The sequence below is a fragment of the Bubalus bubalis genome, chromosome 13 (genome assembly GCF_019923935.1).
Source record: "Bubalus bubalis isolate 160015118507 breed Murrah chromosome 13, NDDB_SH_1, whole genome shotgun sequence".
In the NCBI taxonomy this organism is placed as follows: Eukaryota; Metazoa; Chordata; class Mammalia; order Artiodactyla; family Bovidae; genus Bubalus; species Bubalus bubalis.
Window position 1 is genome coordinate 64453222 of NC_059169.1, and position 72089 is coordinate 64525310.

At 39.2% G+C, this 72089-nt stretch overlaps 1 protein-coding gene across 2 annotated transcripts; it reads right to left on the bottom strand.

Annotated features, from left to right (window-relative positions):
- Positions 1–3456: 3456 nt before the first annotated feature.
- Positions 3457–35277, bottom strand: SPART (spartin). 2 transcript variants are annotated; one of them, XM_006057532.4, is made up of 9 exons: positions 35139–35277; positions 25154–25965; positions 21596–21793; positions 19117–19272; positions 16257–16380; positions 15531–15725; positions 14461–14619; positions 14293–14383; positions 3457–5116 (listed from the first exon to the last, which is right to left on the bottom strand). In XM_006057532.4, exons 2-9 carry the CDS (start codon positions 25961–25963, stop codon positions 4843–4845), a joined length of 2007 nt encoding a protein of 668 aa, XP_006057594.2. In that variant the 5' UTR covers positions 25964–25965; positions 35139–35277; the 3' UTR covers positions 3457–4842. The 2 variants fall into 2 exon arrangements, with proteins under 2 accessions (XP_006057594.2, XP_006057593.2); XM_006057531.4 differs by lacking the exon at positions 35139–35277 and adding an exon at positions 34791–34979.
- Positions 35278–72089: the final 36812 nt, after the last annotated feature.

The window sequence follows — 72089 nt, forward strand, 5'->3', positions numbered from 1 at the left end:
AAGGTTCTTCTAATTGAAGAATGAACATTTTGAACTCATAAGTTGATAAATAATTATAAAATAACAGGTTTGACATTTCAAAAATCAATTTTTAAAGCCTCTATATTAAATTATTATTAATGCTGCCAAAAAGCAAGACTAAAATTTGGGCACTATTATTCCAAATATGTAATGTACTATAGATATCATAGTACAATGAACAGTAACTATCTAGGAATCACACATAAAAATATTTACTTATATACTTTCATCATCAGTATTGAGTTTGGTTTCCAGTTCTGTAATCTTGTGTCTTATTTTAAGCACTGAGAGTTGCACTATATCGCTATTACTGAACACATTTAGTTGATTATGATTCAATTAAAAATAACATGAAAAGAATAACACATGGTAACTCACTACTTCAGAAACACCATACTATGAAATATCACTCACTGATGGTCTGGTTGAGAACAAGGAATCAAGAAAAAAACACAGGCTTCTGATAACCTGGGTCCAGAAGGACACTCAAATGCAATAAAGCTCAAAGCTCTCCATGTAACCACTTAACACTCTTTATTCTTAAAGTTGACCCCAAAAAGTCTGACAGTTTTTGGTTATCTGGTTTCTCAAAGCCCAACAAATGAGCTGCAAATTACTACAGAAAGGAATAGCTAGGACAACAGGTAACAACTGGCAACCTGATATAAACAGAAAAAAAGAAGCACTAAAAAAAAAAATACATACGTAACACTACAGAGATAATCTATTTAGGACATCAATAAGCATAGTAGTTCTCAAAATATAATAAAATCATTTATTCAATACATATTTTTGAATGCCTATTATGTTAGAGGCATTGTGATAAGTGCTGAAGATATACCCAGTAAGAAGAGCTATATGCAGCAGCCAACTTCCACTGAATGTTTATCACAAGCCAATGCTGAGTGTTAAAAACATTTCATTTAGTCCTGGTAACAACCACATGATGTGTGAGATAAACATTTCTACTACAGTCTTAGATTTGAGAATACTGCAGCTTAGAGGTTCATTAACTTGCCCAAGATCATGTAGTTGCTGAGTGAATAGTGCTGGGATTTGAATTTGTGCAGGATTCCTCTAAAGTACTGGTACCTATACTCTACTGTTTCAGGGACTACAGAACCTGTCCTCAGAGGGCTTACAGCTTATTGTCAGACCAAGAATTGACTGAGCATCTAAAAGAGTGTGTTTGGAGCTGTTAACAGTGGAAACCAAAGGAAGCTATAAAGACCACTGCTTCCACACAGACGGGTCTACCCTCCTGTGGCCTACTGGTGGGGACAGGGGAACCTTAAAAAACAAAACAAAACAAAAGCTGCTTAAAATGTTCCAAAGTTTTAGTAAGAATGCTTATATGGAGTATTTTAAGAAGTATATATATAGGAGGGGCTTCATTTTTACAAAATGTCACCAATTCTTAAGTGCTTCTAAAGGGATGAACGGAGAAGGCAATGGCACCCCACTCCAGTGCTCTTGCCTGGAAAATCCCAAGGACGGAGGAGCCAGGTGGGCTGCAGTCCATGGGGTCGCTAAGAGTCGGATAGGACTGAGCGACTTCACTTTCACTTTTCACTTTCATACGTTGGAGAAGGAAATGGCAACTCACTCCAGTATTCTTGCCTGGAGAATTCCAGGGATGAGGGAGCCTGGTGGGCTGCCATCTATGGGGTCGCACAGAGTCGGACACGACTGAAGCGACTTAGCAGCAGCAAAGGGATGAAACAGCAGTATAATAACTGAACAAAATGTCTGGCAATTGAAACAGAAAACCTGAACCTACTGGAACACCAAAAGTGCACACACACATTTTAGCATTAGAGCATATGCACATAGTACACTCCATTTGACTTGATCCTGAAGGCAGTTCAAAACCTGCCTCTTTGTAACACCAAATGTACCAGGTCAATGAATCTGTACTGCTTTCAGATGTCACCAGCTCTGCCAGGGTATCAGTGACCCTGCAGCTGTCACATCGGCCTCAGGGGCTTCGACCTTGAGCCCTGGACCACCACCCCCTAGACTCCGGACTTCGCGTTGGTGGCGTGGCTGTGACCCCCACACCCGGCGGGAGCGCGCGCTGGTCTCCAACTCACTTCCGGTAACTCCAATTTAAGAGGGTCGGTGCTCACACTGTCAAAGTTGTCGCCTCTTCCTTCCAACATAGCGTCAGCTCAGAGGCCACCCACGCCCTGCCCTCACACAGCTGACACTAGACCTGAGGGGACACTCAGAAGCCGGGTGAGGGGCTCTCACAGCCGTTGTCGGCGGAACGGCCTCGCGTCGCGGCCAGGCTCCTCCTTGTGACGTCACAGGGCGGCGCCGCCGGGCTGGGTCTCAGTGCGGTTCACAGGTGTTAGAGGGCCAGTGCTGGAAGTTTCGAATTGAATTGTTTAAACAGAACGTGATGTAGTGGCATGTTAGACGGATAGGGTGTTTAGTGTCCGAAAGAACCATCCTGGGTTGTGGGCCAAAGATAATTGGCAGCATTTTGAGGCATCAATTCAATTAAATGCAATTGAAGGCTTATTTTGTACAAAGTGATGTGTAAGATACAAGTACGTGCACTGGCTTCCAAGAATCTAGTTTAACTGAAAAGTACAAAAGAACTCTCCTCACAGCATGTCAATAGTCATATGGTATGGCAAATTTAGTACTCCTAACTTCTGTGCCCAACCTGAGGCAGGGTGTGGGGAGCGAGGTGCTGGTCACCTCTCAGACACGCACCAGTGTCTGTTCTGTCTTGGTGGCTTCCCTTCTGGTCCTTAGCCACTGTTCTTAGTTCTTTTATAGATTGGGGAGGTGGGGGTGAGAGTGAGCTGGATGGTCGAGAGATAGTCACATATTTTCCCAAATCTGATTCACACATAAATTCATAGCTTTTGAAATGTCAAAAGCTAAGAACTGATGGGTTTATTCTCTCGTTTGTCTATAGAACTCCTGCTCCTTTGTGGGTCAGGAGAGTCAGAAATCCTCTCTGCCTCTAATGCTGCTTCCAGCATCACTACACGCTTCCATCTTCATGTAAAAACCCACTCCTCTGATACGCCATCTTGGGTGTGACACCATCCACTTTTCCCCTTGCTTCACCCAGACTTACTAGTCACAACATGTCTCCTTACTGACTAAAAAGGTAATCTTTCCACTGTCAGTCTTTCTTCACCCTTCAGTTTGCAACTCCCAGCACTTTAATTTCCACCCCACTTCCACAGTTACAGACTGAATCCTGTCATCAGTGTGGTTTTAGTTCAAAAGCCTTAATTTAAAAACTGCTGTTGATCTGAAACAGCAACCCACAAACAAGTGAACAGAGTAGAATGAAGTGAAAGGGACAAGTAGGTTTCTGTTGCTGACCTGTGCTCTAAGATAATTTTTTAAACTCCAGGCTCCATTAATTGTCATTCCATTTCTTAAATAAGGCAGAGACTGACTGAAAGCTATTTACTAATTCGACTTTATTTCCATTTCAACTAGAACATTATCCTTGGCCCTAGGAAAAGGCTCTGATTCTGTGTTCCTGAAATACAAGCCCATGAATACATTTGAGGCCAAGTAAAGCAGAGGCAGTTTATTCACAAAGTGCACTCTTTAGCTTCAAATAAAGTCTAAAAGTAAATAGCAATTGGAGATTCAGAAATATCAGAAAGGACTATAGTATGAAAACCAATGCCAATCTTTTAAAATCAAGAAACAAAAATAAAATGCCATTAGCTATTTTAATAACATGTTTGTAGCTTACAGGTCTGTGAATATGTCTTCTGCCAAAGTGGACACCATTATGCCATTCACGATGGATAAATGCCTAAAGTCTTCACATTCTTTACCTGAATTATGAATAAAATCTTTCTAATAATTTAATTCATTGGCTTTTTAGTATATACAATTTTAATGACTGAATCCCAAAATAAAAATTATTTACCACACATTAACTCAACTGTTTATATTTTAGTTTTCACTAAATTTTAGCCTTTTGGAAAAACTTACAGTAGAAGTGATTACATTTTTGTCCAACTGAGCTGATAATAATCACTTTGTATTGTTACAATACCAACCACAGTCTGAAATTTTCTAGGCTCCTAATAGATCAGTAACAGTATAAATCTAGAAGACTTAATTCTAGAAGACTTAAAAATCTGTTTGTAATCATTTAAAATCAAAAAGACTGTCCCATTTTCTAACAAAGAGATAAGCTACCAATAATTTTTATAGAAACTCATTTTAATTTTCATGATTAGTCTATTCCTTGTTTTGAAAAAGTCTTTTAAATGTTATGCAAGAATTCTTTTCATTTAGGATCACAGTTTTTGTTTAGCTTACATACTGACAATTCTGACAAGCACCCTAAAAAAAAGTCCACAATTAGTGCAAAAAGAGGAAACATTTTAAGTCATTCCTTCCCAGTACACATAGAACTAAGGTTACTAAGTGCCAATTTTATGTATATGTGAATATATATAATATAATGATTTCCTACTTCACTTTCTGAAAGACAGCAAATACAAAAATAGTTTAACATTAGGTTTAATGAGGTTTATAGCACATCTATTATTAGTCTTATTTTAACTGCAAAAATATTTTAGCCACATTTAGAAAAAAATAAATTCACAGAGAATGTTAACTATATTTCTAAAGATCAGATGCAAGAATACTGATTCTTTTCCACAGAAGTAGAATACATGACATAAAGCTTATGAAATAGTCACTTTGTAGGAATGAATACATTTTAAAAATCCTGGTTAACCTGTGAGGATTATCACATTAGCCTATTTAACAAAACTGCATCCGTCTGTAAGGCTTTGGTATAGGCAATGCATAGCACTTCCATCACTTATCTTTCTTCTTTGCCCCGTTCTTCTCTGGCCCCTCTTTCTGCTCATCTTTCTCCCCTTTCAGGTTTGCACTTGCTCCTCCTCCTGGATTTTCCCCCTTAGAATTATCAATGATTTTATAGTCCTCAAGCAGTGTGTGTCCTGTTTGTTTTGCAGTTTTCTTCACCATTGCTTTGATGCCGATGTTGTCAATATTATAGGCAGTTACACCAACATTGATGGCAGAATCTACTGCGTTGTGCGTAGCTTCTCCTGCAGTGTGCCCATATCTTTGAAAGAAAGATTAGAGAAAGCACAACAAAATTACAAATACAAATCAAAGTTTTCTGAATTAGTGTTAAATAGCTCACATGATTAGTATGTTATCCTTAGAAGCAAAATCAAAGATTATGTTTCAATTTAATGAATAACATAAAACACAGTAAAGAATAAAATCACACTGTGCACACACTCTATTTTCTCCTTCAGTAAAAATACTATGAAAATAAACTGAGGCTGAGATTAATGCAATGAAGACTGTTTATGCTGAAGAACAGAATGTAAATTTTAATAAAGGTTGTTAATCAGTCATTTCCTGTTTTGTCTCTTTCTGGAAATATAAGAGAATTTTAACTGAAACAACTATCAGTTCAGTCGCTCAGTCGTGTCCGACTCTTTGCGACCCCATGAATCACAGCTCGCCAGGCCTCCCTGTCCATCACCAACTCCCGGAGTTTACCCAAACTCATGTCCATCGAGTCAGTGATGCCATCCAGCCATTTCATCCTCTGTTGTCCCCTTCTCCTACTGCCCCCAATCCCTCCCAGCATCAGACTCTTTCCCAATGAGTCAACTCTTCGCATGAGGTAGCCAAAGTATTGGAGTTTCATTCAGCTTTAGCATCAGTCTTTTCAATGAATACCCAGGACTGATTTCCTTTAGGATGGACTGGTTGGACCTCCTTGCAGTCCAAGGGACTCTCAAGAGTCTTCTCCAACACCACAGTTCAAAAGCATCAATTCTTCAGTGCTCAGCTTTCTTCACAGTCCAACTCTCACATCCATACATGACCACAGGAAAAACCATAGCCTTGACTAGATGGGACTTCATTGGCAAAGTAATGTCTCTGCTTTTCAATAAGCTATCTAGGTTGGTCATAACTTTTCTTCCAAGGAGTCTTTTAATTTCATGGCTACAATCACCATCTGCAGTGATTTTGGAGCCCCCAAAAATAAAGTCTGACACTGTTTCCCCATCTATCTGCCATGAAGTAATGGGACCAGATGCCATGATCTTCGTTTTCTGAGTGTTGAGCTTTAAGCCAACTTTTTCACTCTCCTCTTTCACTTTCATCAAGAGGCTTTTTAGTTCCTCTTCACTTTCTGCCATACGGGTGGTGTCATCTCCATATCTGAGGTTACTGATATTTCTCCCAGCAATCTTGATTCCAGATTGTGCTTCTTCCAGCCCAGCATTTCTCATGATGTACTCTGCACAGAAGTTAAATAAGCAGGGTGACAATATACAGCCTTGATGTACTCCTTTTCCTATTTGGAACCAGTCTGTTCTTCCATGTCCAGTTCTAACTGTTGCTTCCTGACCTACATATAGGTTTCTCAAGAGGCAGGTCAGGTGGTCTGGCATTCCCATCTCTTTCAGAATTTTCCACAGTTTATTGTGATCCACACAGTCAAAGGCTTTGGCATAGTCAATAAAGCAGAAATAGATGCTTTTCTGGAACTCTCTTGCTTTTTCTATGATCCAGAGGACGTTGGCAATTTGATCTCTGGTTCCTCTGCCTTTTCTAAAACCAGCTTGAACATCTGGAAGTTCACGGTTCACGTATTGCTGAAGCCTGGCTTGGAGAATTTTGAGCATTACTTTACTATCATGTGGGATGAGTGCAATTGTGCGGTAGTTTGAGCACTCTTTGGCATTGCCTTTCTTTGGGATTGGAATGAAAACTGACCTTTTCCAGTCCTGTGGCCACTGCTGAGTTTTCCAAATTTGCTGGCATATTGAGTGCAACACTTTCACAGCATCATCTTTCCGGATTAGAAATAGCTCAGCTGGAATTCCATCACCTCCACTAGCTTTGTTCGTAGTGATGCTTTCTAAGGCCCACTTGACTTCACATTCCAGGATGTGTGGCTCTAGGTCAGTGATCACACCATCGTGATTATCTGGGTCGTGAAGATCTTTTTTGTACCGTTCTTCTGTGTATTCTGGCCATCTCTTCTTAATATCTTCTGCTTCTATTAGGTCCATACCATTTCTGTCCTTTATCGAGCCCATCTTTGCATGAAATATTCCCTTGGTATCTCTAGTTTTCTTGAAGAGATCTCTAGTCTTTCCCATTCTGTTGTTTTCCTGTATTTCCTTGCATTGATAGCTGAAGAAAGCTTTCTTATCTCTCCTTGCTATTCTTTGGAACTCTGCATTCAGATGGGTGTATCTTTCCTTTTCTCCTTTGCTTTTGGCTTCTCTTCTTTTCACAGCTATTTTTAAGGCCTCCTCAGACAGCCATTTTGCTTTTTTGCATTTCTTTTCCATGAGAATGGTCTTGATCCCTGTCTCCTGTACAATGTCACGAACCTCCGTCCATAGTTCTTCAGGCACTCTATTAGATCTAGTCCCTTAAATCTGTTTCTCACTTCCACTGTATAATCATAAGGGATTGATTTAGGTCATACCTGAATGGTCTAGTGGTTTTCCCTACCTTCTTCAATTTAAGTCTGAATTTGGCAATAAGGAGTTCATGATCTGAGCCACAGTCAGCTCCCGGTCTTACAACTATAGGTCACTATAAGTGGTTTTGAGTTCTAACTTTACTAGACTCTAGTTAAGCCTTTCAAACTACTGGAATCTGAGTTTGTCTCTAAACAGAGATTCTACAACTTTCTCTCTCACTCCACTCCACACTACTGCAGACTCAATGGCCTTCCTGCTGTTCTTTGAACCCACCAAGCACACATGTAGTGGCCCGATGACCTTCGTACTGGCTGGTAACCACTTAAGACTACTCTCACCCCAGGTATCCACATGGCTAACGGCCTCACCTTCTTCAAGTCAGGTATAATCCTCTTAGCATTTAACCTATTTTAATTGCCTCATGCCACAGCCAATCAATCCTCCCTTAACAGCTCTTTCTTCTCTAACTTAATGCCTGTTTCTTCTACAGAACTGACTCACTGGAAAAGACCCTGATGCTGCGAAAGATTGCAGGTAGAAGAAGGGGATGACAGAGAATGAAATGGCTGGATGGCATCACCGACTCGATGAACAGGAGTTTGAGCAAGCTCTGGAAGCTGGTGATGGAAAGGGAAAACTGGCGTGCTACAGTCACAAAGAGTCGGACATGACTGAGTGACTGAACTGACAACTACAGAACAACTTTCTAAACACCAAAGCAAAAACGCCCACTGTTTTTGTTTTGCTTGTCTCACTAGAATATAAACCCCATTATAAAAGGATCTCTTTGCTTTGTTCATTAATGTATCTTAAGTACTTAGAACAGTGCCTAATACCTAATATTTGTTGAATGAATAAAATAAGTAAGCCCTGCCCTAGCCATCTAAGAGTTTCCTGGGTTCTCAAGTAGAGCAAAGGACTTGGGAAATTGTAAAACATCACACAAGCAGTTACTTCTGACCATAATCAATACAATTGATGGTGTTTAATACCATTTCCATAAGAAAATACAACTTTGGGCGTACACAAGGACACTAAACCTTATTCTACTTTGTTTTACTCTACCTTTTTCTAAGTACCAGGCTTTAAAATCTTTTCCTGTCCATAGGTTTCCCCAAAGAGAGGACTGCTTAAACAACAAACAAGAACAAAAAGGCAAAATTCTACAGTCTTTTTTCCAGAACATAATGAAGTTTCCTAGATGCTTTGTGACCAGTATCTGGACATTTTTTCTTACACTGGATCAGATCTCCAAATTAACAAGTCCTCTATTAGGATCAGTCTGGCCTTCTGTGGTTTGCGAAGCTACTGGTTTATTCATGTTTTTTGTTTTTTTTCAACTTCAGTGCTAGAAATATGCAATAATCTTATAATGCTTCTGAATATTCCATTCACAATGTTAGTCAGAACCAGAGCACAGCAGAGCCTACAATCTGTCAAACCTTATGTCTATACCACTCTTGACTGGGGTTTTCACAACAGTTACCCAATGGAAAAGCTCCTGACTGCTTTTTGCCAGTTCCTGCTGCTTTGCAACCCCTCGGAATTCAACAGAATTGCTGATGTTGCAAAAGACATGGGGCCTTCTCACAGTCAATTAAGCCCCAGTCACAAATACAGTCATCACGTGGCAATGGCTCAGGGTCAATGAGAGGAAAGGGGCGGAGGCAGTTTCAGCACTGGAAGGGTGCCCCAAACTCCTGGTTGAGCAGGTCCCTCTCAGGGCTTCTCTCTCCAGGCCTGGGTTAACTGCAGTCAAGTGACATGATGACTGAAGAATGTGGCCATGTTAGTGTTTGGAGAAAACTACTAAACTGGGAGTCAGAAAATTAAGATTCTAATACCAAATGGGCCAACAATTAGCCATGTGACCCAGGTGAAGTCCCCACCTCTTTGTACCTCATAAAATTTCCTCTCCTTTATGAGACGTGTATGTGAAAGCACTTTGAAAATTCCATAGGACTAAATATATTTTTAAAGACCCTACAGAACAGTTTTTCAGAAGTTGTGTTTATTTTTTAAATATCTTCTCACTCATCACCTTTGCTTCCCAACATGCCCAGGAGCCAGGATTCCTGGCAGACATCCCTTTCTCCTCTCTTGCCTTAATAACTGTTCAGTTCTTCTCTTTATTCAGACTCAAACTACACTGTTAAAGACTCCTAGAAAGCCTATCTCTGGCCAAAAAAAAAAAAGCTTATTTTTTATTCTTCCTTTTAAAAAAGTTAACTATAATTAGCTAATTGAATTACATCTTACATACTGAATACTACCAATTTAAGAACAATAAAAAATGAATATAAAGAATGTTCTAAATAAGTCAATGGGATTCAGATGTCAATTTGAATGACACTTTTCAGGAATTTCTCCAGTGCATTCAGTAACATATAGCAAAATAGCACCCTGGCAGTGATTCCAGATTTCACTCATTATAGCAAAATTTCATCACAACTTTCTAATAAATCTGCCTAAAATTCAATTTACATGCAACCTTCAAAGTTATTCTTAGAAATATTAACCTTAAATATTTAAAACAGAAATAGCTTCTTAATAGTTCTCAAACACAGATGGGTTACAAGCAACCTTATAGGTGAAGCTAAGGAGTTTAAACTTTATCTTGAAATCAGTAGGAACGGTATGACCAAATTTGTATTTCAGAAGGATCTATCACAGGTTGCATTGTGAACTGTAAGGGTTTAACACTGAGGACCAGTTAGGAAACAAGTTTTGAGCTGGATGAAAAATGATGAAAATATATTCTAAGGTAATGCTAATGAGGCTGGAGCTAAAGGGATCAATTAAAAAAAAAAAAGACCTGTGGACTGAATGGGTGCAGTGGTATGCAGTTGGGATGTATGAGCCTGTAGATTAAAAGTTAAAAGGAAATACAGATCTAAGAGCTGCTGAGATATAGGTGATAATTGTGGCCACAGATGTGTGTGTGTGTGTGTGTGTGTATATATATATATGATATCCACAAAGAGCAGAAAAGGGAGTACAGAGTAAAACCATACACAAAACCAATATTTAAGAAATGGGTGTGGAAGACAACCACCCTAAGAAGTATCTGTAAGACAAAACTGAAAGGTGGGAAAAGACAATACTGTTAGGAGATGTGTAAACAGCTGACCCACCAGTCTCAATAAGTATTAAATCTTGGATAAAGATCAATTAGGAAGAAAGGCTACAGTAAGCATGTGATTTGACTTTATCCACACACACACACACACAAAAAAAAACCTGTGGAAAAAATCTTAAGACGTAAGAAAGACACGTCTTTCAACCTACAGGTAACTCAAAATGTAAGGCTAACATGGCACACATCAAAATCTGAAGCCAAAATGATAGAATTAATGATGGGTCAAAATCAAAATCAACAAAGTACAATTAAGCCAGAATAAACATAAAGTTTTATTTAGGTACAAATATCAACCGTCTAAAAATAAGACAAAGGTTCAGATTGTAAAGCAATTATAATTCAGTTAAGAAAAACAAGTTTGATATGGGTCAATAAAGTAACAGTTACTATAAAGACATACCCTTTGTCTTCTATTCCATATTTATCACATGCTAAATATGATCAAAACAAGGGAGACAACCCCACTGTATTCAATCTGGTTACAATACCTCTAGAATATTAGATTCAAGTCTGGGTTCCATATTTTGAGAACATTCATGAAGGAAAGATCTGGAAACCATACTATATATGAATTGTTAAACTGGGAGTATTTAGTAGAAAAGAAAAAATAAGCAAAAGACATAATGATCATATTTAAATATTTGTACAGTTACCATATTGAAAAGACCAAGACTGATCCTATACAACTCCTGAGTAGATGTGATATAGAGTTTTATGGATAATATGACATCTGCTAAAGGGGATACCCTCAAATGGATTTGAATTTCTCCCTTCACCCAGTGAAAATTTAAGGGAAACTTTAATTAAAATTTACTAAATAAACCAGTTAAATATTAGACCTTAAAAGAGTTAATTTGCTACAGGAAAATATTTTTACTAAGCTTATTCTTCACAAATATATGTTCTAAGATAAAATATTACTGAGGGGGAAACAAAAATGTACCTAACTTACTAAAGTTATATTATTTCCCTCTAAACAATTTAAAGTGGAAAAAAGGAACTTAAAGGTGAAAGTTAGAAGCTATGTAGAAGAGTGATGAATTATTTAGTAGACACTATACTGCAATCAGGTATAGTAGGTTTAAAGTTACTCAATTGCTTTTTCCTTATTCCTGTAGGTCTTCTTGCTCCTAAATCTATATAACAAAAGTAGTAATATAACTGACAAAAATAAAGTCTTAACAAATCTTTCTTATACATTTACCTCAAAAACTTAGAAGGAGTGTATTTAATTATATAGGTCATTAGGTAAGTCATTCATAATGAACGAACACAGTCCTGAATTAGAATCAAAACCATAAAAGGCATGGAGAATATACTTATCTAATACAACCTGCCTTTAAATATACCTAAATTAAAAAAATAATAATTCTTTGTATTTGCTTATACTACAAGAAACTCGATATGGAAATTTATGTAACATATTTTTCTCTTAGGCATAGTGCAAATAATCAAGGCAGATTTGAAACAACTACTTGGGAGAGTAATTTCTCATAGGCAATAGAATACACATGTTCAAAAAATAGTAGTTTTCTTCATTATACCATCATCAGTTGGATTAGAGTAGAAAAATACAAATGTTACATCTGTATCAAATAGCTTTCATAGTCTAAATAGGTATAAATTCATAAATATAAACAAATATAAATTTATGTCAATTATGGAGAACTAAAATTCTTCAGTGACAAATATCACTGAATTATTACTGGTTTAATACCTTCAGTTTCTTCTCCTAAAAAGCAATTTCTACTTCTGGGCAAGATTATTCATAAGTGAGAAAATAGTATTACTTGGACAAAACCTGTTATTTCCACTGTCCTTCCTGTCTTTCCAAGTTTCTAATTAAGTTACTGCTAACACTAAGGTATCCTGATAATTGGAATCACAAATCTAATTTACTAAATCCTCACCTGCTTCTTTTCTGAAAAAAAGAACTGAATCTTTGGAGGAAAGGATAAAACTAGCAATATACACCATAACAGAAATAAATTAGCTCCAAATCACAGTAAAAATACTCTAATATCACATTAAGTTCTCCTCCCTAAGGACAAAAAATACAAAATCTACACTAAAACCTTGTACTTCCTAGTTGGGTAAATTTCAAACTTTTTAAAAGACTCAACTTAATTCAAGTACTTAGGTACATTTTTTTTTTTAAGGAGTAGGAAATGGACAAATCCAATAAAGCACTTCCTACTTACTCATGTGACCACCTATTTACCCAAGCTAGCACATAATAATCTAAAAATAATCCACTTTTGGTCTAAAAGACACTTCTGACTTTTTCCTGTGCTTGCAACAAAAAAAGAAACCATTTTTCTAATGACGACTAATCCATCAAAGTAACCTAAAAGGCATAACAAAAAGAGTATTAGATTAGAGGTCAATGCCAAGAGTAGCAAGAAGTCAGCTGGGAGACTTGGGTTTTACATTTCCATCAAAATTTCAGATCTACTCTGCATCTGCTTTTCCAAATCCTCTGGTAAAACTGACACTCTTGATGATAGGCCATGTTACTTTTACTCAAAGGTATGTTTGCCCCAGACTGAGCAGACCAAACCAACTTAGGCTGGAAATTAAGTTAGTAATTTACTAGTTAGCTAATTTACTATGATGGGAGGGAGTCTAAACGTACTGATGTAGTGCTGGAAAAGAATTCCAGATACTAAACTCACACAGATATCCCGTCAAGGAGAGCGGTGGCCCGGCACTGTTCCCTGACACTGCACGACAAAGACCTGGCTTACATCTCAGCTCTACCCCTTACTAGGGTCCAATTTTTAATCAGGTATTTAATGCTCTATGCTCTTGGTTTCTTCATCTATAAAATGGAGATAACAGCATTAAAAATTAAACACTACATATGGAAAGCAGTGAACACAATGTCTGATGCAGAAGTATGAACTCAAACGCTGTCAGTGAGTAAATAATTAACACATATAACCAAGAGCTGAGAACACGATTTTTTCTTCTAAATAAACATTAACTATTAAGCTCTAAACAAACTCAAAGTTAAAAAAAGCAACTCAAGTCCTTATACTAAATTTGAGTTTAGCCTTCTAGTACTTATAAAGACAGAATAAAAAGCTAAAATCCTGTTTTTAAGTCTCATCTTTAACACCACTTATCAGATGAGCTTGGATAAATAATTCAGTTCTATGTTTGTTCATTTCTTAATGGCATGTCTTATACCATCTGTCTGTTCCAATACATATGCACAGTGGTACATTCAAATAAGATGTGAAAATTTAATATTCTTCATATACAGAAGGGACTAGTACTAACAAAGTGTAATACTTTAAATATAATTCAAGTTTTCCCCACCAAAATCACAGATAAATAAACATCACTCACAAGAACATGAAGGCATATAGAAACTCCAGGCATTAAAAATAATACGAATCTATTCTTTCCATTAATGATGAACAAATGTAACAATTAATAATACAAGGCAAAGTCACAGTAATACTATTGATTTCTAGAATCTTTACTCTTCTCCCTATTTAGAAATAGCAAGTGAAAAAAACTGTTTTACCAGATATTTAATAAAAAATAGATATACAATCATTTTAATTGTCCCCAGAGTTAAACAAATGCTATGAGATCTCATTATTAAAATGATAAAATTCAACTTACTTGTATCTGACAGTTTGTACAGTTTCTGCTGAAACATTGTTAACAATGCATTTAGCTGCACATTCCAATCCTTGCCAGACAGTTGAGAATCCTGAAAATACAATCAAAAGTAAATAAAATCAACCCTTGGCAAACAGACCTTCCTAAGTTTTCAGAGTTTTATGTTACCTTGAACACTACTTGCTGCTACAACCATAGCGCCATCCAGGGTAGACTTTCCATTTCGGTCTTTTTTAAGAGATTCTGGAACAAGTTTGCTTCCGTGCTTCTTGACGTGTGGAGCTAATTCCTTTCCAACACAATTTGCCACAGTACAAACTCCATCAACTAATATAACCATTTAAAAGAAAAAAAAAAACTTAGAAAAACATGTATTTTTCCCTTGATTTTACCATTCTCACTAAGCAAAATTCTTTCATGAGTAACTAAAGTTGTTTCATTGTACAATGTTACCATTCCTATTTAAAAAGGATGAAAACAAGGCTGGTTATTTTTTTAAACAAAGGCTATTGTTTGGTTTAAGGATGTGTTTGCAAAGCTTCAGTTCAGTTCAGTCTCTCAGTCGTGTCTGACTCTTTGCGACCCCATGTATCGCAGCACTCCAGGCCTCCCTGTCCATCACCAACTGTGCGTCTTAAATATAATGTTTCATCATTTTGCTTAGAAGAGAATCATTCACCTTTTCTATTTAAATGCAAGACTGGTAGATCCAACTATCATGTTTTCCAGCTAAGCGAATTTGTACTTTTTCTCCCTATCAGCAAATACTCAACTGAAATAGTAATAAAGTATTTAAGTGTATATGAAAGTAACACACCAAAAATCTGATTCAAATGCAGTGACTTGTCCTTGAAAGCATGTGTCATACTCCAGGATGGTAAATACACTTGGCAAATACATTCCCTTTCAAAGGCACAGATGCTCCCCTCTCCAACCCATCAAAATAACCTTTAACCAGTGCTTCTCAAGCTTTAATAAGCAAGTAAGAATCACTGAGACATCCTGTGAATGGGAAATACCCATTCAGTAGGTGTGTCAGTGCCTGACATACTTCTGACATATTTCTTTCAGGTCGGTGCTGCTGGTCTACAGATCCCACCACAAGTAGCAACGTAAAGCTGCTTTGTCCGAATTCTTTACCCTCAAAGTTAAACCATCTAAATGAGATTAGATTAATGGACTAAAAGAAGATTTTTAATTTAAGTAAAAAGTAGTAAAGGAATCTAAAGTCACTTTACCCAGAAACTGACTGACTTTGGCTGCTCCTCCAGTCGCCTGCTTTGCCATATAAAGTCCCTTGGTCACAGCTGGACTAACTTCCACAGGCTTTTCTTCTGGTTGAATTCGTTCTCGAAGTTTAGACGCTCCTTTCTGGATGGCTTTGCCAGTAAACTCAGCACCTTTGACCAAACCCCAACTCACCCAGGAAGCACCTTTTAAAAGGAAAAATAACTGGATAAAATTAGGACTGATTATCTGAGTTAGATCCCTGGGTTGGGAAGATCCCCTGGAGAAGGAAAAGGCTACCCATTCCAGTTTTCTGGCCTGGAGAATTCCATGGACTGTACAGTCCATGGGGTCACAGAGAGTTGGACACAACTGAGTAACTTTCACTTTCATACTTTCATTGTATACATTTAATACCTATACCAAGATTAAGAGGGGATTTCCAAGGGGAAAGGAAAATAACTTATTTTACGTTCAGAGTTATTCTGAAAGCTTGGGGTTTCTTGAAGCTTTTCACTACCAATTCTCCCAAGAGTAAAAAAAGAAAAATAAACCAAGAAGAACTTACACCAATATGACAATATGTAACATTCAAAGAGATCAGTTCTATTTTTAAGTATTTATAAACTGATCATTTAAAACCAGAACATAAAATAGTATCTTTCCAAGTATTCTCTAATGGGACCCACCCAAAAGCTTCACATAATAAGGGAAAAAAGTTATCATTACTGTAATACCTGACAAAATGTTGTGAGCCACTTTCTCACTCCATTCAGGTAACTCCTTTGCTTTTTCTTCTGAAACTGGCTCACAGGGTACAATGTGACTCAGATTAACTTCTTCACTTGAAGTTCCTTTGGTCTAAATGGTAAAAATGTTTCAAGAAGTGAAAATAATAAAAACTAAGATGAAGGAAAACCATAAGCATTTTGTAATAAAATACTAAGCCAATAAATACTAATGAATGAAAGTATTTCTAGCCAACCTAATTATTAGTACATTTTAGTACATAAAACACAATACCCATAACCACCATGAAGCTGAAAACTGTTCTGGTCTTATGTTAGGTCCCACTGATAAGTAAGATTTAAATACCAACAGACTTCCAATACAGCATTTATTAGATTATATTTAAATTGACTTTTTTCTTTCCTTGACTAGACCGAGTTCCTTCAGAGGGCTATCATTCCCCTAAATACCCATACGCATACAGTCTTTGGTAAGGTTAAAAGATGTGTTAAATAACTCAATCAGTAATGAAGAATGCATCCAAATGAACTGGTTTTAACAGACTTCAAGTAAAAGCAAATAAAAATACATAAACACAGAATCTGCCATTCCATTTGAATGGAAACAGGAAACACAGAAATACTTGCTAATTCAATGGCTAGGGCCAACACTCAAAATTTCAAAGCTAAATTTATTTTTTCATTCTAAACACTTAGCAGCAGGCTAACTCAGACCTCATAATATTATAGAACAACTTGAAACTCAAATTTAACCCAACAGAAATACAACCTGATTTAAAATATAAAACATTAAAAACAAAGACTCCTACATGTGGGGAAAAGCCACTCATAAATAAAACCTAAAGACAAAATGAACAAAATACTTGCAAGTTCTATCTTTAACAATGGGCCAATGTCCATAATATATAAAGAGTTCTTTGAAATTGAGAAGGACTGGCAACCCAGTACTAAAAATGGACATGACTAGACATCACAGAGAAAGGATATGACTAGACACCACACAGAAAACAAAATTCGAGTTACCCTTATACATCTGCTCAATTTTACTCACAAAAAGAGCAATGCAAATTAATATATTCCAGTATATTTCTCTCATCATTGCACTGCCAAAATACAGAAAGAGCAACCATCCACTCTGCTAGCAGGCTGTGGGGAGACAGGTGTTCATGTACCCCTGGTACCATCTGAACTGTGTAATCCTTAGGAAGGGTAATGTAGCAAGATCTATCAAAATCACAAATGCGTTTATCTGTTGACACAGTAACCCCACCTCTAAGAAATTGATGAATTACCTACAGATGTATGAATCAATAGCTCTACAAAGTTATTCACTGATACATTGTTTGTAATGGCAAACAACCACACCAAATACCCCTCAATAAGAGGCTGATTAAATAAACTGTGATCTATTCATACAATGAAATACAACGTAAAAAAGACCAAGTAAGTTCTGGGACACTCTATATGATGCCACCTTTTAAAGAGAGAGAAATAATAACAGATTTTGTTTGCTTTTATCTACCTCAAAAAACCCAGAAAAGAAACAGAAGACACTAATAAAATTACCTACAATGGCAGAAGGAAAGGTGTGGATAGGGATGAAGGTGGAAGTAAAGCTTTTCGAAGGTATCTACCATCTTACGTAATTTGGTATTTTTTAATCAAAGAATTAAATTTTAAAAAATGAACTTCTAACTTCCATTTTGAATGCCCATGTCCTCATAAGGCTGTCTAAGATGCTCAACATAACCCACAGCGACAGCTGGTGTGTAAAAGTACAATATTCATGTGACATTCATTAATTCCAAAGACAATTACCAAGCACTTAACAGTTACAACAATAAACAATGCCAAATTGTTTACTATTCAATACTCACACAACGGTACTTTCCTTCTTCACAGGTTTGCTTACTTCACCTCAGGACTTATCTCAGCCATAATGCCCCCCAGGAGGAGCCTCCTCAATTGCTTCCCACACCACACATCTTCTTGGAAGGCACAACCGAGCCTTCTATACAACTTGTGTACTTTCATCTAACCATCATGTTGGGTAGAAATTCTCTCTTTGCTAATCTATCCTCTACACTAGATGGTAAATATTTGAGATGAGGAATTTCAACTTTTTTCTATTATGCTCAGTTTTCTCAGTTCAGTTCAGTCGCTCAGTCGTGTCTGACTCTTTGCCACCCCATGAATCGCAGCACACCAGGCCTCCCTGTCCATCACCAACTCCCGGAGTTCACCCAAACTCATGTGCATCGAGTCAGTGATGCCATCCAGCCATCTCATCCTCTGTCGTCCCCTTCTCCTCCTGCTCCCACCCCTCCCAGCAGCTTTCTAGCACTCAATAAATACTTACTGACCTCTAATCCAAATTCAACATTTGGTACATAACACAGAATCTAAGAAATGAAAGAAAAAATGCTAAATATATATTTTTAAAAGGCCATTTTCTCTGTTCTGCTGACTACATGAAGAAATAAGGAACTGAATAAAAATGGCAGTATAAGGAAAAGTATACCTAGACCCAAGATCTTGGTGTATATAGGAAGGTAGAAGATAATACAAAACAAAAAAGCATATGCATCATTAATGTGAATATAAAAATCTTTCCAATAGTTGGAAAAGATGTATCCTCCAAACACAGACTCTTGTTTAAGACAGTTTAAATAAATACTTGGAAAGGGAAACATTAACACTGGTTCTAATTACTTTACCAGTGATCACTCTGTGGTCTGCAAGTTGCTCTGCTTTAGTAAATGGGGATCTTATAAATAAACTGGTGAAAGGTACCTTTAGGCTAGAACACACCCTCATACCTTGTTGATTTTTCACTCACTTTACTTACCTTTTTCCCTCGTTTTCCCTTCTGACGCACATCTTTACTGCCTGGGTCCAGCTGTCTCACGTCAGTGCCACTGGCTTCCTTCAACTGGTCAGAGGCAGATCCTGATATTCCAGGGATCTGGAATTCATTTTCTCCTTCTGCCCGGTCCCAGTTGGTCTAGGAATAAAGGACTCAGTTTAGTTCAAATTCACATTTCTTCTAAGCTATGGTGCATCATGCTGCAGTAATATACTTATTCAAATGACAGTGTTTTACAACTACTTTTGCTAGTCTTTCTCTATATTTTTGTCTCATTACCAAATCTCAAACCTTTTTGAGTTCTCTGGTTCACGGGATAGGGCCTAAAGTAAATTTCAAAAAACAAAAAGGTATGCGAGATAAACTTACAGCAGTTGCTGGTGTAAGTGATCACAAAATCAGATGCAAATACATTTGAATTTAATTAAATAATAAATGTTTCAGGAAACACATATAGGACTAAATGAGTTTAAAGGAACTCATATCCAGTTTAATTACTCTGCATTGTTGGAAGGCTGCTTTTGTTTTTTCACTTCTGCACTCAACACTGAAGGTAATCTGCTTACCTACACTTTGCTGAATGAATGCTTAAGAGTAAAGACAAGTCAAAAGTATAGCGAGTAACTAAGCTTTTCTTTACTGTTGGAGTTCTAGGACAATACAGAAAACTAAAAATAACATGCAACCGAAAAATAAAACTGAACAGAGGACATAAACAACTAAACTAAAGGTCAGTTTAATTTCTTGCCTAGAGCTTGGAAATACAGGTCAAATGAATGTAGGGGTAAAGAGAATAACAGCTCCATAAAAAGTCTGGATTACTTAAAAATGTCACTGTCTTCAGCTAGGAAACAGCAAAGCTTAGATTTGAACCCACACCCATTTGACCACAGTGCTGTCTTTGTAAACTCTCCTGAGCATACTGAGGCTACACACACTTCCGTACGGGGGTCATAGGTTTTGTTGGCATAGCTTAAATACGTGGCATTTTAGTTCATACAGATTATCAGGTCATTCTCATATACTGTTCTTACAATCTAATGCTGAGATGACTCTCTGACCTATCTCTTACCTGGTGATCTGCTCCCATCACCTTTGCCCTTAAATGTTTGATATAGGTATGGACTGATTCTACTTTCTGAGATAAAAGGAACAAATCTTTCATAACTGAACTCAAAACTATTTTGTGAAATCCTCCCTGACCTCCTTTTACTTTTTTCCATCATCGATTACACTATACTATTGTTATTTAACAGACTATTAACATGCTCAAGAATAGAAGCTATTATATATGTATTTTTATAGCCCCCTCTGTTCTTTCTTACCATCCCATCATTTAACACAGAACCAGGTTAAATAATGAATTCTAAATATCTGTTGATTGAAGGAGAAAATAAAAGGTTTTCTATATATACTATATATGTATATATTACCCAGGCTATCAATCTTCTTTAACCTCTAATAACTGTCAATATGCACAATCAAAAATGGTTTCCTCCCTTGTCTTACATTAGGATGGGCAAGAACAGCTAAAGAAAACATCCCCATTATACTCTATTTCAACTTCCTAAAACAGATCAGTATTGGGCAGAGAAAATGGGTTAAATGAGGCAAGTTCACAGGATGACCAACCACTTTTTAAATCACATTTTGCCTTCGTTCATCATAAGAACAAAGACAATTTCCTGAGACAAAACCTGTTCCTCAAGACATACCCCTAAAACATCTAACACTATCCATCTGCTAATGCTGAAATTAACTTCCCTGGTGGCTCAGACAGTAAAGCGTATGCCTGCAACGCAGGAGACCCTAGTTCAATCCCTGGGTCAGGAAGATCCCCTGGAAAAGGAAATGGTAACCCACTCTAGTACTCTTACCTGGAAAATTCCATGGAACGAGGAGCCTGGTAGGCTACAGTCCATGGCGTCGTAAAGAGTCGGACACAACTGAGCAACTTCACTATCAATGCTGAAATTACCTCCACTTCACCACTGAGTCCCATTTTTGGGCTCTTTGAGCCCAGTTTTCCAACTGAGAAGACAGTGGTCATAACAAGAGCTAATACCCACATTACTTGCTAGCACTGATGTAAGTGTCTTAAGGCATTAACTTTTAATCTTCATCATAGCCCAATAAAGTAGATGTTATTATCTTTATTTTATGATAAAGAAACTAAAGTATAGGGAAGATCAACATTCAGGTAACTTTCAGTTATAGATCAACTTGAAGTAGACAGCTATTAACTGCAAGAGTTCAAATTCAAATCGAGACAATTTGATTTCAGAGACCACAATAATCATTATTTACAGCCAATTCCCAACGTGTATTAAATATTTGTGAACACACAAGCAAATTATATACTATTTCCTACTGATCAAACTGGAGCTTATTACAATTTCTTTGAAAGCAGGAGTGATTACATTAAAGTAGGTTTTCATCCTGAAGGTGGCACACAAGTTACCTGGAGCCGAAGGTCAGACATTTGTCTTAATAGATCCTCGAAGAGTTCTCTGTCATCTTCTGGTAATTCAGATGACAAGACGACCCCCACAAAGCATCCCGATGCTTGTAACATCGTATCAGGAAACATGTAGGCACCTACAGTACATTTAAGAACTGGAGACCTATCAGGAACTAGAGGATACAACCAGTCACAAACCTGAAAGGATTAATTAAAAACAAATCAATTAACAAAGTTTTCACTGAGGTTTTAAATATTGTTTGATTAGCAAATACACACTTTAAGGTTTGAAATGCATTTTATAAGGTTTTGTAGAACCATCAGCATCAACAAACCCCCAATAAAAATCAATCATTTGCTAGCCTGATTCCCCTGCAAAACACAGGAACTGTGCTAAAAATCTTACTGCTCCTCTAATTTAACAGTCTTAAAACCAGTGCCCTGAAATAGCCCACTGTTAACCGATAATGAGTCTAGCTTTAAAGAAATAATAGTCAAAGTAAATTAAGCTTTTCTTTATTATTAAACATCTCTGTGGAAATTAAATAAAATCAAACTGTTTCTAAGTACTCCACATGTATTTACTGATTTAATCCTCAAAACAATTCCATGAAGTTGGTTAGTGTCACTTTAACCACAAAAAAAATGAGGCACTGAGAGGTTAATTAAGTTGCTCAGAGTCAACAACCAAAAAGTGAAGCTAGGGTTTAAACACATGCTATCTGCCACTGGAGAAGCTAAACAATTATTTTAATTAGAACCACAGTTGTTTGTTTGTTTGTTTTTACTAAGTCCAACCTGATCTGATAGAGCAAGAATATTAAGTTACATTTATGGATTTACTATCTTATTTTGAAGTTAAACCAAAAGCTGCCCGGCAACATCATACGGGGAGGTCAGATTATCAACTAAGACTTAAACTCACCTCCTGGAGATCTAAATTCAGAAGAAATTAAGTTTAAATCAGAATATCCAAATGTATTAATTTCCATTATTCTTTCAGTGACCAGAATATAATTTTTCCCCTCACCAAGACATTTTCTAATATTAAGAAACTTGGAAGAACAATTGATTATCATCAAATATTGTGTGATGTATATGAGTCAAAGAGATGAAAGGTTTCATATAAACAATGGAAAATTCTGGTGTACTATCACATCTCTGACCAACAGAATACAAATATGTAGAGATCAAGCATGCAAGTCTGACTCTTTCCTAGAAAAGTGCTTAACAAACATTTTCAAATTCTTATTTTAGTGGATTATCTTTGTTTTAGTCATTTTAAAAGCCACTCTCCAGCTTTCATCAAAATCAAACTTCAGACAAGTTGCAATAACACTGATGGCTGTGTTTTCCCAAGTATGATATATAACCATCTGTAGTATGTGAAATGACTTCAAGTAATATACAGACTATTTAAATTTGAGTAGCAACATATTTCAGTATTGAAATATGTAGGGAAAAATACAACTTCTTTTCCTCAATTTCACAGTTGTTATTGCTTAGGATAAAGTTAAAAAAATAGACATTTAAAAAAATATGAATAACAGGTGGTGGATTTAACAACAACAAAAAATTGTAATGGTTACACTTAAATGATGAAAGTTAGGGAAAGGTTTCTTTTACTGTGTCATTATTTCTCTAAGATAAACTACATTCTGGTCACCTTAACTGAAATGGAGTATCCTCAAATCTTCTCAAATAAAATTTATAGACCTTTTTCAGGGCAGAGTATTATAGATTGGTGAGCTCACCCACCACTGCTGACTTCTCCCAGTTTCACTTTCACAGAGCAACTTCATATCCAAGTTCCATATGAATTGACTACAAATCTGACAGGTTTAAAAAGTATATTAAAACTAAATTCAATAAAAAAATAGTTTTTAGAAGCCACATAATTCTAGTCTGCCAACTTTAAATTAATTTCTAATTTCCTAAATAAAGCAATAGTGATTTTTAAGAACAAAAAATTCAGTAAACACATGGCAACTCTCTTTTAGGACACTGTTATAAATAATTGAACACATGTAAATGCGAGTCCCTTAAAAAGACTCAAATTTTGGGTACAATTTTACTTTTTTATTTAAGACTCAAAATAGGAGCTACTAGAAAAACAGAATTAAAAGCACAGAACAAATTTTTACTAAAGGACAAGTCATTTTAATGGTTGAGCTCATGTAATCAATAGAATGTTTCAAATTTTCATTCCCTGAACCTCCAGTAGCCCAGGACCCAAAGGTTTTTAAAATTCCACTCTTACAATGCCATTTTATTATCAGTTCAGCAGAAAATATTTTATCTTTTATCAGACTCCTCAGAATCAATAAGCCTACTCTTTTCAACCTTAAGGCTTCTTTTTAAAAAATAACTTATGATTCACTATTCTTCCTGTCCACTAATGAAATCTTTCTTCCAACAATGCTCCCAGATATCTCCTTCATACACTCCTAGTAAATCTCCAACTATGTGTAAACAACCTTCGTGTGAACTTTATAAAGTAAAAGCTGCATAAGAATTGAAAATATATTAAGAAAGAAAAAAAATGTAGATAACTAGTACTGTAGCTAAACCACATCACCTGGACTTTTAAAAGCACCTGCCTACCTGCCTTCTCAAATAGTCATCTCCCTGCCATGCAGATCCTTTTGTTATATCCAATGAATACTGAATCTGTACTTCCAGAAACCCATCTCCCCATACTAAAACAGATTGATACTGGACCATCGCCTTCAGAATACCTCAGGAATTTCACCTTCAGAATACCTCAGGAATTCCATAAGTGTCCTAACCTCCACCTTTATTTAGCAACAGTCTTTGCTCTTGGACCAAGTGTATCCTGGTAAATGTATATACTTGGAAAGTTAGAATTGCTTCTCAGATAATCATCATCACAGTCTCTACTTGTAGACCATGGTTTCTTAATCTTGGCATGACTGGCATTTTCAGTTATTTTTTTTAACTGATAAGAGCTATCCTGTTTAATGTTTAGCAGTATGCCTGGCCTCTACCCACTATATATCCCAGGAGCAACAGCACACACCCCAGTCCCAGCTGTGACAACCAAAAATGTCCCCACTACTGTCAAAATACCCCAGGGTGTGTGGAGACGGCAGGGGTGGTTCCTACTAGTTGAGAACCACTGTTCTGGACACCAGGCTGCATCTAGCCCAGTCTGGCCCCTCAGTGGGGGCCTGACAACATTTGTGGAAATTTAAAGTTACACATTCACACAAGAGTTACACAAATCCCTTTTTGAAATTAAAGTTATTAGGTTTCTTCTTCAGATAAAAAACTAAAAGGATGAATATTCCAATCTCCTTTAGGTCCTGTCATCACAAATTTAATACTAAAACAAGACTTTATATCTAAAGAAAAAGAAATGTTGTCAAATACAAACGTAGATGCTGAAGGCACATAAATTTCATGAATTTAAAAAGGAACTAGAAATTATAGTAACCTTTTTGCATTCACTGTCTTGGACACATCATAAATATTATCAAATAAAAGTAATATGTTCTACACATATTTCAAATTTGTTTATCTCTTTCTCTGGCTTACCTGGAGAAATCCAGGAGGACGATTTAGAAAGGTATCAAGAGAATTATCCAAGAACCTCACGATTCGAAGGTACCCAGGATATGAAGGTGCACTAACCTCCCCTGCGGGATTTACAAAGAAAATTTGTACTCCGTTTGGTATCAAAATCAACTCATCTGCATCCACCCCTAAGGTCTCAAGAGGAGGTGGCTGAGAGTGATTCCTATAGAAGTTCTCCCCGACTGACGAGAACTCCCCAGATTCTGTTCCATAGGACACAGTGTAGTGACCCTCAGCAGCCTGGGGAGTGTAAGCAGGAGGTGCTTCGGACGGATGACTCTGACACGGCAAGGACAAAGTAGTAGGTGAACTACTTGCTTCTGCACTTGCAGTTGAAGTGCCGCCATTTACTTCACTGTGCTGAGGAAGTGAACTAAAGCTCTGAGGCTCTGGTGACTTTTCAGACATGTCTTTAGGTGGAAATTCTGGATACAACTTGGGCACCTCCTGAAGATCATTCCGTAGAGAAGTGGCAAGACCCTTCTCTAGAATTTCCAACCTGGTACGTACATTCTGTAGCGTTTCTTTCATTTTCTGTTGCATCTGCCTAGCAGACTCCCACTCAGGACCTGTGTACTCAGGATCCGTTGATGAAATGCTGATTCCTCTAAGCAGGTGTCCTATTCCTTGCTTATAGTAGTTCTTTGCTTCTTCCTTTTGACCTAATTCATCTGTATTCAGTCCTTTATTAACAAATACAAAGGCTTTCTTGTATGCTTCCTTGATGATCTTAATTTCAATAGGTTCTCCATCTTGGGGTTCTTGTTCCATTTCTGCAAAACAGGAAATATATTTTTAATTACCTTATTTAGATATTTGTTTACTTATTTAGTATCAATTCCTCCCACCTGAATATACTTCAGAGGACTGGAGCCTTGCTTGTCTTTGTTTACTGATGTATTTCCTAAGCCTATTTAGATGTGACATACAGGAAACACTCAATATGTATTTGTTGAATGGATAAATATTGCTCTTGCTTCTATCTTTTTAATTAAAAATTTAAGAGAATAAGCCAGAATATAGCTACTGAATAATTTTCTTGTTCCAGTTTCTTATAAGAAAGAAAAGTTTCCTATATCTTTTAGGTTGGAACAAAAGAGTCTCATTCTAAAACTCATTATACTTCTGGATTACAGCAGCTAATTAAAAATGAAGTTGAATCACATACTGGAGAGGACAGAAATGGGGGGGGGGTGTACCTGAATGAAGCTTTAAAGTTACCTTACTTTCATTTAAAGGTGGCAGGTTTCTCACATGCAGTTAGCCCTCTTCTCTCCCCAAACTCCATTAAAGTGACTCACAAGATTATTTAAAAAGCATAACCATTCCTTTCAATGAGAAAGAGGCATGAACGGATACTTCCCAAATGGCCATGTGAAAAGGCATTCAACACGTGATTCCTTCATGGAAATGAAACTAAAACCCAGCTGACTACAGCTGACCCTTGAACAGTATGGATCCACCTATACATAGATTATTTTCAATAAATACAGTACTGTATTTTCATTTTATGGCTCTTTAATTAAGTGTGGGGAAAAGTTTGTGTTTGATTGGAGTCATCACAACATGTGGAATCAAAAGAAAGAGGGTCTGTGTCTTGATTCAATCCAAAGTGTTTCAGTTTTCTGCCCTTGTTATTTATCAATTCCTTTATGTCTGAGGCAGAGACAGTAATACAGAGATTTATAACTATGTGGTGATTGGCACCTCTAATCCCATTGTTCAAGGTCAACTATATATACTTATCAGGTGGCTAAAATTGAATACTGGCAAATGTTAGAGAAGATGGAAACTGGAACTGTCATATACTTTGCTAGTGTGAGTGAAAAATGGTACAGCCACTATGGAAGTCTGGCATTTCTAAGGTACATTCACCCACTCTATGATCCAGCAATTCCACTTAGAGGTATATAACCAAGAGAAATGAATGAATATACACACCAAAAATATGTACAATAATATTCAGAGCAGCTTTATTCACAAAAGCCAAAATCTCGAAACAATCCAAATGCCCACCCACAGGAGAAGGGATAAACAGTGGCATGTTCATATTATGCAGTAATACACAGGATTTTTTTTTAATTGATGCCCGCAATGCGGATGATTCACCAAGTCTTTGGACAAAAGAAGCTACACACAAAAGATTTCATACTGAGACTACTATCCTGTATGATTTTGAGGAACAGGCAAAACTAGTCTTTGATGACAGAAACAAAAACAATGATTACAGGTGCTGGTATAGACTTGAAAGGGACACAAGGGGATGACCTTATAGCATACGGAAATGCTCTCTATCTGGATCTGAGTGGTGATTACATGGGTGCAGGCATATATTAAAAATCTGTAAACTTAAGATTAATGCACTATATTTCACCTTATTATATCCATTAATAAAACAAATAATGGACCCAAAACTCACAAAAAGGGAGGGCGGAGGGAGTCAACAGTGCTTCGTTTCTGAAAGAGGCAGCAGATACCGCAACTCAGAAAACAGATCTGAGAAAGCGGAGGCCTACATTGTCAATCAGGAAACCAGAAAGGCAGCCCCACATATATTTCATGGTAGAACCTCCAAAAGGCACAGGAACTGATGAGATTCAGTCCTCCTTTGGGAGAGAGAGTAAGGACTGAATAAGGGATGGAGTCAAAGCTAATTTACAAAGTAGACCCTCAGATCTCTCCTAACCAAGCCCAAGAACACTATTTCTCTCCAGCCTGGAAAGAAGACTGGGTGCTTTAATTCAAAAGAGCATAAAAGAAAATACCTAATGTGTTCTTAAGTTTTCAGAAGAGATCTATATTAACTGTGAGAGGACTCAGGGTTTAATCAGCAATAAGTACATGGTAAACTAAGGAAATAAAAATCAAGACAATTATTAACCCCAAGGAAAACAAGATGCTGAGTTAGAAAGAAAAGTAATCAGTGTACTGCATGTTTCAATTTTGATTAATATCATAATAATATAAATAATGAATCCTGATACAAGCTAAATTATAATACAACCATCTTGAGAAGATGGGAAGATGAATGGATAGAAAGTTTATGTGCCTGTGGTACAGCATGGGAGACCTAAAATTTCATCTTTCCTACTAGAAAGTTAATGGACAATGCCTAACACTGAAAAATAAAGTAACAATATAAGCATCCTATTTATTATAGATTCAGACAGAAAGACCAGAAGTGGTAAGAAAACGGATACAAGCTTTGGGAGTAAGGGATGAGACCAGGGTGGTGGGATCTCTGATTTTCACTGCAAGCCTTATAAAAATATTTAATTCTTTCTATGTGCAGGATAAAAACAATTAGTAATTTTTAAAAATAAACTAAAGCTTTAGAGCAGCACTGTCTAACACAATTATAAATGTTAACTACATATGTAATTTAAAAATTTCTAATAGCCACATTAAAAAGTAAAAAACTTCAGTGATAGCATTTTATTTATCCAAAAACATCCGAAATATTATTTCACCATGTACCCAATATAAAAATTATTAATGAGATAGTTTTCCTTATTTTTGGCATTAAGTCTTCAAAACCTAGTGTGTATTTTATGCTTGAGGCATATCTCAATTTCAACTACCTTCATTTCAAGCCCTCAATACCCAGATGTGCCTACTACAGACACTGTGGTTTTATTTTCCTGTGATCTCAGTAAAAATTATAATGATAGGATAATTTAAAGGACTTAAGGCTCTTTTAGCAACCATCTGCACTATAAAGGCATCACCAAACTAGCCTAACTATACTTTCTAACCTGAAAAATAAACCACTGGTCAGTCACATACAGGGACTTCACGGTAGTTGAGAGAGTGTGTGTGTGTGTACATTTATACATATCTGTCCCCAATTTAGAAAACATCACATACAATCGAGTATCATCAGAGATCTCACTTGTCCCACCTTGAATCCCCTATGAAAACGGACAACCCCACATTGGAATCTGTCTTTAGAACAGAATGCCAGTAGAATGCTTTCTTTCCTCAGACATCATGGGATAGAAATTCTGCATTCCACCCTCCTTAAGATAAAAGCAGGCTTAGAGTTCAGAAAGCAAGACAGCAGAGGTTTACACAGGCTATGGCAAGCTGACCCAGGAATTTAACCAGCACTCTTTTTAAGTTTGTTCAAATGACTTACTTGAACACGGTCTTGAACAACACTGTGACTTGGAATTTTTTGCTCTGTGCTATAGGATAGCACATGTTCTTCCCTGATAGCTCAACTGGTAAAAAAAAATCCACCTGCAATGCAGGAGACCCCAGTTTGATTCCTGGGTCGGGAAGATCCCTTGGAGAAGGGACAGGCTACCCACTCCAGTATTCTTGGGCTTCCCTTGGGCTCAGCTGGTAAAGAATCCGCCTGCAATGCAGGAGACCTGGGTTCAATCCCTGGGTTGGGAAGATCCCCTGGAGAAGGGAAGGTTACCCACTCCAGTATTCCTGCCTGGAGAATTCCATGGACTGTAGTCCATGGGGTTGCCAAGAGTCAGACAGGACTGAGCGACTTTCACTTACACAGGACACCATGACTACCAAGGACGCCATTTACAGAGCTTTTAATGTGTGCTGGAGACCAAGCTAGATGTTCATTTCATTCAGTCCTTACAAACAACTCTTGAGACATTGTTACTGTTACCAGTACTTTGCAGGAGGAAGAAAAATGAGGCTTGAAGGCCTTAACTGCTTTAGATCACATGTTTCTGAAAGACCTTGGAGCTAAGAATTACTTTCATATTTTTAAAAGATTATAAAAACAAGGATATGCAACAGAGATTATATGTGGCCCACAAGCCTAAAACATCTTACCATCTACTGAAAAGAGTTTACTAACCCATTGCCTTAGATTACAGAATTAGATAGTCTGATTCCAAAACGAATCCTCTAAATCAGGGTTTCTCAATCTCAGTTTGATTCACATTTTGGGCTGGAAAATTCTTTGTTATGGGAGGCTGTCCTGATCACTGCTAAGTCACTTCAGTCGTGTCCGACTCTGTGCGACCCCAGAGACGGCAGCCCATCAGGCTCCCCTGTCCCTGGGATTCTCCAGGCAAGAACACTGAAGTGGGTTGCCATTTCCTTCTCCAATGCATATAAGTGAAAAGTGAAAGGGAAGTCGCTCAGTCGTGTCCAACCCTAAGCGACCCCATGGACACTAAGGAGCCCACCAGGCTCCTCCATCCATGGGATTTTCCAGGCAAGAGTACTGGAGTGGGGTGCCATTGCCTTCTCCGGTCCTGATCACTGGAGGATGTTTATCCCCACTCTGATCTCTATCTACTAGGTGCCAGAAGCAGCGACCCCCTCTACCCACCACATGACGATCAAAAATGTCTCCACGGTGGCTCCGTGGTAAAGAATCTGCCTGCCAACGCAAGAGACACAGGTTTGATCCCTGATCTGGGAAGATCCCACTTGAGGCGAAGCAACTGAGCCTATGCTCTAGAGCCTGGGAACCGCAACTACTGAAGCCCAAGTGCCCTAGAGCCCATGTTCTGCAACAAGAGAAGTCACAACAGGAACTAGAGAAGAGCCCGCAAGGCAACAAGGACCCTGCACAGCCAAACATTTAAAAAATAAATAAGTAAAATTATTTTTTTTTTAAATCTCCAGGCATTGCCAAAACGTACCCTGGCTGCAAAATCATCCCCTGTTGACAACCACAGCTCAAATGGTCTTTAAATGAGGGACTGTGTACCGAGGGGAACATGAAGATTTGTCAAGGAACATGTAACAACAACATATACAATTTTAAGAAAAAGGCTTTCAGATCCCTTCTCACTAAAACTGACCTATGGGCAACAGACCTGCAGTTTAGCTATCATGCTATTGCTTTTCCTCTTTCAAGCTCCTTTCACAATCTTCCCAGTTTGCAAAACTTTACCAAATATACCACACTCTCGTTTCTATTTTTACTATGGTGTATTTCCCAGCATGGAAAGGCAGAATTCATGGTAGAATGAAACAGCCCCAAAGTCACAGGTGTTGATTTCAATTTTAGGCATGACTCCCAACTATTCATCTCCTTAAGATATAAATTTCCACTAAAATTCCATTTTTATATTGAATTATCCTTTATCAAAATCCATCAGGTATTATGCTGTTCTATTACTACTTGTAATAATTCAATCCAGAAGAAAAGAAACTCCTAGAGCTATAGTCAAAGAAAAATTTTGAAACTTAGTTTCAACTTACACAAGTATTTTTATTAAAGACATGTATGACAGAGAATAAAAAGCTTTTGAATATAAATAAATTACATTAAAAGAATACTCAGGAGTGAGTAAAAGTAGAAATGGATAAAATCAAAGTACAATTTCCAAGAAAAAGGAACCATGTAAAATAGCATATATTTTAAAAACTGAGGGTGATGTATATAAAAGTGTAATATTATACCCCATGAGATACAGTTAAGAGTGATGAACCAATTTTATATTAAAATGTATCTATACTATGTGGGATACTGCATCCTTTCCAACCACCTGAGAGTATAATGCAAAACATTATAAACCAATTAAACCTATGCAAGCGGAATTGTTTTACACAAATTATTTTGGGGGTTCACAAGTAAATTAAAAACACAGTTCTAAATCCACTCACTATGATATTATATTGCAAACATGAGACACACATGGTCTGTGACACTTAGAAGCACCGTAATTTACTACCTTTTATTAAGCTCTCTGGATATGCTCGGCACTGTTATATGCTCCATTTACTCCTCATATCCTTGGAGGGTTGTTCTGATTTAGAAAATGTTTAACAAATACTCAGCAGCTTGCTCAAGAACTAGTCAATGAGGTGGTAAATGGAAAAGATAGATTCAAAGAGTCAGGCTCAATAGTATTTGTCAAGAAAATGACCTAACTACAAAGTTAAACCTCCCGCTATATGAACAAGTAGTGAGCAGAGTGAAGGAGGTGTGAAGGGTAACTGAAGTGTTTCAGTTACTTAGACTTCAGGCTCAAGTCTTAAAGGGTAGATAGCATTTGAAGACAGAAAGCATGCACGATAAAGGAACCCTCGGTAGAAGCAGTATTACCTTGCAAACATCTTTATTTAAAACTTATTTCACAGAAGGAGCTGAAAGATTTCCTAAATGTGTCACTGGAGGAAGGGGGTGGGGGCTATTCACAGGGAAGACAGGTGTGTGCGCGCACGTCCATTTGTGCGTGGGGGGGAGGGGGGGTTCCATGGGTCAGCTGCTGCTGTCGTCTTCACTTTGAAGAGGAAAAAATATATATATATGGCAGTAGAACAGCCTGGAGATCTAGCAGATGAAATGTACTTGGTAATCTCATCACAGAAAGAAGAAACTTTCTACTAAAATATTACATTTTTATTTTGTGGTTGTTACGGGATTTGCTTTTTCTCAGTACTCTCTGAGAAGGTGCATTTCACAGAAAAAAGGACTATACGATGGTGACTTAAAAACAAAGAAGTCTCTCCTACTCCTAACCATAGTCAAGTGCTTATAAAGTGTCTTGAAAAGATAAAAACTATTATTACATGACTTCGCACTTTAATTTTTAAAGTTGAAAACAGAAGTCTTTGAAACGTCAATCTGAAGTATCAAATAAAACAATACCTACACCACTACATTCATTTTCAATCACAAATCAAAACCTGGCTCCAGATACCAATGGCGCATTTAACCTATTTTTTAAACGTTCTAATAAAAGTAAAATGCATTTATTTCATGTAACAGTGTGTGTGTGTGTGTGTGTGTGTGTGTGCGCGCGCGCGCGCGCACGCGCAAGCACAAGCACACTTTAAAAAAAACACTAGGAGCAAAGAAGTTCAATTCTGAACCAACCACTTTGTCTTTATTAGTTCAATCTCATAAACACTTGGGAGAAAGCAATGGCACCCCACTCCAGTACTCTTGCCTGGAAAATCCCACGGATGGAGGAGCCTGGTGGGCTGCAGTCCATGGTGTTGCGAAGAGTCGGACTCGACTGAGCGACTTCCCTTTCACTTTTCACTTTCATGCATTGGAGAAGGAAATGGCAACCCACTCCAGTGTTCTTGCCTGGAGAATCCCAGAGACTGGGGAGCCTGATGGGCTGCCGTCTATGGGGTCGCACAGAGTCGGACACGACTGAAGCGACTTAGCAGCAGCAGCATAAACACTAAAAGTAGTAACAATCATGCTAACAATCAATATCACAAGAAGTCTTTAATAATATAACCATTCATCTCCCCGGAGAAGTCAATGGCACCCCACTCCAGTACTCTTGCCTGGAAAATCCCATGGACGCAGGAGCCTGGTGGGCTGCCGTCCATGGTGTTGCGAAGAGTCGGACTCGACTGAGCGACTTCACTTTCACTTTTCACTTTCACGCATTGGAGAAGGAAATGGCAACCCACTCCAGTATTCTTGCCTGGAGAATCCCAGGGACGGGGGAGCCTGGTGGGCTGCAGTCTATGGGGTCGCACAGAGTCGGACACGACTGAAGCGACTTAGCAGCAGCGGCAGTAGCAGCAGCATTCATCTCCCTAGAAAGCCCTTTACAAAATAAAACCAAGCAAACAAACAAAAGGAGCAGGAACTTTTCCCAAATATCTATCTGTAACTGCCTCTGTAGCAACTCACCCTATTTTGGCTTGCTAGAGGAACTATATATAGTGACATTTCACAAAGCCTCACAGGTAAGAGACAGCGCAGGAGAGAAGAGCTTCTTATTCCAAATACGTTTCACATAAAGTCACCAACTTAAGTCTGCTAATGTAAAAGAGAGCGAAACAAAAAGTACCTCCACTTATAATGGCAGGGGGGCCTTCTCATATTACTTTTGCGTTCGGAAATTTCAAAGAAAATTGTTGAATTCCTAAACATTTTGAGGCCACGCATTTCAGAGGCAACAACAATGAAGACAAGCTCATTAAATTACCATGCAATAAAGCAAATCTCGAGCATCCTCAAGAAACAGAGTAAACCAATTCATTTACAATTAAGAGAGTGGCGAACTGGGCCAACCCTACAGTAACGCAATAATGCCTCGTCACGAAACTGCGCATTCCAAGAGCAACTTTCTCCAGGCAGAGAAATTAAGTCGGAGGGATCTTCTGCAGTGCGCAGTCCCCCCCCCCACCCCCCCGCCCCCGCCAAAACACGAACAACTGTTTTCGAAGGAGTAAAATCATGAGCTACCCACCCCCATGTGGCTGACTTTCTATAAAGAAAGGTTTCGGAACTTTCACTAAGCTGTAAGCGCCGGGTGAGGGTGAATAATCGGTAAACAGCGGGGCTGGGGAGGCCAGAATGGTCCATAGATGCTTCGGGAAGACCGCCACCCGAGGGGGGCAGGCGGCGCCCTCCAACCCAACAGTAAACAGGGAGGGGGCGTAGCGAGCTCGAAGGTTCCGCAGATACACGAGGTGAGGGTTAACTAAGAACTTCGCAAACGAATCCCTCCCGAAACCGCTCCCTTCCACGAAAGTTCCATCTCTGAGACCTGGATGGGAGCCCGAGGCCTTCTCGGCCCTTCCCACCCGGCCAGCGCGCCGCGGGCCCGGGGCGCCGACGCCACCCGCCAGCCCTGGGTGGGTGGGGTCCGCGCAGGGGCGACTCCTTCCCTCCCTCCGGCCGCCGCCCCACCTGTGCCTGCCAGACCGCCCGGCCCTTCGGTCGCAGCGCAGAGTCCGCTCCCTCAGACGCGGTGCCGCCGCTGCCGCCGCCGCCGGCCCCCAGAGTTCCGCGCGGACTGACCCGCGGGTCCCGGAGCCCCGCACGCCGGGGCTGACAAAGCCTGAGGAGGCGCGCGCTTCGGAGCGCGCCACGTCACGCGCCACGTCACGCGCCCGCGCAGCCCCGCCCGCCAGCGCGGCTCCCGCGTGACCCGAGCGCGCGGCTCCCGCAGCTCGGTCCTCACGTGACGCCCACGCGGGCCCGCTGCGTCGCGGACTCGTCCCCCGCCCTCCCAGCCTCAGTTTTGTCCGCTCAGACCTTCTAAATGGCCTCTGCGGCGAAGTCAGTCCACTTGGAATGTCTGAGTCACCATAAAACTCTAGAGGGAGTAAAAGATAAAGGCCCGAAGGCCAGGGAAGAACCACTTGAGCCAGCGACTCAGCGCGGACTCCCCAACTAGGGTCTCCCGGCCACGTCGACGGTCCGGCGCTTGCGCAGTCTCTTACTCTCTTGCGGACCCCAGGCCGCGGGAGGGAGTGGTCCAGAGCTGTGGGCGTTGAGGCTTGATGGTTAGGGGCAGCCGTGTGTGCTAAAAGTTTGTAGAAACAGCACGGTAAAAAAAAAAATTAAGTTCCTGACTGCTAAGGTTAAATAGCAAATGTGCTGATTCCATTTATGATTATGGAAAGTCAAAAGGAAAATCAAAGTAAACATACGCTTCTTTAAATGTTCTTTAAAGTTAATAAGATAGTTTCGGTGCGTGGACAGGGAATGTTGCCTGATTTTCCAGTTCTGCAAGGATCAAGCCAGTGCAGCCGCCCCTGCCCCCTCACATGAGCCCCGAGGCGAGTTTAGGATGGAGAAAAACACAACAGCGGGTCTGTGCTTTGGTTACTGGTCCTAGATAGTGAAGATGCCTATCTAAAGATGAACCCAGACTCGCATCTTCTGATACAGAGAAAGGGACTAAGATCATGAACTTTAATCTGTTCTTTGTGATTAGCAGTAATCTTTTGAAGTTCCACGTTTTTTCCCCTTAAGGGGAAAACACTCCACAAAACTACATATTCTGGTTTCTTTCTCCCTGATTCTTCAGAGCAGTTTTTCAAAATTATCTAAGAGGCTGTCTCCAGGGCAATAGCCTTTAGTAAGAGCCTGGTATAAAACTTAATCTTGAAACTTTTAGATTGTATGTTTTTCTTAAGTCTGCAGATGGCAGATTTTACAGTCTTGAATAGACTTGCATTAAAGTCTATATATAGTGCCCTGAGCTCTTAAGACTAGCTAAGTGACTTGTTTGAGAATGGCAGTGACTTAATTCCAGATGAATTGTTACTCCGTTCAGTCAAACTTGGGCTTCCCTTGTGGCTCAGCTGGTAAAGAATCTGCCCGCAATGCGGGAGACCTGGGTTCGATCCCTGGGTTGGGAAGAGCCCCTGGAGAAGGGAAAGGCTACCCACTCCAGTATTCTGGCCTGGAGAATTCCATGGACTGTATAGACCATGGGATCGCAAAGAATTGGACGCCACTGAGCGACTTTCACTTTCTTTCAGTCAAAATTAATGATAGGAAATATTGGATGACTATTGGGGGAGGCTTATAAGTTTAAAATTTGGTAGTTCCATTTGGTATTAATAGTTCTCTGAAATCTCAGAAAGATAACAGCCATCCATCCCAAAGAGAAAAACCTATGGGGGGGTGGGGGTGGTATACATTAATACAGTGGTTTTAAATGATTTTTCTCTTATACATCTTAAAAAGAATTATGAGAAACTGTGACTATGTACCTTCTCCCTCATTTTTGATTGAGCATCAAAAATTTTCATCTCACTTAAAGAGTTGTAAAGGATACAAATTGTTTTCTAGTAACTTGACATTCTAAAATAAGAGATACATAACTTTTAATTGTAGCCAGTAGAGCCTATATACCAGATAGTTTTATATCATCATCAAATTTTAAAACTATATTGACAAGCATTTCTTTAATAGAAGAAAATTTACACCATTCCTTTTCTTCTTTTTATTTATTTATTTAGCTGCACCAAGTCTTAGTTGTAGATCCTGTAGATCTGAGACAGGATCTTTTGTTGTGGCATGTGGGATCTAGTTCCCTGACCAGGGATCAAACCCATGCCCCCTGATTTTCAAGCACAGAGAGTTAGCCACTGAACCACTAGGGAAATAGCCATTCCTTTTTGCCCTAAACTCATGTTTCCATGGGGCTTCCCTGGTGGCTCAGAGGATAAAGCATCTGCCTGCAATGCAGGAGACTCGGGTTCGATGCCTGGATTGGGAAGATCCCCTGGAGAAGGGAATGGCAACCCACTCCAGTATTCTTGCTTGGAGAATCCCATGGACAGAGAAGCCTGGAGGGCTATAGTCCACGGGGCCACAAAGAGTTGGATACGACTGAGTGACTTCACTTCCTTTCACTTTCATGTTTCCATATCACTTAATGAAAATTTACCCTGATATTTATTCTGGTTATCCCCAAAATATAAGCAATAAAAAGAAAAAAAAAGGTAAATTGTATGTCATCAAAATGAAAACAATTTGCTCTTCAAAAAACACCATCAAGAAATCGAAAGTACAACCTACAGACTGAGAATATATTTTTGAATCATCATATTTTACTTGTATTTCAAACATATGAAAGTTATTAGGTTAGTTATAACCTAATAATCAACAAGCTAAGTAATAAAATTTTAAGTGGGCAAAAGATTTGAATAGGTATTTCTCCAAAGATATACAAATGTCCATGAAAAGATTCTCAACCTCATTAATCTTTCAGGAAATGCAAGTCAAAAACAATGAGATGCCATTACTTACTCACTAGAATGGTTGTAATAAAAAGACACTAACTAGTGTCCTATAAAAATATGGAGAAATTCAAACCTCATGCAATACTAATAGCAATGTAAAATGATGCAGTCATTTTTTGAAAAAGTTTGTTTCTTAAAAGGTTATACATAGACTTACCATTACTATATGACCTAGAAACTCCTCCTATAGGTGAAATTCTATAGACATATGTTTTCATTTTACTTGGTTCAAAATATTGGGAGATGCTGCTGTTATAAAACTCTTTCCACACCTATATATTTATTAATAGTGTGTTTAGGTGGCTACAGTTTCTCAGTTTTCACATCTATAACTATTAATATTGAAATAGGATGTTGAATTCTGTCTAGTTCTGGAAATAGTTTACATATAATACAAACAATAATATAAATACTTGTACACACATACAAAGTGCACAAGAGGACTTGACAGAAATGTTCATAGCAACCTTATTTAAAACAGCCAAAAAGTGAAAACAACCCAAATGTCAATCAGCCAATGAACTGATCTTTGAAAATGCAGTATACCACTACAATGAAATATTCTATTCCCAAAGTTTCCACGACATGGATGACCCTCAAAAACATTATGCTCAGTGAAAGAAGCCAGACATGAACATAAATTTCTTTTTCAATGATTTTTCTTTGAAAGGCAAATATAAAGAGGCAGAAAGTAGATTATTGGTTACCGAGGGCTGGGCTTGGTAATGGAATTGACTGTAAATGGACAGGAGGTTTTTCCTTTAGGATGATCAAGATGTTCTAAAATTAGATTGTGATGATGGTTGTACAGCTCTGTAAGTACAATGAAATTCACTTGAATTGCATGTTTAAAATGAGTGAATTTTATGATATTTAAATTATATTTGAAACAGTTTAAAAATATCTACTGGGGAATTCCCTGGTGATCCAGTGGTTAGGACTTCACATTCTCACTGCTGAGGGCTTGGGTTCAGTCCCTGGTTGGGGAACTAAGATTCCACAAGCTGCAGGGTGCAGCCAGATAAAAAATAACAACTCCTTGATTGACTGTTATTTATATTATATGTGTTATACATTTGGATAAACATTTATTGAACAAAGAGTATATATTTATTGGAAATATACCCTGATAAGGTGATAGAGACTTCTTCAATTGATTCATATATTTGAGGATGACTATCATTTATTTTTAGAATGGGACAGGATTTAGCATCAGTTCTATCCACTTTTAACATTTAAAAATGTAAAGCTTGAGAAACTGCTTGCATAAACAAAATAAAATTAACAGAAGGAATTTTATAACAGCATCGTCATTCAATTCTTTAAACTATCAAATCTTATGCTGCATATCACTATGATACATCATGCAAATTTGTATTTTACTCCAATGGATCCTTATTCCATTTTTTTAATTAAAAAACTGAAAATCACTTGACAGCCAAAATATCTGTCACGAAGTTATAATGTTATTTACCTCCTCAATTTCTGGGACGAACACCAAAAAGCTTTATTAACACAGACCATCTGGTACCACTGAGGTCCCAGTATCCTTAGTAATGCCACATTCAAGGGAGTGCCTGAATACCTCTAGTGGTGGCTGGGCACAAGGAAGGAACCCCCACGTCACTGCTGCACTCACTCAGAACTCCGCTTCAGCACCAGGTAACTGGGGCAGGAGGATCACTGGTGCCCCTGACCCTCCTAGACAGAGAGCCCCCCACTGCCAGGTGTGGGGAGCGGGAGCCCACACCTAGCAGTGGCGTGGGAAGCACTCCTAGGTCTGGGAAGTGGGAGAGTAGGGGGTGGGAGGGTAGAGGGAAGGAGGGAGTGACTCTTGATTTAAATACCACCAACTCTCTGTGTTCTTGTGATTTCAGATCTTTTGGGGGAGTGGTCTGCAGAGTGCCTTATGCTGTTAAGGCAGAATTGACACTCAATAAGGCAGGTTTTAATTGCCTTACTGAAAATCCACAAAAACTAAACTCATATTAAAGTTTTCCTCTCTGTGTTTTATCCTGTATAACTTGATTAATTTTGTAGCCCTTTAAACATTACCACTCTATTTTAAGTTATCACCATAATGTGGGCTATTTGGTTAACTGTTAAGGTCCTTTATTTGCACAGGCTTCTTCCAAGGCAGCTCTTGAAATGTGCTTACCTGTATGTTTTACTAAAATTTGCAGAAAGAAAAAAGAGTTTAGTCACAATCAGTTAAGACCACTGACTCTTTACACTTGACTTCCCTTCCTGTCCTTGGTGCTTACATGACTGCATCGCGTTTGAGATCTAGGCTTCCCTGGTAGCTCAGAATCTACCCCACAATTCAGGAGACCTGGGTTTTATCCATGGGTCCCTGGAGAAGGGAATAGCTATCTACTCCAGTACTCTTGCCTGGAGAATTCCATGGACTGGTGGGCTACAGTCAAAGGGGTCTCAAAGAGTTGGACACAACTGAGCAACTTATACTTTGACTTTCAGGGAGAAGTGGAGTTGGTTGTTGTTGTTGTTGTTCAGTCCCTCAGTCGTGTTCAACTCTTTGTGACCCCATGGACTGCAGCACTCTAGGCTTCCCTATCCTTCATCATCTCCCAGAGCTTGCTCAAACTCATGTCCATTGAGTCGGTGATGCCATCCAACCATATTATCCTCTGCTGTCCCCTTCTCCTCCTGCCTTCAATCTTTCCCAGCATCAGGGTCTTTTCTAATGAATTGGTTCTTCCCATCAGGTAGCCAAAGTATTGGAGTTTCAGCTTCAGCATCAGTCCTTCCAATGAATATTCAGGACTGATTTCCTTTAGGATGGACTGGTTTGATCTTGCAGTCCAAGAGACTCTCAAGAGTCTTCTCCAACACCACAGTTCAAAAGCACCAATTCTTCGGTGCTCTACTTTTTTACGGTCCAATTCTCACATCCATACATGACTACTGGAAAAACCATACCTTTGACTAGACAGACCTTTGTTGGCAAAGTCATGTCTCTGCTTTTGAATATGCTGTCTAGGTTGGTCATAACTTTCCTTCCAAGGAGTAAGCGTCTTTTAATTTCATTGCTGCAGTCACCATCTGCAGTGATTTTGGAGCCCAGAAAAATAAAGTCAGCCACTGTTTCCCCATCTATCTTTCATGAAGTGATGGGACCAGATGCCATGATCTTCATTTTCTGAATGTTGAGCTTTAAGCCAACTTTTTCACTCTCCTCTTTCACTTTCATCAAGAGGCTCTTTAGTTCCTCTTTGTTTTCTGCCATAAGAGTGGTGTCATCTGCATATCTGAGGTTATTGATATTTCTCCTGGCAATCTTGATTCCAGCTTGTGCTTCATCCAGCCCAGCGTTTCTCATGATGTACTCTGCATAGAAGTTAAATAAGCAGGGTGACAATATACAGCCTTGACATATTCCTTTCCAATTTGGAACCAGTCTGTTGTTTCATGTCTGGTTCTAACTGTTGCTTCTTGATCTGCATACAGGTTTCACAGGAGGCAGTTAAGGTAGTCTGGTATTCCCATCTCTTTAAGAATTTCCCACACTTTGTTGTGATCCACACAATGAAAGGCTTTAGCATAGTCAATGTTGTGCATTTAATTATGAGATATGTTTATAGTTGCTTCTGTGTGTGATTGTGTTATTGCTAGCCATCCTGTTGTAGCACTGACTTCCAGGGAAATTCCTATTCTGCTGGCTTATCTGTTGCCATTTAACATAAAGATGCCAGCTAAGGGTCATATTGCTCTATGAACGTGTCCTACAGTACACAGCATCAAAAGACTGATGGAAGAGAAACAACGTTTGAAATATATAGGGCTAGAAGCAAATCTATTTCAAATGATTCCAGTCATCAGACATGAAAGGATGCCTGCATGGGTGTGTGCTCAGTCATGTCCAACTCGGCCACATCACGGACTGTAGCCCACCAGGCTCCTCTATCCATGGAATTTTCCAGGCAAGATTACTGGAGTGGGTTGCCATTTCCTTCTCTAGAGGATCTTTAGTTGGTTTCTTTAGCAAATACATAAATATCTTTTAAAAAGAACCTATTAATTAAACTACAGAAAACAATTCTTTTTTTTTTTTTTTTTAAATTTTATTTTATTTTTAAACTTTACATAACTGTATTAGATTTGCCAAATATCAAAATGAATCCGCCACAGGTTTACATGTGTTCCCCATCCTGAACCCTCCTCCCTCCTCCCTCCCCATTCCATCCCTCTGGGTCGTCCCAGTGCACCAGCCCCAAGCATCCAGTATCGTGCATCGAACCTGGACTGGCAACTCATTTCATACATGATATTTTACATGTTTCAATGCCATTCTCCCAAATCTTCCCACCCTCTCCCTCTCCCACAGAGTCCATAAGACTGTTCTATACATCAGTGTCTCTTTTGCTGTCTTGTACACAGGGTTATTGTTACCATCTTTCTAAATTCCATATATATGCGTTAGTATACTGTATTGGTGTTTTTCTTTCTGGCTTACTTCACTCTGTATAATAGGCTCCAGTTTCATCCACCTCATTAGAACTGATTCAAATGTATTCTTTTTAATGGCTGAATAATACTCCATTGTGTATATGTACCACAGCTTTCTTATCCATTCATCTGCTGATGGACATCTAGGTTGCTTCCATGTCCTGGCTATTATAAACAGTGCTGCGATGAACATTGGGGTACTCGTGTCTCTTTCCCTTCTGGTTTTCTCAGTGTGTATGCCCAGCAGTGGGATTGCTGGATCATAAGGCATGTCTATTTCCAGTTTTTTAAGGAATCTCCACACTGTTCTCCATAGTGGCTGTACTAGTTTGCATTCCCACCAACAGTGTAAGAGGGTTCCCTTTTCTCCACACCCTCTCCAGCATTTATTACTTGTAGACTTTTGGATCGCAGCCATTCTGACTGGTGTGAAATGGTACCTCATAGTGGTTTTGATTTGCATTTCTCTGATAATGAGTGATGCTGAGCATCTTTTCATGTGTTTGTTAGCCATCTGTATGTCTTCTTTGGAGAAATGTCTATTTAGTTCTTTGGCCTATTTTTTGATTGGGTCATTTATTTTTCTGGAGTTGAGCTGTAGGAGTTGCTTGTATATTCTCGAGATTAGTTGTTTGTCAGTTGCTTCATTTGCTATTATCTTCTCCCATTCTGAAGGCTGTCTTTTCACCTTGCTAATAGTTTCCTTTGATGTGCAGAAGCTTTTAAGGTTAATTAGGTCCCATTTGTTTATTTTTGCTTTTATTTCCAATATTCTGGGAGGTGGGTCGTAGAGGATCCTGCTGTGATGTATGTCAGAGAGTGTTTTGCCTATGTTCTCCTCTAGGAGTTTTATAGTTTCTGGTCTTACGTTTAGATCTTTAATCCATTTTGAGTTTATTTTTGTGTATGGTGTTAGAAAGTGTTCTAGTTTCATTCTTTTACAAGTGGTTGACCAGAGTTCCCAGCACCACTTGTTAAAGAGATTGTCTTTAATCCATTGTATATTCTTGCCTCCTTTGTCGAAGATAAGGTGTCCATATGTGCGTGGATTTATCTCTGGGCTTTCTATTTTGTTCCATTGATCTATATTTCTGTCTTTGTGCCAGTACCATACTGTCTTGATAACTGTGGCTTTGTAGTAGAGCCTGAAGTCAGGTAGGTTGATTCCTCCCGTTCCATTCTTCTTTCTCAAGATCACTTTGGCTATTCGAGGTTTTTTGTTTTTCCATACAAATTGTGAAATTATTTGTTCTAGCTCTGTGAAAAATGCTGTTGGTAGCTTGATAGGGATTGCATTGAATCTATAGATTGCTTTGGGTAGTATACTCATTTTCACTACATTGATTCTTCCAATCCATGAACATGGTATATTTCTCCATCTGTTAGTGTCCTCTTTGATTTCTTTCTTTTAACATTTCTTACTAACCTGATTTGGCTTTGTTCTGATCAAGTTGATACTTTTTATATTATAGAGAGGTTAATGACATGCTCAGTAAAGTACCTTGTTTTCTATATATGTATAAATCGGAGCAGGCGATGGCACCCCACTCCGGTACTCTTGCCTGGAAAATCCCATGGACGCAGGAGCCTGGTAGGCTGCAGTCCATGGAGTCATGAAGAGTCGGACACGGCTGAGTGACTTCCCTTTCACTTTTCACTTTCATGCATTGGAGAAGGAAATGGCAACCCTCTCCAGTGTTCTTGCCTGGAGAATCCCAGGGACGGGGGAGCCTGGTGGGCTGCCGTCTATGGGGTTGCACAGAGTCGGACATGACTGAAGCGACTTACAGCAACAGCAGCAGCATATGTATTAATACATGTCTCTGTTAAAAAGCAGAGACATTGCTTTACCCTCAAAGGTCCATATAGTCAAAGCTATGGTTTTTCCAGTAGTCATGTATGGATGTTGAGAGTTGGACCATAAAGAACGTTGAGTGCCAAAGAATTGATATCTTGGAAAAACTCAAAGAACTGATGCCTTCGAACTATGGTGCTGGAGAAGACTCTTGAGAGTCCCTTGGACAGGAAGGAGATCCAACCAGTCAGTCCTAAAGGAAATCAGTCCTGAATATTCATTGGAAGGATTGATGTTGAAGTTGAAGCTCCAATACTTTGGCCACTTGATGCAAAGAGCTGACCCATTGGAAAAGACCCCAATTCTGGGGAAGACTGAAGGCAGGAAGAGAAGGGGACCACAGAGGATGAGATGGTTGGATGGCATCACTGACTCAGTGGACATGAGTTTGAGCAAATTCTGGGAGATGATGAAGGACAGGGAAGCCTGGTGTGCTGTAGTCCATGGGATGGCATGGCAACCTCCTCCAATATTCTTGCCTGGAGAATTCCATGGACAGAGGAGCCTAGTGGCCTATCTAGGGTCCATAGGGTCGCAAAGAGTCAGACATGACTGAAGCTACTGAGCAAGTACACATGAGTTCCTAAAGACACAGGCAAATAAGAGAGAAATAAATGGAAGAATAGGCATAGCATTTTGTAATACTGTTACTAGATTAGAAATGAGCAGAGATTGGCAACAGGTGGAATGAAAAATGAGAAGCAGTGCACACTCAGAAGAGAGGAGAAGGCAAGCAACCCAGTAGACTGACAAAAAACCTCAAAAGAAAAAAATTTACCTCATATTGCATTTGATTCTGTTTTGATTTGTGATTAAGAAACCTAAATTTCCTGAATCCTTAGTGTAGTTTGCCAAAAAAGAAAAGAAAGAAAGAAATGAAATGCATTGTGCTTTGTTTTTGTTTAATTTGAACTAAAAATTTTGGGAAATTTCCCTAAAATTTCAATATCCATCTTGCTTACATTGTCCAGAACAAGACAAATACACAATTGATGCTGAACAGAACTAAACTGGGGAAGGCGTAATCTCAGAAACAGAAGTGTCCTGTAGACTGTGAATGCCTTGGGAATGTCTGGACATTTGGATGAGAGCGTCAGATTTTCTACAAGAGGTGGAGATGGAGGCTCAAAGGAAATGTCAGTGCCCTTCAGTCTAAGACAATCAAGGATACATACAAAGTCTAAACTTCTATTTAAACACTGCTTGTCTTTCTGTAGGAGAAACCTGTGAGTGGAATGTGAGAGAACCCCTTGATAAAACAGTGAAGTTGTTTCATTTTCTGCATAGCAAAAATGGTGGTTATATTAAGTACTCCATGTACATGTGTAAAGGTTTTCCAAGTTCTGTGTAATTAGGGATGACAAGCATAAAGGGAAGAGGGTATCTTTAGTGCTGGTTAGCTAGTTATATGTTAGCCCCTTCTCCTTCTTGAGTATATTACCTATGGGGAAGCTGAGAAGAAAAATGTGTGATGACTCAAAACCGATATAGTTCCATGTATTCTGGCATCTAGTATTACTGCTAAAAGTCTAGAAAGATTATCATCTTAGCGATTTTCAAAAAAAAATTTTGAATGAGGCTTAAAACTTCTAATTCAGTTCTGAGAATATAAATACAATTGTTAAAAAAAAAAGAACAGGAAATTAACATGTGATACAGTGTTATTAACTGAAGTACAGAGTTTTGTTTAAATTTCACAAAATGTCATGCTAGTGTCCATTATTTGTTTTCATATCTTATTCAAGATTCTGCATTGTATTTAGTTGCATTGAGCAGCATGCAACAAATTCTGGTAAATTCTCTTTTCATTTTTATACTGTTATTATACATTTCTATACTGTTCTAATTTTCCTTATTATGGCTTCATAAATACACTCATCATTTAAAAATGGACATTTAATTTCCAAATGCCTGGAGTTTTTAAGTTATCTTTCATATTAATTTTCTCATTTAAATATTTTCTTCTCTGCAATCACCCCCTCTGTGTTTTTTCAGTCTTCTAACTTTATTAAGACTTTCAATGACTAAGTCAAAGATCTCTCTTGGTAAATGTCACATTGCACTTGAGAATATGTGAGTTGTTTTCAAATACATTTTGATATTGATTTCTAACATAATTCCACAGTGTTAAGAGAATAGACTCTGACTTTAGTACCTTTAGACCATGCAATTTTTGTACCTTGTTTTATGTCCCTGGATATGTTCCAGTGCCTCCTAGTTTATAGTCTATGGCACTTGAATAGAATTTGTATCCTACTCTTTTGTGAAAATTGTATAAATCTTAATTATGTTGGTTTGTTTTTTATTTTTTAAAGAAAACTGTGCAATGAGTTGCTACTAAAATCCACTGAACACCAGGAATTCATTATTGGACATCCTTGATTGTCTTGGGGGGATTCCCCTTATAGAACAGCTAAGTCTTTTCTGGCAATATTCAGGCAATTTGAATAGAAAGATCTAGGTCCAGAAATTCCATCCTCAGCACTTTCATTACTTGGGGCAGATCCATCCTAGCCTGATTGTCCCCAGAACTGATGTTACAGCAGATGACACAATACTGGACACAGATTTGAATGCATCAGTTCACAGAGAGTTCAGAAGAAAAGATGCTATTCATGGGGAAAAACAAAGTCTGCTATTTTATGAAATTTTGTAAAAATACACCAAGGATTACATTTTACAATTTAAAACTTCAAACAATTCTATCCAGAAATTCTTTCTTTATTGTTCAATCATATTTATTTCCTGAACAGCCTGTGTTTCTTAGTCTTTTTTGCATGTTTGGATTTCTAACTGGTGATGTTGCTTTAAAAATAAAGTTTCTTTTCCTAAAGTAATGCAAACTTTAAACAATATTCATCTTCCTATAATACATCTGCAATGACTTGGTGTCATAATTAATATGTGAAGATAAGAAATCCAGTAAATTTGGATTATTTTCTTTTCCTACAGTCCACGTTTGTCTGGAACGCTTATTATAACCAACAACACAGTTATTGCCTTTTAAAAAATCATATTCTGGATAGAGGGTGATCTTGAGGATGCTTATTTCTTTTAAAAGAGCCAGTTCTGCTCTTTTAAATTTCTTTAAAATTTAAAAAATTTAAAATTTAAATTTCTTTAGTTTAATTTGCATATAGACAAGTCCTTGGGTTGTCAGCTCATAGCATAACTAAGCATCACTGATCTTTATTTAGTCACAAGGCTTAATTGTAACAGCAGGGTGCTTCTTAGGCAATTCTAAAGTAACAGAAATTAAAATACTAACAAAATTGTGTTTAAACCAGTCCATAGGAAACTGTGTATATATATTAAGCCTGCTCTCAGAGTCTATAAATTACTCCATCAGAGTAATTTAAGAGTTTTTGGAATTTGATTAACTCAGATAAAAACAGTTTCTATTAAATTTTTTGAAAAAAACAAATTTGGGGCTATAGTAATAAATATCTTTTTTGTGTAGACCAACTCTGTGGAAGGTCCTCTACTGGCCATTTTACCTACTTCATTTTATTTCACCTTCTATGAACCAGGAATAAGAAGGCAATTGTCAGATGAAGAAATGGAAGCTCAGAAGGTTTATACAATATATTCTAAACCACACACATGTAGGTAGTAGGTAAGACTGGCAAGGATTCAAACATAAGCACATTTGATAGTTCATGATTCTATGTTTATTTTTGGAACTAAATTGAAGAAACCCCTGAATTTCTAGTCTTGGTAAACTTTTCTTTACTAGGATGTTTCAGATTCTTCCAAAATATGTTACCCCTTGGGAATTATATAACCAACGAGACACTATCTTAGAGTAGGAAATGCTAACTTTTAAAAAATATATACTTATTTTCATTTACTCATTTGGCTGCTCCAGGTCGTAGTTGCAGCTTGCAGGATCTTTTAGTTGTGGCACGAGAACTCTTAGTTGTTGCATGCAGGATCTAGTTCCTTGACCAGGGATCAAACCTGGACCCCCTGCATTCGGAGCTCAGAGCCTGACAAAGCCAAGATTCCCAAAGATTGTTTTCAGAATTATTTTGTTGAAATTGACATTTTCTACTACTGTATTTCAGTATGAGTAATTTCCTTATTATATCTTTGAATTCCCCCAAACAGTATGGAATGAGGTTCATTAACATTCAGTAATATCATCAAAATCTCAAGGCTAGTAAGTGGTAGAACTACAATTTAAACTGGAATTTTTGACTTTAAAATGTTAGCATTTCTGGGACCTTCCTGGTGGTCCCAGTGGCTAAGACTCTGAGCTCCGAATGCAGGGGGTCCAGGTTTGATCCCTGGTCAAGGAACTAGATCCTGCATGCAACAACTAAGAGTTCTCGTGCCACAACTAAAAGATCCTGCAAGCTGCAACTACGACCTGGAGCAGCCAAATGAGTAAATGAAAATAAGTATATATTTTTTAAAAGTTAGCATTTCCTACTCTAAGATAGTGTCTCGTTGGTTATATAATTCCCAAGGGGTAACATATTTTGGAAGAATCTGAAACATCCTAGTAAAGAAAAGTTTACCAAGACTAGAAATTCAGGGGTTTCTTCAATTTAGTTCCAAAAATAAACATAGAATCATGAACTATCAAATGTGCTTATGTTTGAATCCTTGCCAGTCTTACCTACTACCTACATAAACATAGACAATTTATGCTCAAAGCTTCAGTTCTCGCCTTTACATAACTGGGAAAACAATAACTACTTTGGAGGACTGTCGTGGCCAATAAGAAAGATAATGTATGCCACACTCTGTACCCTACAAAGAGGCAGCAGTTTGGAGTGGTTAAGAGCTCACACCCTAAAACCAGCTACCCGAGTTCAACCTCTGAGTCCCCACATCAGCTCTGTGATCTTAGGCAAATTTACTTTACCCATCTGTATCACCATTTTCTCACAAGTAAAACGAGGTAATGATAATAACTACTTGATGAGTTACTGTGTGTAAAGTGCTTAGGAAAAAAATTGTTCCATTAAATTAAATGTGCCTGGCATATTGTAAGCACCATTTAAGATGTTGTTAAATTTAAAAAATACTTTGAACATAATAGATGCTGAATAAATGGTAGCTACTTTACTTCGCAGTTACTTGGGTGATTTTAATATTATATATATATAAACACATGTATGGATGTGAGAGTTGGACTGTGAAGAAAGCTGAGCACTGAACAATTGATGCTTTTGAACTGTGGTGTTGGAGAAGACTCTTGAGAGTCCCTTGGTCTGCAAGGAGATCCAACCAGTCCATTCTGAAGGAGATCAGTCCTGGGTGTTCATTAGCAGGACTGATGCTGAGGCTGAAACTCCAGTACTTTGGCCACCTCATGCAAAGAGTTGACTCATTGGAAAAGACTCTGATGCTGGGAGGGATCGGGGGCAGGAGGAGAAGGGGATGACAGAGGATGAGATGGCTGGATAGCATCACCGACTCGATGGACATGAGTTTGGGTGAACTCCGGGAGTTGGTGATGGACAGGGAGGCCTGGCGTGCTGTGATTCATGGGGTCGCAAGAGTTGGACACAACTGAGCGACTGAACTGAATTGAACTGAATACATATATTGTAAAAGGAAATGGCAACCCAATCCAGTATTCTGGCCTGGGAAATCCCATGGACAGAGGAGCCTGGCAGACCACAGTCCATGGGGTCATAAAAGAGTTGGAAATGGCCTAGTGACTAAACAATAAACAATACGTATACAATATAAAAACTAAAATTAACATTTTTGGTCTTTGGAGAAAATTATTTTATTGCCATTAAAGGAACATGTAAAACTAAATCAGCAGTCCCAGAATGATTAGTCTTATATCTACCCCAATAAGGAGATCCAACCAGTCAATCCTAAAGGAAATCAGTCCTGAATATTCATTGGAAGGACTGATGCTGAAGCTGAAACTCCAATACTGTGGCCACCTGATGCGAAGAACTGACTCATTGGAAAAGACCCTGATGCTGGGAAAGATTGAAGGCAGGAGAAGAAGGGGACAAGGGAGGATGAGATGGTTGGATGGTATCACCGACTCGATGGACATGAGTTTGGGCAAGCTCTGGGAGTTGGTAATGGGCAGGGAAGCCTGGTGTGCTACAGTCCATGGGGTCGCAGAATCGGACACGACTGAGCGACTGAACTGAACTGAATAAGTTCCCTGGAGTTTGGGAGTGGAGAGGAGATATGGAGGGGAAGGATTAAGCATAGTTTTCAGATTGGGGATTAACCAACTGGCTGTGCCTCCAGGTGCTATTACCGAGATAGGAGACACTGGAGAAGGACTGCACATAAGTGAACTACCAACTGTTTAGTGTTTCCCAGGAACCTCACACTGTGCTGGGCACTTTGTATATATATTATGCCATTTCCCTCTCAGGGCCATCCTGTGGGTACCACTCTCTCCATTTTATAGATTGGTGAAAATCTTTGAAGAAATATGCTGTGCCATGTAGGCAAGTGAATCAACTTGTCAAATGAAAAAGTTTTTTTTTTTTAACATAAAGTGGCAAGAGTACAGCCCACCTCCTCCCCTTGCCCTTAAATTCTGAAATTTAACATCTATATTTCTATTGTTGTGTTGGAACAGTCACTACTTTCAACCCAAAGTGACCCTTTTCCTATTATTCCCTGAAGTCCTTTATTTAATAGCTTCATAGACAAAGAACATTTTGAGATGCCATGCAGTCTGTAAAAGTTCACTAACAACTTGGAAATCTATAATTAGATTACTCTGCCCAGAAATATCATGCTGCTGCTGCTGCTAAGTCACGTCAGTTGTGTCTGACTCTGTGCGACCCCATGACGGCAGCCCACCAGGCTCCACCGTCCCTGGGATTCTCCAGGCAAGAACACTGGAGTGGGTTGCCATTGCCTTCTCCAATGCATGAAAGTGAAAAGTGAAAGGGAAGTCACTCACTCGTGTCCGACTCTTCGCGACTCCATGGACTGTAGCCTACTTGCCCCTCCATCCACGGGATTTTCCAGGCAAGAGTACTTGAGTGGGTTGCCATTGCCTTCTCCGAGAATTATCATGAGAATTGCTGTATTTCTCTAATACTTACTTTAGGCACAGACATACTAACATGGAGCTAAAATGCATGTGTATGTGTGTGTGTTAGTTGCTCAGTCATGTCCAACTCTTTGTGACCCCATGGACTATAGCCCGCCAGGTTCCCCAGTGCATGGGATTCTCCAGGCAAGAATACTGGAGTGGGTTGCCATGCCCTTCTCCAGGGGATCTTCCCAACCCAGGGATCCAACAGAGTCTCTGGCATTGCAGGCAGATTCTTTACCATTTGAGCTACTTGGGAAGCAGTATTGCATATTCACTTAGAAATGCTGTCTATTATCAACTTCAATACTAATATAAAATAACTGGTTTCAACTGAAATCAAATAAAAGTATGTTTATACTCCAGTCTTTTGAATAATGCATACCATCTGCATTATCTCAAACTTCTGGAAAAAAATGCATTAATCTAAGCATAACCTCAAATAGTTGAAATAATTTATCTTTTTAAGAGAGATATTCCTTAATTTTCTGACAACAACAAAAAAATACAAGTCCTGAATCATATAACCCTTGATGTTTTCAAAAAAAGCCCCACCAGAGGAAATTTTAATTCATTTTTAAATTTTACTGTAGTGCAAATATTGGGTTGTTGTTGTTGTTCAGTCACTAAGTCATGTGTGACTCTTTATGACCACATGGACTGTAGCATGCCAGGCTTCCCTTTCCTTCACCATCACTGAGTTTGCTGTGTAGAACCATACAAAACCACTGATACAAGCCCTTTAATATGGCTCCACCTAATCGTTCATAAAGAGCATAGTTTATATGATTTTGTTCCTAGACAACTTAAAAATTAATCTTATTCCACTGCTTTTTTGCATATGTGAGGTTATTCTCCCATGGTGGCAGGAAGTGCCCTCTTTATTAATTTTCTATTGATGATTATGAATGTGATGGAAGGGCAGGATTGGCTGGGCCAGGGCTTTGAATTCTTCAGCTTGCACAGCTTGAACTCTGAACTGCAAAGCCTTCCTCTGAAAGCTTTAAAAAAACCAGATTCAGATTCCATAGGTCTGAGGAGAGGCCCTGAGATTCTGCATTTCTGGCAGGTCCCCAGGGAATGCCAATGTTGCTAGTCCACAGACCACATTTTGAGAGCATAGCACTAAATCACTTCAAACATCCTTACATCCCCAAGGACCTGTGAGAATAGGACACATCCAAAGATGATTAAGGGCTTCCCAGATGGTGCAGTAATAAATAATCCGCCTGCCAGTGCAGGAGACACAAGAGATGCAGGTTCAATCCCTGCATCAGGAAGATCCCCCGGAAGATGGCAACCCATTCAGTATTCTTGCCTGAAAAATTCTGTGAACAGAGGAGCCCAACAGGCTAGAGTCCATGGGTTTGCAAAGAGTTGGACACAACTGAGCGACTGAGCACATACACAAAGATTATTAATGATTCTGTTTTTCTGAAGGCAACAACAACCCCAAAGAAAAACTAATTGAGTTTACTTTTTCTTTGTTAATTTTTCTATGGAAGTGTTTCTGTTTCTTAATGTCTGGGAATAAACCAAGTGTTGGGTTGAACAGGTGTTTTTCTCTCTCTCTTAGATCCACTCCCTTCTAGAATTTTCCCCTCTGGTCTTCTCTGCCTCTACCAGATTCTTTTCATTTTGTTCCTATAAAGACTTAGGGTTACTGTTGAGCTGAGACAGACTGTAGCAGGAATGTCACAGTTGTTTTAGCTTGTGCAGTTGGTTGCATTCTTTAGAACTTAGCCTGAAATGAGATTGCTGCTCAAGAAAACCCTAAAATAGTGTCAGCACACAATATCTTACTCCAAATTATCCAACAACTTTGGATCAGCCTTATCTATTAATAAATGAGTATGTCTGTCACTATCTGCAGTGAATATGTTGCAGTCAAGGCTTTTTTTTTTTTTTAACTTTTTCTAATTTTGAAATAAAAACAAAGAAGAAGATGCAAAAATAGTGATTTCATGGACTTTTAACCTAACTTTCCCCCCAAATAACATTTTGAAAGTGAAGTCGCTCAGTCGTGTCCGAGTCTTTGTGACCCATGGACTGTAGCCTACCAGGCTACTCTGTCCATGGGATGTTCCAGGCAATAGTACTGGAGAGGATTGCCATTTCCTTCTCCAGGGGATCTTCCCGACCCAGGGATAGAACCCGGGTCTCCCTCATTGTAGACAGGCGCTTTACCGTCTGAGCCACAACCATAATACATGATCAAAAATGAAATTTACACCAGTACAGTACTATTAACTCAACTGCAGACCTTAATTGGATTTCACCAGTTTTTATATGCACTCTTTTTGTGGGAGAGGGCAGTGCATAGTATTTTGAAATTATATAGATTCGTGTAACCACATCACAATCTGACTCATTCTTAAAGATTGGTGTCTCCCAGGATTCTGTTCTGAGCCCTCATCAATTTTCATTTTACACATGCTCCTTGGACCTTCTCATCCATAATTGTGAGGTTAACTATTTTTTGTATTTGGATAATTTTCAAATTGATATCCTCTCTCTTGAGCACTCTGGGTTTCCCCAGTGGCTCAGTGGTAAAGAATCTGCCTGCCGATGCAGGAGACACAGGTTTGATTCCCATAGGTTTGGGTCAGGAAGATCCCTTGGAGAAGGAAATGGCAACTCACTTCTGTATTCTTGCCTGAAAAATCCCCATGGACAGAGGAGCCAGGCATGCTACAGTGGTCACAGAGTCAGACACAACTTAGAGCCTGGACAACAACTCTTGAGCTCTCTAACTAACCATTTCACGACTTACTTCCTTCTGTACACTCACTGAATATTTTATTTTCACTTTAAATTTCAACATATCAAAAACTAAACCAGTATTCCTTCATTTTAAAACTAAATAGTCTCTCTATGGGAAATTAGCATGCTGCAGCCCAAGCCAGAATACTCAGGGATCACCCTAGACACACCCACCATCCGTATTCCACTTCCACATAATAGAAGCAGCTGACACTCCAGTGGAAAGTACCATGTGTCACACACTCAACACAGATTAGCTCATTTCACCCTGAATGCAACGCTAAGCCTTATCAGAAATGGCTCCAAGTTTCCCGAGGCCTGAAACGTGTATGGTTTCAGGGGTTGTAAAGAAAAAGAACAGAAAAGTACAAGTACCAAAAAAAATCCTGCAAAATAGAGCAACGTGGATGAAACCTGAAGACAGACATTATTATAGAAGTGAAATAAGCCAGTTTCAGAAGGACAAATACTACATAATTCCACTTCTATGAGATTCCAAAATAGTCAAATTCATAGAGTCAGACAGTAGAATGATGGTTACAAGGGGCTGGCAGAAGGGGAAATGGGGAGTTGTTAATCAACAAGTAGTTTAAATTATGCAAGATGAGCAAATTCTAAGGATCTACTTAAGACATTGTGCCCATGATTAACAGTACTGTGTTGTACACTTAAAATTTTGCTAAGAGGATAGATCTTATGTCAAGTGCTCTTACCACAAGAAAATAAAATAAAAAAAAAAGGAAATCACAATTACCAAAATTAGTACTTATAACAGTGAAGAGTCCTGAAAACTGACCTTTGTTAGTTTCAAAGATGCATCTCCCTTTAAGGCAGCTGCTATTCTTATTTCCATTGTACAGGAGGCACAGGAAGGTTAAACATTTAATTTGACCAGAGTCCTCTTGCCATGGCAGGTCCTGTGATCTCCCAAACACTAACCAGCCCCCCTTCAGTTCATTCTTTGTGCTGACTCTAAATGGATCTGTGCATAGGACCCGGTCTTTCTCCTGATTAGGAACTGTACCTAGTTCCCTATTACCTTTTTTTTAACCTATTTCTTCTGACTTTTTATTTATTCATTGAGATTTTTTAAAGTCTTTATTGAATTTGTTACACTGCGGGTCTGGCTTTATGTTTTGTTTTTTTTTTGGCCCCAAGGCATGTGGGATCTTAGCGCCCCAACCAGGTATCGAACCCACACCCCCTGCATTAGAAGGTGAAGTCGACGCCTGGACTGCCAGGGAAGTCCCTCCCTATTACCTTTTGCAGGCACGATGTCTGGGCTGTCTCTTGCAGGTGATGCTGAACTCTCTCTCCACTCTGCAAGCTTTCAACCCCTTTCCACTCACCTTTCCTGCTCCCAGGACTGTTGTCTTACTATCCTCTTAACTACCTCTCAATGCTCTTGATCATTTTTTCAAAAGAAGAAATAGCATTATTAGTTATTTTTAGCTTATAGGGTAATACGTAGTTAAATTAAAAATATATACAGATAAATGCAAAAAAAAAAAAAAAAAGCACAAGAAATTAAATAGGAGCCACCAGACCACCACCTCATTATCTGAGAAGAACCATTATAAATAATTTAGTGTATACACTTTCCATTTTTCCTGCACATTAGTGTTTGCGTGCGTGTGTGTATGTGTGCGTACACTATTCTATAAAACTGGGATATGTTACTGTGATATTACTTTTTTTTTCCGTCTTTATCAGTCTGCCAGTTTTCCCCACAAATGTTTTTTTTTTGTTGTGGTTGTCTTAATGGACAACACTGATCACTAAGAAAGCCAAGCATCTCTTCATGTGTTTCCTCTCCCAAGAACTGCCTATCAATATCTACCCACTTTTTACCTCTTCGGCACCAGAATCTAGCACAAGCCTGCAATAGAATAGGTGGTTGATGAATATTTCTGGAATGAGTGGACTAAAGACACATCACCTCACTTTATAGCCCAGTGTTTTGGAGGTGAAGTCTCACCCTCTGATTTCTTTACTCCCTGCACAGGATCAACAGCCAAACCTTGTGAATTCTACTTTGGAAATGTCTTTAAACCTCCCACAACCGCTGACCTAGTTCAGACTACTGTCATTTCTTACCAGGATTTTTGCAATAGCCTCCTCTGTCTAGTCTCTCTAACCCAATTCTTTCTCCAACTATGACCAGAGTTTTTTAAAACATAATTTGTTCATGTCATTCTTTCGCTTAAAAGCTTTAATATTGCCTGGAGAATAAATCTAAACTCTTTACAAAGGCATCCAAGACCTTCCATAAAATCTGGTCATACTTTCCGTCTCAGCCTCAGCCCTCTTCCCTTCCTCTCTTCACATCTGTGTTCCAGCCACATCACACTTTCAGCTGTTCTAGGATAGCCTTTGCATTCCACCATTCTTTGCTTTTCAGATCTATTTCAAATGTCAGAAATACTATGGAAGCTCATCCTATCTCTCCACCAGAATTATCACACCACAATCACACCACCACCGCCACGAACACCCTTGTCTTGCATACCTCTATACTTCCTCATTGTTTTATATCTCTCTCTTTATTCTAACTTCCTGCCTGCATAAGAATTCTGGATCAGCAATTTTAAAGCATCAGTCAAATATCTGAGTATCTATTATGTGTAAAGTACTGATCCCATTTATGATACTCAACTTAATTTTCAGCTAAAATTTGAAATGCAGCTGAGTTCCAAAAATAAATTAGCTATAAAAGGCTGAAAACTTACATGGACCTTGGAAGGCCCCACAGGGTCCTGCTTTATTCAATCTCCCCCCCACCACCACCTTTTTTTTTTTTTTTTTTGGAATACTTCAATCCTGAGGGGACCAGGGGTGGGACAAGAAAAAGAATGCAGTCTTGGATAAAGAGGCTAAACTCTGTAAGGCAACCCATAAACTCTGTAAGGGAACTTGGTTTTAGGAGGACTCAGTTTCAAAAACATTACCTCCCCACAATCTCTATGATTCTCATCCAAGATATTTTACTTGTCTTTATTTTTAAGAATTTGCTCATAGAAAGTTATTTCTAATATGTCATTTAAATGCTTTGCCTAAAAGATTTGCAAATCAAAGTGTTACAACCTAAAACATCTTGTCAAGATAATCAGTTGGTTACTATGTGTCAAATTTAATACTTAGAGATATTTAATATTTAGACAAGTCCAAGTTGTTAATATATTAAGGATATTTGTTTTAATTTTCCAATCAGTTATTTAGTTCAGTTCAGTTGCTCAGTCATGTCTGACTCTTTGCAACCCCATGGATTGCAACACCCCAGGCTTCCCTATCCTTCACCAACTCCCAAATCTTGCTCAAACTCATGTCCATCGAGTCCGGGATGCATATTACTGAAGCTAAAATATAAAATCTTAATATGTTGCATGTAAGTTTTTTGAGTACAAATAAGATGATTAAGAAAAAAGAAATTGCAGAATTTGTTCTTGAAATGCTCTGTTTTTTTCTAAGTTAAATCAGCTATTGATTTGCTTCCAAAGTAATTTGCCTCCCATCTTTTTTTTTTCTTCCAATGGTCCACATATTTTTCACTTCACTATTTATTAAGACTTTAAATAGCAAGAGGCCCAGGCAAAATGAAAAAATATATATATATTAATTCATTTAGTCACTTAAAAAAGCTATCATAGAAGTGGTAGTAGGAAAAATAATAGAATTGTCAGGAGTATTGCAAGGGAAAGTTTATCTGACACTTGAGTCTTATACTCCTCAGAGTAACAGGTATTGGGCTCTCATAGTTTTAATATTAGCAGATGCCTTCTATGTTATATGATGGAATATAACATAATTTGTCTCAAAATCCTATTGTTATCTCACTGTTCCTTTTTTGTTAGCACTGAGTTTTCATTTTCAACTGGAACCAAAGTCATCCCAGTTTTGAAGATTGTCTGGACTCTGACTTGGAACATTTCCAAATCCAAGTTACCTTCCTTCATGAGAATACAGAAGATCTCTTTGCCCAGACTCAGAGACACATATGGATGTGGTTTGCTGTGCTTTATTCCAGGGTAATCCTAACATGACCCTATATACTCTTAGAATCTTTACTCCTAAAGGTACAAAACGAAGGATTCAACTCTCAGGAACTTATCTTCATCTGACAAATGGGAACATTTCCCTGTGCTTTCCACTGCCAGTTTCCCTCATTCCTCTTTCACATCCATTCAGTAATTCACCGAATATTCATGGACCTCCTAATGTGTTCAAGGCAGTGAACTCAGCACTGTAGGAATGACTGAGACACAGGTCCAGGTCTGACTCTCCAATCCAACTTGCTTTGTAAAGATGTTGCAATCTGGAAAGGATGGGACAGATACCCATCCCTTAAAAACAGTCTCCCCTTACATACCTTCTGAAGGAAGGAGGGATATTGTGCACAAATAAAATAATAGTGGTTAATAATTATAATAAAGTTTATTCTTTCACTCACTCAAGAGCAATTTTCCCTGGGCAAGTTGCTTAGGATTTCTTTACAGAATTGAGGCATGCTTTCACAGAAGGATGGTGGGGGCTATAGCTGGTGCCATGCCTGGCATGGAGGAGGGAAGAAGTAGAGTGAAAAGGCTCTTTCATTTCCTTGGCAGAGCGAGCCTTGCAGCTGGGGCCACGGTCTGCTCTACTGATCCATGGCCTCCACAGAGAGCATGTGTTCCTCTAAGGATCTGAGTCTTAGCCACCAGCCTCTGGAAGCAGCCAGGAGATACAGAAGACAGTTAATTAAGCCATTTAATTTCATAGAATGTGGTTAAATATTTTATTTTTCTTTCAAATCAAGAATATCTACTCAATTTGAACACTTACCTGTGGTCCCTCTTCCTCAGAACCCAAATTATAAATTTCTGTTTCACAGGTGTGTCAGTAACTCCTTACCCATCAGCTTGCTCATCTGTAAAATGAGAAGGTACCAGATGTTCCCAAGGTTCTTTCCAAATGAAAATAAATATGATTTTTACATCAACAGATTTTCCAGGGCCTCCCATTTGATAAGAAAAAGAATATATAAAACAATTTGCATATTTTCTTATTGACCTTTTTCTATCATTTTAAGATTGTTGTTGTTCCCTAGCTAAGTTGTGTCTGACTGTTTGCATCCCCATGGACTGCAGCACGCCAGGCTTCCCTGTCCTTCACTGTCTTCAGGAGTTTGCTCAAATTCATTTCCATTGAGCTCGTGATGCTATCTAACCATTTCATCCTCTGCTACCCTCTTCTTCTTTTGCCTTCAGTCTTTCCCAGCATCAGGGTCTTTTCCAGTGAGTCAGCTCTTTGCATCAGATGGCCAAAGTATCATTTTAAGATCACTGGTTGTTATTTACTGACACCACTTTCATTTTTATTATTCCCTCCATTCATGGATCAAAACAAGCAAACAATTAAAGGTTATTATCTTCTAAGATTTTAAACACACATGCACACAAACACACTATGGGTCGTACAACATGGAAATGAAAGCCCCACCAAGATTTAACTCTGCTGCTGCTGCTAAGTTACTTCAGTCGTGTCCGACTCTGTGAGACCCCATGGACTGCAGCCTACCAGGCTCCTCCATCCATGGGATTTTCCAGGCAAGAGTACTGGAGTGGGGTGCCATTGCCTTCTCCAAAGATTTAACTCTAGTGGTTCTCAAACTTTAGCAAGTATTGGAATCATCTACCTAAAGAGGTAAAGAAGAGTCCCAGAATGAATGTCTCTAAAAAGTCCCAGGTGATACTGATCGAGATACCAGTCCAGCTGATCCAGGACCACACATTTAGAACCACTGTTACTGAGCACAGTCCCCTTAGAGACACAGTCCCTGCGTCTGTTCTCTTCAAATTCCTTAAAGTCATGATGTGTCTCAGGCAATCTTTTCTCCCTTCTATTTCTCAGTTGTCAGAAAGTCCTGAGGATGGTAGGGTTTTCCTTCATGTCAAAGCACTTTCCACCTATTTCTAATCCATCGCCTACTAATTTCTCTGTTTCCTTGAAAGAATTTCAAGCCACTGTAAAGCCTGCATTTAACATCTAGCATGCAACTTTTATGAACTATCATAAAAGCATGAAATATCAATAACCTCAGATATGCAGATGACACCACACTTATGGCAGAAAGCCAAGAAGAACTAAAGAGCCTCTTGATGAAAGTGAAAGAGGAGAGTGAAAAAGTTGGCTTAAAACTCAACATTCAGCAAGCTAAGATCATGGCATCTGGTCCATCACTTTATGGCAAATAGATAGGGAAACAGTGGAAACAGTGACAGACTTTATTTTGGGGGGCTCCAAAATCACTACAGATGGTGACTGCAGCAATGAAATTAAAAGACGCTTGCTCCTTGGAAGAAAAGTTATAATCAACTTAGACAGCATATTAAAAAGCAGAGACATTACTTTGCCAACAAAGGTCCGTCTAGTCAAAGCTATGGTTTTTCCAGTAGTCATGTATGGGTGTAAGAGTCGGACTATAAAGAAAGCTGAGGGCTGAAGAATTGATGCTTTCGAACTGTGGTGTTGGAGAAGACTCTTGAGAATCCCTTAGACTGCAAGGAGATCCAACTAGTCCATCCTAAAGGAAATCAGTCCTGAATATTCATTGGAAGGACTGATGCTGAAGCTGAAACTCCAATTCTTGGGCCACCTGATGCAAAGAACTGACTCATTTGAAAAGACCCTGATTCTGGGAAATATTGAAGGCGGGAGGAGATGGGGACGACAGAGGATAATACAGTTGGATGGCATCACCAACTCAGTGGACATGAGTTTGAGTAAACTCCAGGAGTTGGTGATGGACAGGGAGGCCTGGAGTGCTGCAGTCCACAGGGTTGCAAAGAGTTGGACACGACGGAGCGACTGAACTGAACTGAACTGATGAAACTTTTATTTTTTGCAGCAGATCAAGAACTACCACTAGTGCATATCCCTTTTTAATCCCACAGCCACTGTGGTCTGAAACTCTTTGCAAGAACTTTTGTGCTGCCCAGAACAGGAAATGAATGGACGGACAAGAGGACACTCAGGTGAGGGCAGTAAGGCAGCGTGTGCAGTGATTCAGTGTGTGCTCCTACAGGTACAGGGTCTATACAAGTCTCCATCTTTGCTTTAAGCAGGATAGGAGCCCAAGATTGTAGAAGGAAGCAGTCTCTCTAAAAAAACTTATTTTGTGGTATTTGGGTAGACAGTCTTTATTTAAAAAGAAGCATTTTATGTCTACAGGACTAACTACAGGAAATATCCTTCAGTTAATGCTTCTTCTTCTTTTTCTTCTTTTTTTATTTTTTTGGCTGTCCCATGAGGGATGTGGGCTCTTACTTCCCCAAGCAGGGATCGAAACCGTGCCTCCTGAAGTGGAAGTTCAGAGTCTTAACTGCTGGACCACCAGGGAAGCCCTGATATTTCTTTAGAATCAATGTGATCTCAGATCTCTGTCTTCTAAGAGGGATCTAGAGAATAAATTACCCTGGCAAGTTTGTGGTATAGCAGAGGAGAAGGAAGAAGGGATGTTGATTTGCATAAAATAAAACCCGTAACTTTACCAAAAAAGTACTTAGATGACTTAATTTCTTAAAAGGCTGATATCATATGCTAGAGATAATGGTACATACTCTTTTCATTTACCATCTGCCAATATAAGGAGTCAAGCCCGATGTCTTGTTAGAGTGCCAGCATTTAAAGAAAATAACTCTAGAGACTTATTTAGTGGCCCTTTTCAAGATGATGAATCAAGGCCCACTGCTTTGTTATGTGCTCCTTTTTTCCATTCCCGCCATCCCCCCGCACCCCCCCGCCCCGCAACTAGTCCATAAGAGGAGGAGGCCAGTGGGAGCAGAGAGAGCAGAGAGTTTTCCAAGTTCAGGTCACCCAGTGGGCCTCCCAGGCACTGAAACATTTCTTTCCCATTCGTGGCGGTTTATGACATACTTAAAAACTTGCATGTGAGTTTGCAGTACCCGGTGGTGGTGGTGGTGGTGATGGTGGTGTGTGTGTGTGTGTGTATGCATGGCACTCATGTGTTTGGGTGGGTAAGGGTCACTATGCTTCAGGACTTGACCATCTTAGATGTTGCCCTCTATCTCAGGGTTTCAAAATTATTTCCCTCTAAATGTTTCTGAATTAAAACTTTCTGTCAAATTTAATCTTCTCAGTAGAACTTCAAACTTCCCTTTAGAATGGTTTAAATCTGTCAAATAATTTCTTTTTCAAAGCTTCTCACTTGATGACATTCTTAACACCACATTTCCAGAAACATTTATCATATCTAACTGAACAGATTCCAATGTCACACAAAACTTATTCAACACATCGCTTTGACTTTAGGCGCTATGTTGTGAATTATTACTGTGCTCAGAAGGGATAGAATTACTCTATGACTTCTGTTAGTAAAGACTGACCTAAATATTTATTTTTCTAGATTTCTTATATTTTATTTTATGCTTTAATTAAACTGAGGTACTAGAGCGCCCATTCCTTTTGTAAGTGTGAATATCCTCATTTCTATTGCCATTTATAATACAAAAATCGATGCTTCCTATTTATTCACTCTGGCCAGGGGCATTATTTATTTATAGAACTGATAATGTTATATGACACTTGTAAACTAATCTGTATCAGGGTCTTATTGTTCTAAATTTTGCTTTCCATTTAACTGCAATCTTGAGCTAGTACAGATGTTTGTTTTTAGCTTTTCATTAGGTATTCAGGTCAAGAAGATAACAGATCTCCTATTTGAACCCTGTGTGATAGCAGAACTTCTCTGAGGAGCTTCTAAGAGTTGGATCCCTTCAAGACTGAAACTGCTGTTCTTATCACTTTGGTAAATCTAGATTCAACCTTTTTTTTTTTCCTTTGGTGATTTGTGATGTAGTTGTGTACATGTTTGCCTTGGAAACGAACAGAGATCATTCTGTCGTTTTTGAGATTGCATCCAAGTACTGCATTATGGACTCTCCTGTTGACCATGATGGCTACTCCATTTCTTCTGAGGGATTCCTGTCCGCAGTAGTAGATATAATGGTCATCTGAGTTAAATTCACCCATTCCAGTCCATCTGAGTTCGCTGATTCCTACAATGTCGACATTCACTCTTGCCATCTCTTGTTTGACTACTTCCAATTTGCCTTGATTCATGGACCTGACATTCCAGGTTCTTATGCAATATTGCTCTTTCCCAAAGAAAGGCAATGCCAAAGAATGCTCAAACTACCGCACAATTGCACTCATCTCACACGCTAGTAAAGTAATGCTCAAAATTCTCCAAGCCAGGTTTCAGCAATATGTGAACCGTGAACTTCCTGATGTTCAAGCTGGTTTTAGAAAAGACAGAGGAACCACAGATCAAATTGCCAACATTCGCTGGATCATGGAAAAAGCAAGAGAGTTCCAGAAAAACATCTATTTCTGCTTTATTGACTATGCCAAAGCCTTTGACTGTGTGGATCACAATAAACTGTGGAAAATTCTGAAAGAGATGGGAATACCAGACCACCTGACCTGCCTCTTGAGAAATCTGTATGCAGGTCAGGAAGCAACAGTTAGAACTGGACATGGAACAACAGACTGGTTCCAAATAGGAAAAGGAGTACGTCAAGGCTGTATATTGTCACCCTGTTTATTTAACTTATATGCAGAGTACATCATGAGAAACGCTGGGTTGGAAGAAGCACAAGCTGGAATCAAGATTGCCGGGAGAAATATCAATAACCTCAGATATGCAGATGACACCACCTTTATGGCAGAAAGTGAAGAGGAACTCAAAAGCCTCTTGATGAAAGTGAAAGAGGAGAGTGAAAAAGTTGGCTTAAAGCTCAACATTCAGAAAATGAAGATCATGGCATCCGGTCCCATCACTTCATGGGAAATAGATGGGGAAACAGTGGAAACAGTGTCAGACTTTATTTTTTGGGGCTCCAAAATCACTACAGATGGTGACTGCAGCCATGAAATTAAAAGACGCTTACTCCTTGGAAGGAAAGTTATGACCAACCTAGATAGCATATTCAAAAGCAGAGACATTACTTTGCCAACAAAGGTCCGTCTAGTCAAAGCTATGGTTTTTCCTGTGGTCATGTATGGATGTGAGAGTTGGACTGTGAAGAAGGCTGAGCGCCAAAGAATTGATGCTTTTGAACTGTGGTGTTGGAGAAGACTCTTGAGAGTCCCTTGGACTGCAAGGAGATCCAACCAGTCCATTCTGAAGGAGATCAGCTCTGGTATTTCTTTGGAAGGAATGATGCTAAAGCTGAAACTCCAGTACTTTGGCCACCTCATGTGAAGAGTTGACTCATTGGAAAAGACTCTGATGCTGGGAGGGATTGGGGGCAGGAGGAGAAGGGGACGACAGAGGATGAGATGGCTGGATGGCATCACTGACTCGATGGACGTGAGTTTGAGTGAACTCCGGGAGTTGGTGATGGACAGGGAGGCCTGGAGTGCTGTGATTCATGGGGTCGCAAAGAGTCAGACACGACTGAGCGACTGAACTGAACTAAACTGTGTACATGTACTACAAAGTTGCTGAGATTCTTGAGAGTCCCTTGGACTGCAAGGAGATCCAACCAGTCAATCTTAAAAGAAATCAGTCCTGAATATTCATTGGAAGGACTGATGCTGAAGCTGAAACTCCAATACTTTGGCCACCTGATGTGAAGAACTGACTCATTGGAAAAGACCCTGATGTTGGGAAAGATTGAAGGCAGGAGGAGAAGGGGACGACAGAGGATGAGATGGTTGGATGTCATCACCAACTTAATGGATGTGAGTTTGAGCAAGCTCCGTGAGTTGATTGGTGATGGACAGGGAGGCCTGGCGTGCTGCAATTCATGGTGTCACAAAGAGTTGGACATGACTGAGCGACTGAACTGAACCGTGATGTAGTTCTGTACATGTACTACAGAGTTGCTGAGACAGTGAACGTAAAGAATTGGCCTCTAAGCTATGACTGCAAGAGGAGCCAGGAAAGGGCTGGGGAGAGAACAGCTGTCAAGGGCTTGCTTTGCTTTTGCTGTTCATGGAAAAAAAAGAAAAAGCCTCTCCAGTTACCTCCCTTCTCCTGAAATATCCTGTAAGTCCCCTCACCCACAAACCCAGACATGTACTCAGGTTTCTAACCAGACGCCTGGTGACCAATGTACCTCAAACAGCTGTAGCCCCGGGCACATAAGAAGACAAATTCTTTTGAAAGGGAGCCAAACCAGTGTTAACCAGAGTAGCCTTTCCAAACAGAAATATATTATTATTAATATCCATGAAACTTATTTTACCCAGTTCATCCTATAATCTCAAGTCTGTGAGTAAATACTAATAATGATGATAATAAGGATGATGAAGTCAATGATGATGACTTAATTCCTACACATCAAGAGATCCACATTACTTATTTTCAGAACAAAGACACATTCCAGAGGCAGAATTTAGTAGTAAGGAAATTTTAAAGAGTGATTATATTCTTTGCTTTTATTCACTGAAGAGGGTTAGAGGGATATAATTCAGAATCCAGGGCAGTATCTTTTAATAGCCCCTTCCTCCAGGGCTTCCCTGGTGGCTCAGATGGTAAAGAATCTGCCTGCCAATGCAGGAGACTGGGATTTGACCCCTGGGTCAGGAAGATCCCCTGGAGGAGGGCATGGCAACCCACTCCAGTTTTCTTGCCTGGAGAATCCCAAGGACAGAGAAGCCTGATGGGCTATAGACCATGGGGTCATGAAGAGTCAGACAGGACTGAGCAACTGACACACAACATAATCCTCCAATTTTCCTGGGACCAGTATTTCTCCTGTGTCAATGCTCTAAAACCATCCCTCTAGCTCTGCCTTTCGTTGAACCATTTTCTCTTCTTTCCTGCTCCTATTGTAGTAGGCACCTTGACTTCTATCCCAGCAATCTGGAAAAAAAAAAGTCTTTCAGCAGACGAGAGGAGGAGACATCTGGGCAGGCATTGTTTTTACTGGATTACTGGCTGGACTGGGTTTCAGAAGTGGAGAACTAGGAAGGTATTCTACTTAATAATTTTGAGAGTTAATAATTATTGCTGTAGCACAATAGCTGCCCTTTATCATGCTATTACCACATCGCTACCATGTGTCAGAGGCTGTATTTGTGTTTTATCATTTAAGTCTCACTAGCCTCGTTACATGGAGAAGGCAATGGCACCCTGCTCCAGTACTCTTGCCTGGAAAATCCCATGGATGGAGGAGCCTGGTGGGCTGCGATCCATGGGATCACTAAGAGTCGGACACGACTGAGCGACTCCACTTTCACTTTTCAGTTTCATGCATTGGAGAAGGAAATGGCAACCCACTCCAGTGTTCTTGCCTGGAGAATCCCAGGGACGGGGGAGCCTGGTGGGCTGTCATGTCTATGGGGTCGCACAGAGTCGGACACGACTAAAATCACTTAGCAGCAGCAGCAGCAGCCTCATTACAAAGAAGAGATGTCTGAGTTTCCTAAAGAATACTTAATATCCCCACAGAGCGTTGCCTAAATGCAGTCAAATCAAGATCTGAATTCAACCTTTCTTCCTCCAAAGTTTGTGTGTCTGTCACTAGTCACTATGCCTGTTACCTTAAAGAATTAATTCAAAGGGAAACAAATCATTCATATACGTCATTTAGATTAAATATCGGTCAAAGTGTCAAGGCACAAAACTCTGATTAAGTAAATTATTATCCAGCAACTTATCAGACCTATGTAGCCATTGATACTTCGATTAAAAAAAAAAAAATTAAATGACATTTAGAATACATATAATTATAACCATTTAAAACTAAGCATACACAGAATTAAAATTCATAAAAGTTATAAAGATGAAAAATATGTCTCTTAAAGGGAAGGGAAGTGGGTTATATATTTTCTCTAAGATTATTTAAATTTATAGGACTTTTGTTTGTTTTTTGAAAAGATTGGACTGTACAATTTCGCTGACTATAAGCTTTGCAAACTCAAATTCAAGCTGGCAAAGCTAAATTCCCACTGTTTTGGAAGATTAAGAGAATTCACAGTCCTTATCTCCTTATTTCTAACAAAATAGTACTTGACAGTAGCATAATCTAAAGCAAAACAAAAAACGACCAGAATTCCTGTCCTTCTGCCCTGCAGGGGGCACTGTGGGCTTGATAACATTGAAGACGCCTGGCGCCAGTTCCAAGCAAAGTGGTAAATTAGTGAGTCTGACCTCAGGCCGCCTTCAGGCCCATTCCTCTGATGTCAGACTCTAGTTCCCTGTTCCCCTGACCACTCTGATAGTTATCCTAGTAGAAAAGGGTGGTATCATTTCAAGTGTGACTTCTCCCTGGGAGATTTGTGTTAATCTCAAAGCCTCACTCTCCAAGGGAAATGGAGACCCTTAGCTAAACAGAACACAGGGGTTGTTAGGAATGCTGGAAAGATACACTTAAGGCCAGGCTCACTCTGCTGGCCCAGATCAACTTCTTTGCTGGTGTTAAGACAGTCTTCCTGAGGGCTGTATCCTCAGAGAAAAATGTTCTTTTTTCTTTTTAATAGCAATTCTGCTGTTTATAACTTTCACAAAAGATGATGTTCGAAAGAGAGACATACCAGAATGTATAAAATAGCCTTCTGTGCTCATACATCAATTCATGCATTTTTTCTAAGGAAGTATCTCTTTTTTTCTGAAGGTGCATGTGGAATCTCTTACTAGACAACTGGTATGAAAGTTCAAGATTCAACAACTCAACCATCCTCTTGGGCAGATCTATTTTAAATTCAGTTTTTGTCTTTCAAAATTCATCATAGGATTCCTCACTGGGCTCCAAATGTCAGGCTTTGTTAGGACTCTGAGCTTCTGGCAGCCAAGGTATTCTGTGTTCTGGGCATGGACTTCTGGTTGATGGTGTGGATTCAAGAAGGTATAAGCAGAAACATTTCATCCTCTGCTACTCTCCTATTTATTGCATTTTTATGCTTATCATATTCAAGAAGGTGCCTAATATCAAGGAGTCAACAATCCCATTCTCTCATCTCATTGCTTCTACCTTTTATTTCATTCATGTATCAGACTATGTACAGAGCCCTCTGGCATGTTTCCAGGTCAGTAGTTACTAGCAATGGCACCCCACTCCAGTACTCTTGCCTGGAAAATCCCATGGATGGAGGAGCCTGGTAGGCTGCAGTCCATGGGGTCACACAGAGTCGGACACGACGGAGCGACTTCACTTTCACTTTTCACTTTCCTGCATTGGAGAAGGAAACGGCAATCCACTCCAGTGTTCTTGCCTGGAGAATCCAGGGACAGGGGAGCCTGGTGGGCTGCCCTCTGTGGGGTCGCACAGAGTCGGACACGACTGAACGGACTTAGCAGCAGCAGCAGTTACTAGCAAGCTATTCAAGGAAGCAACTCCTTTTCTATTCATGCACTCATGCATGCATTTCAGAACACTACTGAGTGTCTACCATGGGTCCAGGACTGTTCTAGAAGCTATGGTTATAGTGGCAAACCTATGGAGGTGAGTCGGAGAGTCTCTTTATTTCCTTTTTATCCTTGGAGTTTATATTTGATTTCTTTTTGAGTTAGTTTTCATCCCAAAACATTAATCTCCAGAAGTTGTTTGAGGATGGTCAACAAGGCCAGACACAGTGGGAACCTCCTCCACCCTCAGTCCAAACAGTCCTATTTCTCTCCTAAAAACAAACAAACAAACTTATCTGGCTGTGCTGGGTCTCAGTTGTAGCATGTGGGACCTAGTTCCCTGATCAGGGATTGAACCCAGGCCCCCTGCATTTGGAATGTAGAGTCTTACCCACTGAACCACCACAGAAGACCCCTATTTCTCTTTTTTAAGAGGTTTCTCTGACTCCTGAGACAATGTCCCACATCTATCCTGAATAATGACTATCAGTTCAGTTCAGTTGCTCAGTTGTGTCCAACTCTTTCTGACCTCATGGACTGCAGCACGCCAGGCTTCCCTGTCCATCACCAACTCCCAGAGCCTACTCAAACTCATGTCCATCAAGTCAGTGATGTCATCCAACCATCTCATCCTCTGTCATTTCTTTCTCCTGCCTTCAATCTTTCCCAGCATTAGGGTCTTTTCCAATGAGTTGGTTCTTCACATCAGGTGGTCAAAGTATTGGTGTTTCAGCTTTAGCATCAGTCCTTCCAATGAATATTTAGGACTGATTTCCTTTAGGATGGACTGGTTGGATCTCCTTGCAGTCCAAGGGACTCTCAAGAGTCTTTTCCAACACCAGAGTTCAAAAGCATCCATGCTTCAGTGCTCAGCTTTCTTTATTGTCCAAATCTCACATCCATACATGACTACTGGAAAAATCATAGCTTTGACTAGATGGACCTTTGTTGGCAAAGTAATATCTCTGCTTTTTAATATGCTGTCTAAGTTGGTCATAACTTTTCTTCCAAGGAGCAAGCGTCCTTTAGTTTCATGGCTGCAGCCACCATCTACAGTGACTTTGGAGCCCCCCAAAATAAAGTCTGTCACTGTTTCCATTGTTTCCCCAACTATTTTCCATGAAGTGATGGGACTGGATGCCATGATCTTAGTTTTCTGAATGTTGAGTTATAAGCCAACTTTTCACTCTCCTCTTTCACTTTCATAAAGATGCTCTTTAGTTCTTCTTCGCTTTCTGCCATAAGGGTGGTGTCATCTGCGTATCTGAGGTTATTGATATTTCTCCCAGCAATCTTGATTCCAGCTTGTGTTTCATACAACCCGGCATTTCTCATGATGTACTTTGCATATAAGTTAAATAGGCAGGGTGACAATATACGGTCTTGATGTACTCCTCTGCCGATTTGGAACCAGTTTGCTGTTCCATGTCCAGTTCTAACTGTTGCTTCCTGACACACAAATAGGTTTCTCAGGAGGCACGTAAGGTGGTCTGGTATTCCTATCTCTTTAAGATTTTCCACAGTTTGTTGTTATCCACACAGTCAAAGGCTTTTTATTGCATAGTCAATAAAGCAAAAGTAAATGTTTTTCTGGAACTCTAGCTTTTTCAATGATGCAGCGGATGTTGGCAATTTGATCTCTGGTTTCTCTGCTTTTGCTAAAACCAGCTTGAACATCTAGAAGTTCATGGTTCACCTACTGTTGAAGCCTGGCTTAGAGAATTTTGAGCATTACTTTGTTAGTGTGTGAGATGAGTGAAATTGTGTGGTAGTTTGAACAGTCTTTGGCATTGCCTTTCTTTGGGATTGGAATGAAAACTGACCTTTTCCAGTCCTGTGGCCACTGCTGAGTTTTGCAAATTTGCTGGCATATTGAGTGCAGCACTTTTACAGCATCATCTTTTAGGATTTGAAATAGCTCAACTGGAATTCCACCACCTCCACTAGCTTTGTTCGTACTGATGCTTCCTAAGGCCCACTTGACTTTACATTCCAGGATGTCTGGCTCTAGGTGAGTGAACTATACAAAACTATACAAAAAGATCTTCATGACTCACATAACCACGATCACACCATCATGGTTATCTGAGTCATGAAGATCTTTTTGTATAGTTCTTCTGTATATTCTTGCCACCTCTTCTTAATATTTTCTGCTTCTGTTAGGTCCATACCATTTCTGTCCTTATTGTACTCATCTTTACATGAAATGTTCCCTTGGTATCTCTGATTTTCTTGAAGAGCTCTCTAGTCTTTCCCATTCTATTGTTTTCCTCTCTATTTCTTTGCATTGATTGCTGAGGAAGGTTTTCTTATCTCTCCTTGCTATTCTTTGGAACTCGGCATTCAAATGGGCATATCTTTCCTTTTCTCCTTTGCCTTTCATCTCTCTTCTCAGCTATTTGTAAGGCCTTGTCAGACAACCATTTTCCCTTTTCGTATTTCTTTTCCTTTGAGATGGTCTTGATCCTGCGTCCTGTCCAGTGTCACAAACCTCTGTCCATAATTCTTCAGGCACTCTGTCTATCAGATCTAATCTCTTGAATCTATTTGTCACTTCCACTGTATAATTGTAAGGGATTTGATTTAGGTCATACCTGAATGGCCTAGCGTTTTTCCCTACTTTCTTTAATTTAAGTCTGAATTTTGCAATAAGGAGTTCATGATCTGAGCCACAGTCAGCTCCCAGTCTTGTTTTTGCTGGCTGTATAGAAGAGCTTCTCCATCTTTGGCTGCAAAGAATATAATCAATCTGATTTCGGTAGTGACCATCTGGTGTTATGTGAGGGAAAAAACCACTTTCTTTAAACTAATACAATGTGTCTGTCCCCTAAAATAGAATTGGCTGCTACTTCTCTTTGTGAAGCACTATCAGGAAACCTAAGTAATCACTAGAATTCTGAAATTTGAATACATATAATCTTTTAACTGTGGCTTATGTGACTCATACAGCATTAGAGAAATTAGCCTGACAGTCTTCCTTGCATAAAAAATTCAATTTTCTTTTGGTCTCAGTTGCATAAACTGGAAATTTGCTGAAGGGATTTTAGCAAAAGGCAAATCTATCATTATCACATTAGGATTTATTAGAGGCAAAAATGGGACCATTAGTTAGAAACTACAGCATACAGTATATTTTAGCTGTTTATACTTTCAGTGAAACTAAGTAAAACAAGAAAATCCCTACTGGAAATAAGATTTTAGAGTAGCAGGATAATTTCAGGATCTATTCATCCATCCCACTTGAGGTTTTTTTTTTTTTTTTTTAATTTTTTATGAAATTCTAATCATTATTAATATGGAAATGCTAATTAGTCTAGGAGTAATTAAAAATTTGCCCAAGCCCAAAGAGATTGCCTATTTGGCAACTGAAAAAGAAGAAATTTTCCTTTGTAGCTATTCATTTGTTTCCCTGGTGGCTCAGACAGTAAAGCATCAGCCTGCAATGCGGGAGACCCAGGTTTGATCCCTGGGTTGGGAAGATCCCCTGGAGAAGGAAATGGCAACCCACTCCAGAACTCTTGCCTGGAAAATTCCATGGATGGAGGACCCTGGTGGGCTACAGTCCGTGGGGTCACAAAGAGTCGGACACGACTAAGCGACTTCCCTTTTCTTTAGTTTGCAAAGACATCTTGCATTCTTGTCAGGAAAATACTGGGACTTGATAGAAGATCAACTTTGATGATATAAGTAGTATAGTACTACTATAGTAATACTTTAAGTACTACTACTAGTACTACTATACTAAGTACTAGTAGGGTACTAGTACCTTAGTAGCTCAGCTGGCAAAGAATCCGCCTGCAAGGCAGGAGACCCCAGTTTGATTCCTGGATCAGGAAGATCCCTTGGAGAAGGGATAGGCTACCTACTCCAGTATTCTTGGGCTTCCCTGGTGACTCCTCTGGTAAAGAATCTGCCTGCAATGCAGGAGACCTGGGTTTGATCCCTGGGTTGGGAAGATCCCCTGGAGAAG

Excerpts from the sequence above, each read along its gene's own strand:
- SPART (XM_006057532.4), bottom strand. The coding sequence starts at position 25,963 with ATGGAACAAGAACCCCAAGATGGAGAACCTATTGAAATTAAGATCATC. Across the intron at positions 19,273-21,595 it reads TGTCTGACCTTCGGCTCCAG|ACCAACTGGGACCGGGCAGA; the intron begins GTAACTTGTGTG and ends CTTTATTCCTAG. Across the intron at positions 14,620-15,530 it reads CAAAGTCAGTCAGTTTCTGG|TTGATGGAGTTTGTACTGTG; the intron begins GTAAAGTGACTT and ends TGGTTATATTAG.